Below are 72,089 nucleotides of genomic sequence, written 5' to 3'. Positions count from 1 at the left end.
TGGTCATGAATGAAGAGGGGACCACACGGGATGATGAGCGTCCATGTGATGCCCAGTGCTCGAGTGAGCATGCACCATGGTTCTCAGTTGAGAGTTGGAGAAAGAACGATGATTAAATGCAGGTTTCATCATTTATTGAAATATTGCTGGATTCAGCATTAGGTGACAAAACCTAGGTATGAGAGATGAGGACCGACCAAGAGAGCATGGGACCGGCTCTTGATAGTCACGGGACCAGTTGTTGGTCATTTGAAGGATTCTCCATTTGGTTGGAGAGAGTCCGGGCGCAGTATGAGCAATTGAGCAAATTAGGTCAGAATTATGAAAACATGTGGGACCGGCTTTGTGCAAGCCCTAGGAATGACTCTAGTCGGTCATTGAGGCATGCACGTGTTTCCTTGGTGTCCCTGTTTCCATACTGAGAGTTTCAGTATTTTTTGATGCGCGTTCGAGCAACATAGTGAATTTTCAGAAGAGTTTCATCTTGACTGAGAATTCTCGATTTTTGTTGGAATGAGCATGTATGCTCAATTCATCAATATTTTGAAAATATTAAAATAAAAGTGTTTTAGTATTTAAAATTTTTGTGCGAGGCTAGCCAGTCGTGTGACTATGTTGGCTTTTGGTTTTTTGTGATTTGAGCAATATTTAAGAAAATAGGGAGAAATCATGAATTTTGCTCAAACCCAGGAGTTTCATGAATTGAGGAAAATAATAATTATGCAAGATGAGGGATTTCAAGGTGTGGGACCGACCATGGCTAGGGCATGGCCGGCCGGCTAGGTTGTCCGGTCCCGTACACCTTTTCTTATTTTATTATTTTTCATGAATCCTTGAAGTTATGGAGAATCCTTGAAGTTATGGAGAATCCACGAGTTTTTGCTGAAACGGAGCAGTTTCGTGAGATTAGGGAATAATAATTAAAAAAAGCTAAAGATTGTGAGGTGTGGGACCGGCCACGGATTAGGCATGGCCGGCCGGTTAGGTTGCCTGGTCTCGCACACCTCTCCTTATTTTATAATATTATTTCGTGAATCCACGAAGTTATGGAGAATTCACGAGTTTTGCAAAAACAAGGAAAGTTACTAAAACCAAGGAGTTTTTGTGAGTTCACGAAATAACAAAAAATAAGGAAAATAATGGGAGAGGCACAGACCGACCATGGCTAGGGCACGGCCGGCCGGTCGGCTGGTGGGCCCGGCCTGGGCGTCTCTTATTATTTTATTAATATTATTATTTTCTCCTGTTTTGCGAAGGATTCCTCATTATTTCATATTTTTGGACACTCGTTCGTGCATCCGGGTGCTCAGTCGTGCATCATTGTCGAGTACACTCGCACCATTTTTGTGGGGCTTACTCAGTGATGGTCCAGATGCCCGGTTGTTGAGTATCTATTACTAATCTATGAATTCAGTGGAGAATAATCCATGAAACTGAGTAATAAAAATGAATAGTTGTTCATTATTAATTCGCAGGATCAGATGTGGATTCGACTATGAATTCAGAATAATAAAACAAGCATTACCATCCTATGGGATCATGGATTCAACCATAGAATCAGAGTAATTAAGATTATCTATTACCATTTCATGAGATCAGTGTATTCGATCATGAAATCGGAGTAATGAGATAGCACAGTTGTTTTATTGCCATTCTATGAGATCAAGCCGTGGATTCGACCATGGAATAGGAGCAGTTGTTATTGCCATTCCACTGGATCAGGCCGTGGATTCGACCATGGAATAGGAACAATTGTTATTTCCATTCCATGGGATCAGGCCGTGGATTCGACCATGGAATATGAGCAATAATAGATTATTCTGGGAATTCAGTAGTGAATGTCACGATAGGATTAATCTATTACAGAAAAGATATAAGCCATTTAAAGCGTCACATCTATTCTGAATGGTGCATAGTCAGGGAGTCACGATGTTGTTTACGACCTGAAGGCGTTAGTGTTCTCAATCTACGGAGAACCGCGTGAATCTATGCATAGTCTCTCCACATAATTAGGGAACGGTGAGTGTCACCGACGTCCTAAAGGCGTCCGCCGCCCAACTATTCTTCTATGTGGAGGTGGGTCTCTCTCCTGTAGTCAGGGAACAGTGAGCATCACCGACGTTCTGAAGGAGTTAAGCTCTCAATCTACGGAGAACCACACAAATACTTTATTCTGCATAGAGGTCACGATGAAATGCCAGGGATAGAACGCTCAGCTGGTGGAGGCTTTTCGAAAACATATTCATCATGGCTTCGTAAAATATGAATCGTTGCATGCCTGAAAGTCGTGTCAAAAGCATGCCTCATGATTTTACGGTTTTTTCCTTTTGTTGAAAATCCACCATGTACATTAAGTCCCCTGCTTAGTGAAAGACAGTCATGTTCCGCAGTAAGCATTAAATGGTGATTTTTAGTCGACGAGATCAGTGGTTGAACTCGGTCTACAAAGGTACCGTCAGAATCCTAGATTTGCTCCAATGGTGTCATGTACGAGAAAATGTTTGGGTGAGGACCCTGATGGTATGATAGAGTGTGATTCCATGAGCACGGAGATGAAGCATCATTGATTTTGTCTGTTGAAAGTCCAGTTTTGGTCAGTTTAGCATTTATGGGCTCGGCCAAAAAAAGGAAATCCTTGTTTTAGGAACAGACGTTCGTTCGTTAGTTTAAGAAACAAACAAAATAGACCTGAGTCTAATGACATAAAATTTTGTCTATGAGCTTTCATGAAAATTTTTATTTTTGAAAATATGCTCTTGTTTCAAAGACGGATGCTCGCACAAGGGAGCAAAATATATATTTTCAAATTTACGTGAGTTTCACGTTAAAAATATTTTCTATAAAGACAATGTTTTGATTTTGAACAATTGTTGAAAGTAGAGAATCATACATGGTAAAATAATGTCTGAGTTTTCACAATTATAGAATGGACGTTTGTCCAATTTTGGAAAATCAGTGGATGTTCACACAGTAAAATTTATGTGGGTTGTTCACGGTTTTATGAAAATCAATTTATGATTTTTGAGCAATTGCTGAAAGCAAACAATTGTATATGTGATGAAATAATGTATGTATGAGTTTGGTGATTTTATAGTGTATGCATACATGTAGAAAATCAGCGAATGTTCACATGAAAGGTTATGTGAACTATTCATAGTTTTCTGAAAAGTCAGTGTTGACTCTAGAATGATAAGTTTTGCTCGTCTTCGCAGGTTTGAAGTAGTGAGCAAGTTTTCGAAGTTTCGTGTCATCACTAAAGTCTAGTGAAATCGTAAAGTAGGTAAGAGTTAGGGATTACCATTTTTGCAGACGCTGACATGAGCATCTGTATTCCATAATTCATTGTTTTATTGAATCCTGCGCTTTGTATAAATGATGCGCTGAATGTTATGCATCTGTCACGGCCACTTTGCAAGAATGACCGACTCCCATGATGACACTTTCAAAGACGATGTTTCCAGGGATGACATCTCTACGGATGAAACTTTAAGAAATGGTACTCCTGGGACCTCTGAGTGATGGTGAGAGATCCTTCATACCGAGTTGTACTTCTGGTTATTTTATTACCTTTACCACAGGATGATCATATAGTGAAATCCCGGATCAATGCAGACTCCACAGAAATGGAAGAAAGTCTACGGGAGCGGAGAACCCAGAAGTAAGGACTACAAGAGGTTAGCAAATGACGTGCAGTCCCCAGCCGTTTCTTTGGTGAGTTGTTAGCGCTCCTTGTGTCATGAATTTGACCGTGCAATTAGGAACACGAGACCAAGGTTTGTTATTTATTTTTCAGAATTTTTCTCCATCGATTGACGGTCTTCAACTTGTTCCCGGGCAAAATTCAGGAATCCAGCACTGATAAAGAAGTCGATGTAAGTATCTTTTTTTGTACGCATCTCCTTGAATGAAATAATAATAATTGTTGTTGATGAATCCAGGAAGAAACCATTGTAGATAAGTAGCATGTTGATGAAGCGTGCTCTTCTTTGGGACATGGGAATATGGAGAATTCCCGAAATCCCGAACTGAATGGAGATAACGGCGTTGCCAGTGGAGATCCCGGTATTGCCGAGCCTTCAAATGATTTAGAGACTCCCTTAGTAAGTATATCTCCTGTAATTTCTTCATAGAAGTATGAAATTGTTGATTTGTGAATGAATGAATGAATGAGAATCCATGTAAATTTATGGATAACTTTGTCGAAATACGTCACCAGAAAATTTCAGACTACAAATTTTACTAAAACGCTGTAGAATCCTCGTCCGAAGTCGTATTTTCGTGGTCTGCATATGTATCTTCAAGCCCATGAAATTTCCAAGCTTTAGAAAAGAAGATTTTTGAATTTTGAGCATTTTAGGGCCTGAAAAAGGCGAAATAGTGAACTTCCAGGAGACCTTCAGAACTTTTCCAGGTTGCATGTTGTCCGATGTTTTGGACACATTTGTTAGCTCGTTCATCCGATGGCTATGAAATTTTGATACGTTGTAGGCAACATCCATACGAAGAGAATGGTGTATGACCCAACCTTAAATTCCTTACCAATTGCTTCCAGTTCTTCGTTTAATATAGGGCAGTGTAGAATCTCTTCAGATGAGCTTGTCTGAAAAACGTGTTTCATGGATTCTACACTATTTTCTCATGTTTTAGATGCATAGTAAAGAACTTATATGATGTTAGTTCACTTAAATTCTGGATTTTATGGTTGTGTTGGGTTTCCACGCTTGAATCATTCTAATCCCATGTAATCTTCACATTAGATGCCAAATGCTGAAGTTAGGAATAGTGGATCCAACAATGATGACTTAGCAACCATGGAGCCGTTGATAATGAGACCTCCATCCCTGTACCTCAAGGTCATGTAACACTTGTTGTTGATGCCGTGGAGGTGACTGAAACTCTAATCATGCGTGAGATGGTGGAACCCAAATCGAGAATGGAAGAAGCTGCTCCAACCGAAGTTGTTCCTATGATTGCTGACGTTGTTCCAGCGACTGAGAACCATATAATAGTGCATGAGTATCCCAACGCAGGGACTGCTTTTACTCCTCTATTTGGTGAGATACTCCCATATCACAGGTTTCTTGGTGGATTTAGCGTTCCCATTGGATATGCTAACCGTGGAAGATGTATGGGCACATCGTCGTTACAAGGATCCGGAGCATAGCTATTTCTTGACGAGGCAAGTAGAAGTCATCTTGCGTGTTATAAATGATATCCGTATCACATCTACAAATACTGTCACCCGGGATGTACTCTTTGATTGGGAGTACAACTTTAAGAAAGCTGAAGAACTTGGCTTCAATCTGAAGTGGCTTCGTCAAAAGATTGATGCTATCAGGAAAGTAGTGGAAGGTGACACTCCTTTCACCACCAGTGATGCCGTGTTGAAGAAGATGGATGAAGCTGCTGAGCTGACCAAGAAGCTAGAGGCGGAGAAATCTGCTTTGCAAGTCTAGGAGGATGCAGAAAAGCAAAAATCTTATTTTGCTGACTTTCTTTAGTTTTCTTTCCATGATATCTTGAACCTTGGACTTCTGAGAGATGCGAGGTTTTATTTTGGTTTTGGTTTTGATTTCTTGATTGGTTTTGGATTGTGAAATCAATCGTCTTGACCAGTGGACCGTCAGTCCCCAGTATTTTGTTAAGTCTCTCCCTTTCGTTTTACCTTATTCTGGTGAGACCTAGATAGAGGACCCAGGTAGAAAAATTGATGTAAAGACCTAGGTGGTCGAAGTTGGAGGTACCTTGATGAAGGATTTAGCGGAAGGACCTGGTGGACATCGATCGACTGTGGAGGTTATGAATCCCGTCTAAGAATTGCTGCTTGCATGTTGTATGCTCTGTAAGCTGTAGGAACCTCATACGACGTCGGAATTCGATGCTTGACCCCAACTTTTGAAGATAAGAGACTGAGTTATCACATGAGAAAAGAATCACTCAATCTGGAGTTGCAGAGGTCAGCCGACTAAGCGTGCACATTTGTAATTTTTAATCCCGTACAAATTTTTTCAGATGTCGTAGACCTGACAGTAAAGGCCATATCTTTCAACTCGTATGCCCGATTGATGCGCCCTTTTGGTATGTTGTAGAAAAAACATAGACAAACATATTTATTGAGGAAGTATTGTCCTATTCCTCACCCATTGGTACGTTTTTGTAAACCCATGGCCTGGAGCATGTCGTATCTCACTTGTAGAGGCGATGAGAACATCTTGTAGAAGATTTTGGTTTTGTGCCCGTCTGCCGGGCAATCTTTGGGAAGACGTTCATGTTAGCATGTTGTAATGTTTACACATCTTTACATGAATCATTAGGGCTTGAAGAAGTATGATCCATAGAGAATGGATAGTTGATGAAGCTGGATGTTGTGCCCGAGAGTGATGTTGAGATTTCAACTGGAAGTTTTTCATAAATTCTTGTTGATGCTGAGACCATGAATAGAGTTCCTCCACATGATGATGTCGATACCATGATTGGAGTTGATACAGAGACCGAAGATGATAGTCTTTGCTCTTCCGTCCAGTGAGCATGCACGAACTAATTGGTGAGTTGAGCATTCCTAAGATGAAGGTGTATTAGGATTTCAACCCAAATCCTCCTGTTATGACTTTACTGTGAAGTGGCTTCCTCATGGAATCGATTTTGTTGCGTGGTAGATAGCAGCAGCAGTCTTCATTCTGGATATGATTGGTGAAGAGAGAAAGTTCCCCAGTCGTGCATGGGATTTTGATGTAGAGAGGTTTCGTTTGACGACGTTTCATGGGATCACATTAGGTTGCAATGACTTGTTATGTGGATAACATTTTTTGAAATATATTAAATTGATATTTCCAATAAAATCAAGTCCCCTGTGCATCCTCCATTCACTTAGCAGAGTCGAAGGAGTTTGTAGCATCCATTGATGAACTGTGTTGCATCTACATCAGAACGCTTATCATGGGATAGTGAAGGCTTATCGATTGTAATTCAGCTATACTTTGATTGTGTCGGTGTTGAACCGGTGTGTCACGTCGAGATATTGTGCTGAAGCTAGAGGCGTTATTATTGAAGGTGTACTCTTTGATTGAGAGTAGAATTCAAAGGATTCTTATGTGCTTGAGCGCTGAAGCGTCGAATGTATTATGCTTGATCATATCGGCTCCGTGTATCTTCTGTCGATTCAGCATTCCGTTGCGAGGGATTCAACACTTGTGCAGACATCAGAGAATTCTGATTTTGTGGCACTCGTGGACATTCCTGCAAGTCTACGGAGAAATTCCCAAAGTGTTCTTTGCCATGCTTCCGTCATCTCTCGGTGGTGAATGTCACGGTGATATGCTCGATTCGAAGTTGTGTCAGGTTCAACCACTTGGTAAAATATTGCTGGAGTGAGATTACCCACTCATAGCGTCTTGTAATAGCAGAGATGCTAGATGAATTAAGTCCCCATGCTAGAATAACATGTGAGGAAATGAAATACATAGACATGGAAGGAATGAGACTTGCTTGAATGCGAAATCTCTTGATGAATTTCTATGTATCTTTTGCAGGTTATTGTTTCAACCTCATCAGAGTTCGAATTTCCTCCAAGTGCTCTGGTGATGGAACGTCCGCCAAATCTTCTGGATCGAAACTTTCTTTGTTGGAGATATGTGCAACAAAAGACGCTTTGTTTGTAGTCATGTTTTTAGCATGGGTCCATGCTATCGCGTCATATCTTGGATTTTCCTGATTATGTGAAACTTGTTATATATTCAGGTTGAACGTATTTTCACCTTGAGATTGATGTAGACATAAGCATCTCTGAGTTCCTTCATGGTCTCTGATTGAGATGGGTGCATGAGTAGACTCTTGTCGACTGATGCCTGTGACTCTGAGGGATTTCAGTGGACTGATGTTGATGGCGGTGTCAGCATCGATCAACATTCTTCTGAATTCATTTCCTCTAAGATGGATTGTGGTAAGAAGTCCCAAGTCATGCATCTCCTTGTCTATGGCGGGAGGTTCTGGAGGCACTTATAGAATATGGTTCAAAGCCGTGAACATGTCTCCCTTTTGAGCCTTTGACAGATAAAGCAATTCGCATACATGCCTGACTGAACTGCTTCTTTGACTGGTTGTTTGGAGATTGTGAAAGCTCTGACTGAAAGAGGGTATCTGTGTACTCTTTCAGTCCCCAAGTTAAGTTCCCCAGATCCGACTTTTTCCTTGAATATGCGCTTCAAGATCCTGTAGTCGCTGGTGGGATGATTGACGAACCTATGGAAACGGCAGTAGCGAGGGTTCTCCATTTCTTCTTCAGTTGGTTCTTTTCTGACATATGGCAGCTTGATTGCACCATCCTGGATCCATACATCCAGTAGTTTGATCACATGTTCGATGGAGAAAGGGAAATCAGGTTCTGCTAGATCTGCATTTTGAGTTGGATCTTATGCATCCTGGATTTGACTACCCCTTTTTTGGTGATTTCGGAGTAGCTAGAGAAGCGTGCTTGCGTTGTGATTCGACTTTCTGTTTGCTCCTTTATGCAACAAAATTTGTGGAAGGCTGGAGATTGTACTGATTGTTGACTAGGAGTTGGATGCTTCGAGATTCCTCGACCTTGCAGACTTTGCTCTTTCTAGTAAAGCATTGTTGATCGCTTGGCTGCTCCATGGAGTTCTGAGAAAGTCTGGAATCGCACATTCTCCAGCAAGGATCTGTAGATTGAAATCATTCCGTTGTGTTCATGCTCTCTTGGTGCCTCCATGAATCACGTATTCTCGAGCGTTCCCTGTTCCGTTGTATAGTGTGGACGTTGGGGAAGTGTATCTCTTTGGGAGAGGAATTATTTGAGTAGCAGCAAGATATGGAGGTTGATGACGGTGGACAGATGGTGTCTTGTCTTTTCCTCGATCCTCCATGAAGCGTTTCATGTCCTCACGAGTGATGAAGCCTGCAGGCTTCTTTGTTGGCGGGTTATCTGCAGCCTTGTGGACTTCATCATCATCTACTATGTAACACCCCGAATTTCGGGCCTGGATTTCAACCCAAATCCAAAACCCAAAATCCAAAATGTTACCTTAAATATCAGGCCCTGACTTCCATACTTGGCCCAAGTCCAAACGACTAATTCTTTGTTTAATCTTTACTTATGTTTAATTCAGAAATTCTGTTGCAGCGGATACATAAAAATTCTTTTAAGAAAATCTAACCGTTAGATTGACGTGATTTTTAATTTACATGAACCCTAAAGAAATATACTTTATCATAAAAATTAATTTCACCGTTAAAAGTTCCAGATTAAATCCAAAATAATTACGTTTTTAAGAAAGATTCATAAAACAGAAACTGACGCCAGGTCACTCAAATAATTTTACCGAGTCCAATACGAATCCATAAATTATTATAATTATATATTCTGAATCCTAACTTATCGCCTTTCCAGTAATAAAATTTCTAGGATTTTTAGTTTATCTTAAATACATTTTGACCATAGTCAAACGAGTAGTTGACCAGTACTGCAGAAACGCACAACAGTGACGATTCGTTTTAGAAAAATCATATCAATTCACTCACAACTTAAAATTTTCTTTGGTCGATCATTATGAAAAGATAAAAGAACCATATTTGAGTTTTCAGTAGACTATAAAGGCTAAAACATGACATAGAATATTTTAAAAAAATAGACAACTTCAGTAAAATTTAATCTGACAGAAAACATCTGATCCTTGTACAGTGAAAACAATTGATTTAAAAATACTTCTGAAACTCAAAAAATTATGAAATTTTTATATGTACATATTGAGAGATTTTTACACGTATCATAAAAAAATGAGACCAAAACGTATTATATAATAATTATGATAGACAGTCAAACTGACATGATCCAGAAATTTCCATTATTCAATCAAATAGAGTAGTCTAAACAAAGCATTGTTTTCTTTGGTTATACATTAATCCAATAATATTTAAAGCTTTAATAACCAATAAATAACTAATTAAATCATCTAAAAGAGTTGATGATATTTTATTACAATTCTCAATCATAAATCCTATGCAAACTACTAATAATAGCACCAAAACCAATCTCTACGCTTTTCTGCCATTAACTCCTTGTGGTGCCATAACATCTGGAATTTTTTGTCATTAAACGACGTGAGTTGTGACACCCAGTAGGAAAAGAAGCAACAAAACATTTTATCAAACATTTTCAATTCTTTTTAAAACAACTAGCATGGTTAATAGCATCACAAATACATGGAAACACCACATCCATAAGAACAATCAAATCAATCACATCAAATCCGCTCGCCCCAGGGAGCCCCACGTGGGTTTAGGGAACAAAACCATTCCCAAGGATATCTCGTATCCCATCAAAGTTGTTTTTAAGAATCACAATCTATGGACCGCAGCCCAACATACATAATCATACTCACAACATCGATTATCATTCATATATGAATCAAAACTTACAAAATAAAATTAATTAAAAGAAACTTAAATAAAAAGAAGGTTTTTGATTGTGTTGCGCCTACCTCAAACGCTAGCAATAATCCTTAGGAAGAACAGTAATGAGATCAATAATCAACTAATATCAGGCCGCTCCAATTCTACGAACTAATCACCGCCGTATTATTTTTTTTTTTTTGTTTCGTCTGGCTAGGAATAACAATGAGATGGAGAAACAAAGGTGCGGCTTGGTTTTATCTTTTTTTTTTTTTTTTTATTCATGCCTAAACCTAACAGGAAACTAATTTAACCTAATTAAACTCTTCTCCTGATCGACACCAAGTTGAGTATACATGGCCCAAATTCAAATTGGGCCCAATTAGCCAAACAACCTACTCACTATTGTTGGGCCTCTTAATGAACTAAACACCTACTAAATTGTTGGGCCCTCTTATATGAACTAAACACCTACTAATTAATGTCAATTTTCTTTCTTTTTTTTTTACAAAATACCCTTTTTATATTAAATGACAAAAATGCCCTTGAAATTTGGGACGGGCTTTACATACTACATGGATCAGAATGACTTCGGGACCAGCGGACGGAGATGTTTCTTTGGATTTTCCTTTCTCCTAAGTTTTACCTGACATCTTGTCAGTGGGAGTTTTGAGATAATTGCACAGCTCTTTCTGAGTGGTGGCCATGTCAATCTGATTTTTGGCGAGAGTCCCTTGCACCTTCATGAGATCGGCTACGGTAGGTGGATTCTCCCTGACTTCCTCAGGACGTCGGCCGAAGAGAGGTTGATTTTCGTTGTTGGTGTGAGGAGGAGTATTATCACCACTATTGATGTAAGCAGGAATGGTTTCTGGAATACCACTATGTTTGCTAGTGCTAGCGATGTTCGCGTTAGGATTTGTAATTGAACCTAACCTAAGATCAACCATTTTGCGAAAATATGAGATTGCAACCGAGAGATTAATCTCCCACTGTGGTCGCCAATCTATAGATGGGGAAAAACGAGTCGCCGGTTTTCTAGGAAAGTGGAGAGTCGAGCGTGCTGTCGAGACTCCTCAGCCGGGAATAATGTTAATCCTCACACAGATGCACCGCTGCAAAGGGAGTGCTTAGATTCGGGAAATCAATATGTAGGACTCCGGCATAAACCAAGACAATGGCCGTTCCAGAATCAATTCGGTCGCAAAGAGGGAGATGGGTTAATCTGTAGGAGGGAAGATGAGAGTTGTGTGGGATCAGTGATGATCAAGGATTTTGGGTGTGTTGAAGGTTTCTGCAATATTGCTGAACTGCTGAAGTTGAGTTCTGTGAATAAGTTTATATCGAGTTGTTGACGGATAATGATGATAATCGATGATTGATGATATCCTGATATCCTCGATTTAGACTTATTTTTATTGCAAGAATGATGTACCACTGATCCCTGTAAGTGTGACGGTTTCTTGACTGAAATAGTGGGAAAGTGGGAGATCGTGGTAAAATCAGTTCCATGTCGTGCGGAGACTTGACTGATCGTGCACCCACTGCTTTGCTAACTCCTTCAACCGTTTACACGACTTACGCACATTTCTCGTTGTGGATGAATCCACGTGCCATAGACCGCCAGACCAAAACCCTAAGTGATATCCCCCCATTTGTGACGTGATTGATATTTCACGAATCTTGGAGTCTGTAAGGCAGACGTGTATTAGTTAGTCAGTTGTTGACTGATTTAGACTGTGAGTCTAGTTTTGTTGAATCGACCATAAGTGGTGAATGCTCAGTGATTCACTAATTGAACATGTAGTTCTCTGAGATGTCAATGAATTACTGACTAGAGCGACTGAGCAAGTACTGCTCAACTCGACGAATTACTGAATATTGAGAGTTTGTCGAGCAATTGAGCAAGTATTTCTCAATTGGACGAATTTGATAATTTTGGCGTGCAACTGAGCAAGTGTTGCTCAATTTAACAAAATACTGATGAATTATTGAGCATTGATGGTTGAATCAATATTCGAGCAACTGAGCAAGTATTGCTCAATTCGACGAATTATTGACTGGTGCCGTGACCCAATAAAATATTAATCAAAAATATTTCTTAATTATTGAATATAATTAATTTGGATGTTGATTGTTGAATCAACATTATTTTTTGTTTGAACTTGCTCAGAATGGTGATTCGAGTGTTTGTTCGAAACCCTAATTTTTGATCAATCCTTCTACAATTGGTGAATTGCTGAAAATTGGTCATGAGTAAAGAGGGACCGACCACATGGGATTATGAGCATCCATGTGATGCCCAGTGCTCGAGTGAGCATGCAGCAGGGTTCTCAGTTTGAGAGTTGGTGAAAGAACAATGATTAAATGCAGGTTTCATCATTTATTGAAATATTGTTGGATTCAACATTAGGTGACAAAACCTAGGTATGAGAGATGAGGACCGACCAAGAGAGCATGGGACCGGCTCTTGGTGGTCACGAGACCAGTTTTTGGTCATTTGAAGGATTCTCCAGTTGGTCGGAGAGAGTTCGGGCCCAGTATGAGCAATTGAGCAAATTAGGTCAGAATTATGAAAACATGTGGAACCGGCTTTGTGCAATCCCTAGGAATGACTCTAGTCGGTCATGGAGGCATGCACATGTTTCCGTGGTGTCCGTGTTTCCATACTGAGAGTTTCAGTATTTTCTAATGCGCGTTTGAGCAACATAGTGAATTTTCAGAAGAGTTTCATCTTGACTGAGAATTCTCGATTTTTGTTGGAATGAGCATGTATGCTCAATTCATCAATATTTTGAAAATATTAAATTAAAAGTGTCTTAATATTTAAAATTGTCGTGAGAGGCTAGCCAGTCATGTGACTATGTTGGCTTTTGGTTTTTCGTGATTTGAGCAATATTTGAGAAAATATGAAGAAATCATGAATTTTGCTCAAACCCAGGAGTTTCATGAATTGAGGAAAATAATAATTATGCAAGATTAGGGATTGCAAGGTGTGGGACCGACCATGGATAGGGCATGTCCGGCCGACTAGGTTGCCCGGTCCCGCACACCTTTCCCTATTTTATTATTTTTCATGAATCCTTGAAGTTATGGAGAATCTTTGAAGTTATGGAGAATCCACGAGTTTTTGTTGAAACGGAGGAGTTTCGTGAGATTAGGGAGTAATAATTATAAAAAGTTAAGGACTGTGAGGTGTGGGATCGGCCACTGCTTAGGCATGGCCGGCCGGTTAGGTTGCCCGGTCCCGCACACCTCTTCTTATTTTATAATATTATTTCGTGAATCCACGAAGTTATGGAGAATTCACGAGTTTTGCAAAAACAAGGAAAGTTACTAAAACCAAGGAGTTTTCGTGAGTTCACGAAATAACAAAAAATAAGGAAAATAATGGGAGAGGCACGGACCGACCATGGCTAGGGCACGGCTGGTGGGCCCGGCCCTGGGCGTCTCTTATTATTTTATTAATATTTATTATTTTCTCCTGTTCTGCGAAGGATTCCTCATTATTTCATATTTTTGGACACTCGTTCGTGCATCCGGGTGCTCAGTCGTGCATCATTGTCGAGTACACTCGCACCATTTTTGTGGGGATTACTCAGTGATGGTCCAGATGCCCGGTTGTTGAGTATCTATTACTAATCTATGAATTCAGTGGAGAATAATCCATGAAACTGAGTAATAAAAATGAATAGTTGTTCATTATTAATTCGCAGGATCAGATGTGGATTCGACTACCGAATTCAGAATAATAAAACAAGCATTACCATCCTATGGGATCGTGGATTCGACCATAGAATCGGATCATTAAGATTACATATTACCATTTCATGAGATCAGTGGATTCGATCATGAAATCGGAGTAATGAGATAGCACAGTTGTTTTATTGCCATTCTATGAGATCATGCCATGGATTCGACCATGGAATAGGAGCAGTTGTTATTGGAATTCCTGAAGCCAGGTATGACTATATTTACCTTGATAGTTCGTATATCCTGATCTTGTTTTTTATATTATCGAGGTTTTAGTAATCTCTTTTAGGAACGAGATAGATAGAAATCGTAAAGTTTTCTTCGTCTTAAAACTTTGTGATTTCATCAAGATAAATATCTAAAAACTATTCTTAATTGATTAGTTCACGATTATTCTTGAGAGGTGGTTAAGAATCCAGGATTCTTGTCTAACTGAGTGTAAGTGTTCAGGATTTGTGAGGTTTGCTAGCTTTGTCTGTGGCGCGAACATATTTGCAAGCCTTGATCTATTCGATTTAAAGGTAAATCAGATATGATTATATGTTAGAGGCGGATTGGTATCAAAAGTCTTCACTTACGCTGAAGCAACTCTTAGGCTCTAAAGGACGTAAGCTAAGGGAATTAATTGCGCAAAGCCTTGCGAGGTTGAAGAGACGTAATTAAGGAGCACGATTGCATTTGAATTACTTGGAGGGTGAATACGATCTCAACTACATTCTAGTCCAAAGTCTGGTAGTAGGCTAGTGTCTATAGAGGATTTATGCAGTTCGATGTTCAAATTTGGGCGAGGTCCCAGGGTACTTCTGAAGTTGCGCTTACCTCGTTAACAAAACTTATGGTAGCTTGTGTGATTTCCTTTTTACGCAGTATAACAAGAATAACACAAATAGTACATATTGAATTGAGTAGATAAGTCCATATTAATTATGATCGATCACGAGACTCGTTCTTGTAGAATTATTATTTGAAAGATAGATAATAAGTTTCATACTAGGCAGAATTCTGATTTGATTACTTGGATACGACTAGGTTGATCTTGGACATTGAATTTTGAGATCGTCCAAGTACTCTTCTTAACAATCAGGCTCACAAACTCTTGTATCTAGACTTTTTTATTGAGAAGAGTTACAAATATAAACTCTATATACATCTTGTCAAGGATCATTAAGTTGGTCTACTTGCAATTGTATTAGGTTTTGTCCATACAGTTTTCCGAACAAAAAAGTTGGTAGTGTACTTTGTACTTTCTCCTTTTCAAATACATTTATAACGATTCAATAAAAAAAATTCTATCAGTAACCATAATCTTTGAGAAAAAACTAGTTTGAAGAATCAAATATTATCCAAATAACACTCTTTAGGACACTCGTAAATGCTACTTTTTTATCTTTACCTTTCTTATCGGATTAATGATTTTACTTTCCAAACTCTCTTTAACTTATTCCCTTTTATGAATAAGTTAATAGACGGCTCCATGATGATAGAATGGACCGATAGATACACACAGACGATAGTATGAGTTAGGGTGAGAAATGAGAAACCTTTCATGAAGTTTATGAATATATATTTTTTACTAAGATTTTAAAAATTTATTGTTGTCAAGATTAAAGAACATGTATGAAGCTATCAAAATCTCTGTGTTTTTTGTGCGTGGAGCTTCAACTCCAACCTTAGGTCCAACCATTTCGATTTTGTCACTATTTGTTTCCATTAAGTGTGTTTGAGATGGTATGAATCTGAGATAATAATTGAGATGTGATTGGGAAGATACATGAGGGGAGAGATACATGAGGTTTGTAATGTTGCTGCTCCTCTAAACTAAGTACAATAGAAACTCCATATAAGAATTCTCTATACAGGAATAACCTTCATATAACAATAAAATTTTCTGGCCCCAATATTGGCAAGTTATAAGAATATATTCGATAGACTTTATATTAGAGTGAGTAATATTTTGTTAGGTCTTGACTTTATACATCCTAGCAAAGACGCATGTGCGATGCACTTGACGACTTGTCGTTCCGTTACAAAACATAATGAGTAACAAACTAAAACAAACATCTTCAAATAGAAACAATACACATTATTGTTCCACGATTCTATCTCTTGTAATCAATTAGAATAAATGCGACTTACATTTCAGTGAGTGAAAAATTCGTATACAGTAGACACTAAAGTGTAAGATGAAACTAGAACTAAGCATTAAATTGAAAAACAAATATAACAATCAAGAACTTTGCGGACAACATCAGTTTGTAAGATATTATAATATTTATTTTTGTTTACCTAAGCTAAGAAGACATAAGAACTTCCTTGTACATAACGTTCTTGGTGAACGTTCTAACATTATCAGCAACGCCTCCTTTCTTGATTAACACCTTAGTGTTGTTGCCAGAAAAACCGCTTGAAAGCCCAACATACAATTTTCCGTGACTTTAGACATGCTAGGGTAGATAAATACCGGTGTTTTAAATTGTTTGTCCTTGTGCTTTGTTGATGGTGGATGCAAAGCGCATACATACTGGGAATTGCTTGCGAATCATCTTATAAGGAAACTCAAGATTCTCTGGCGGGCTCATTGGCATCATATATAAGAATATTATTTTACTCGTTGATATCCCACTGAGGATCACTTCATCGATACAATCTGGAAAGAACTTCTTTATGATAAGCCTAGTACCATTGCATAAGCCGTTATTGGCACTAACATTCCTGAGTAACATAATGGGTGCTCCTAAATTCAGTTTCAACTCATGAGGAGGTAAACCACCCGGGGATATTCCATTCAAGTGTTCTTGAAAATAGAGGTTTTGGATATCATGTTCCACATAATCAAATGAATAATACGTATGCTCTTCTCCGGGAAACATGCTAACCACTCGATCATTTAACTTATCGACATGCTCAATCAGTGGTGTAATCAGTGCCCGATTAAGCAAGTAATCCTCAGAATTATCTACCAAGTCAGGAAAGGTATCATCTATCAGTTGAGACACTGAATCTTTACCATGAAAAAGGCGAGGGTACCCAAATATACCTCAAGCTAAAACTTTTCCTGCCTATAAGTCCTTTCTCCGGAAGTGATTGTCTATGGACTGAGTCGAGACAATACAACTAATCGGTTCACACTTCGTGTGATCGTCTATGGATACGAGATCGAGATAATGCAACAACGAAGTATGTTTACTTGATACAAAGGTTCGGACTTAACCAAACACAATAGGATTGCTTATCAAATAAATAGGAATTAACATTTGTGTAATTTACTTTAATTATAATAAAACAATTATAATGAGGAAATATAAAGTAAATGACACAACAAGATTTTGTTAACGAGGAAACCGTAAATGCAGAAAAACCCCGGGACCTTGTCCAGAATTGAATACTCTCAGGATTAAGCCGCTACACAAAATTACACCTAACTTTGTATAGTTGAGACCAAGCAACTAAACCTATAGTTCACCTAGTTCCGTCTATATTCCCACGCCTCCAACTTATAAATAAGTCACGTACTTGGAACAATTCCTTTGGTTCGTATTCCAAACAATAAAGGAACAACAAATATTTTTGGTATCAACTCTATTCAACCAAGTGATATGAGTCGGACAAAGGCTCTTCCGTTTATCTTATGTTCACTTACCGAAGTAATCGTTTAAGATTAAACCAACAATACTCTTAATCCAAATAATTGTGTTGATGTCAATCTACTCAATTAATCAATCCAATCTACCACAAGGATAAACTGATTATTAATTGGATCCTCTTTTACCAAATCAAGTATTGTGCACAACAAAGATTATAAACCCAAATCAGATCTTCAATATCTTCTTTGTCTTCAAATCTTCTTAAATCTTCAATAAAAACCTGCACACAATCACTTGAATCTCTTGCGATCAATCACGCACAGAACGGAGTCTGTTAACAATGGATTATCACAAGATCGTCTTTAGAACTAACAACAGTCTAAAGATCCATGTCGAAACTCTGAACTAGTTTGAGTGAATCTTATATCAGAAGAGAAGATCCTCAAGCATAAACAAACTAAGTGCAATTAGATTTCAACCGCTAGTCAATCAAAACAATCGAAAACAAAAGATAAACCGTAATTATCTAGTTTCCCACCAACAGTACACGCTAGAGCTTCTCAATCCCAAAGAAGACTTTAAACTGCGCGGCCGTAAGAGATTTCTCTTAATTAGGTTACTCTCCTCTTCGAATAGGCGGCTTCACCAGTAACAAAAACAAAATAGGAAGTCTCTTGTTACGAAGGATTAGTTTGCTAGAAAGGCGAACTTCAAGTATTTATAGACAAGGAAGTTTGGACACCAAGGAATTTCCAAAACCGAAAATATTCTCAAGATACTCATTAACGCACATATTCGGTTTTCATAATTCCTGGAAATGCTCTGTCCAAAAATAATGATCGAAATCTCTCGGAAAATCTAATTAGTAAATGCACATAACTAATTCTTATATTTCACTACAAAATAAAATTAATAACCTTAATTAAAAGATTCTTAACTTACTTATGTTTCGATCCTGGGATTTTCTTCCTTTATCTATTAAGGAATAACTTTGAACAATTAAATAAATAAACATTCATAGCACATGTTCAAAGTATGTCGACATCCTTACTTTGTAGTTCTTTTTCACACTTACAACCTTGAAACCGATTTGCCACACTTCCAAACAAGTTTAGAATTGGTTTATCTGACTTTCAAGAACTATATGATTGAGAAAACAAACATTCAATCACAATCATGGGTTTAACGGTTCTACCAAAATAAATTCCGGTTCTACCTCCATGTGAGTATTGTGCATAGTCACACTAGATTTCCAAAAATTCGGTTGACTAGGTACTAGGATCGTTCCCCACATATATATGGTATTTAACTTATATATGTTGCACATGTTCATAGGATCGGTTCCCCTTTGCCTAAAAAAACGTGTTACACATGTCCATAGGATCGATTCCCCTTTCTGTTATAAACCTTGTTGTACCTCATACAAGGATCGGTTCCCCTTTGTGATGTACTGCACCTCTTACTAGGATCTGTTCCCCTTTCCCAAATTTGGTCAGACATAACACAAACCCGACCATACCATCTCAGGTGATTACTTAAGATCGGTTTCACTAGTAAAAGTCATACCAATACATAGGTCAGGTCTTTGTGAATAGTTCTACCAGGAACACAACAAGTTGTGAGCGGATATACTCAATCACACATATTGGTTGTTCATAAGATATGCACTGAATAACGAAGCCAATAACACCTGGCAATTTACTTTTCGGTTCACAAACAAGTTTATGAACTTACTTCCTTAGAACACATGTAAACATTGTTCTCTAGGATGAAATCCTCACTTAATACCCATACATAATCACAATAGCATTCAAATGATTATGGCGATGTCTTATCTACAAAGTTTAATGGTTAAGCAATAAACCTCGTATTGTATTCCTTAATATTATGTCTATCTAGAGTTCAAATATGCTTCGCAGTTATGGTTTCAATATGCACGACTTGAAAGATATGTTATGGAATGAAACAGTTCAAGTCAAATATCACTAACCTCAAGTGTAAGGATGATTGTTGTCGTTGTAGCTCCTTGCTTCTTCACATCTTCAAGTCTTCGCAATACTTGTAATGTCTCATATCCTAATACTTTCAATCTAACCTATACGAAGTTGACTCTAGTACATAATCAAGCGACTCTTAACATGAGTTTTGATTCACTAAAATATGACAACCAAACTTGACATACCAACGCTTGGTGGGTTCAACCGAGTAATGCTCTAACACACTAGTCCATAGTATCACCATATCATCTGACATCTTTATCATGTCATTTGCCGAAGAAGGTTCATTTCCATCACCAACTCGCATCAAGAAATCAGAATAAGACGTATCGCCCATTGCACACATATTCTTCTTCAGATGAAGAACCTCTACGTGTCTCCACAGAGGCGACCTGGTAAGACACGAACCAACCATTTGCCCCCCTTGAAGTTTTTGGTACAACTAGAAGAACCTGGTGGATATCACCAACCATTTCCACCAAACGACTTCTCGTCACCCGTTATATCTCTCATAGTCCTATTGAATGCCTCGACAGAACACCGATGTGCCATGGTAGCTTCATCCCACATAATCATAGTAGCTTGACGGAGAAGATCAACCAACTTGTCACTTTTACCGATGTCACATGTAGAAATTATTGTTGGGGTAAATGGAAGCTTGAATCTTGAGTGTATAGTTCTTACACCAGGTAACATAGTAGCTGCAACTCCAGACGTAGTTGTTGCTATGGAAATACCACCACTTCTTCCAACGGTCGACAAAATAGCACGTTAGACAAATGTCTTCTCGGTACCTCCTGGACTATCAACAAAGAAAACTCTGCTTTTTTTTCTTCGGATGGTACCCATAATTGCATCATAATCCTTGATCTGATCTTAATTCAACTTGTCCACATTCAACATATCTTCTTCAGAAAATGGAATGAATACCTCCTCTTCGATCAAATTAGATACCTGTAAATTATCATCCGATATTACAACAATTACTGTAAAATCATAATCTTTTAGACGCTTGACATGTTGATGAAGCATTTGACCGATATTTTTATGAAGACAATCTGATAAGTATCCAGATCTTGTATCACTTGAACTTGAATAATCTTCAACTATGTTGTTGAAGAACTCCTCCCACAGCTTTATAGTTTCCATCGAGTTTTAAAAAATCAATATGCTATCAAAAAGAGTTCTCAAAGCATATGGCATCTTGTTTGTTGTTGTTTCGGCCATACATGCCCTCACACTGTTATCATACTTCAACAATCCTCGTGCCTCGACTGCACTTTTAAATGTCTGACATCTTTTGCCGTCAACTGTCAAAAAATCTTCATATGAAGTGGCACCCCTAACATGCATAAGTATGAGCCTCAGAAAAAACCTTTCAGCCGTAATAGGTGGTACAAAATATACCCTACTAATAACCCTTTGTTTTATTCTTCTTCTCTGCCATTTCATAATTACTTTATCCCATTCGTAGTGTTCAGGAAACTCCCGATACAACCATTGCCTAGCCATAGGATCACATGCATTTGTAACAAAATATTCAGTCAACATCGTTTTGGAATTCCTTTCATTTGCCAAGACCTCATCGACTGTCTGATGCCCGTATAACATGACAGTATTTTGTTTGGGAATATGCAATTGCAATCGTTGAACTGGTTGACACATATTATTCATCGGAAACCTGTATATTCTCCACATTGCCTCTTGAGCACACACCCATCTTGCATTGATATAACGTGCTACCTTGTCATTCTTGGAATCTAGCTGCACTGGCTGCACTCGAATGGAAATACAATCTGGGACCTTGTAGACGTACTTATAAAGATACTTCGCACTTTGGATACTGGAATAAACATCTACATTTATATGGCAATCGTATTTCTGAAGAAGCCAAGGATTGTAAGGCACCACAAATCTGTTATCTTCTATGAAGTTCTTAATCATTGGTATAGTATTTCCATCATCTCTCCTCTAGTAAACTGGATATGCATCCTTTCCTTCCACGGTACATTCATCAAATTGTTTCGGAAACCCTCTCTTGCACTTTACTTCCCTCATGCACTTTCTACCACGCGGACCATGAATCATCCATTTTTCCACACACTTATACAACTCGGTCTCTTTCTTCTTATCAGGGATTTCTGCTCTAACTATGCGATCATAATCATCGAGACCTTGTAACTTGCCTTCTTTTTCCAAAATGATCAACATATGGACATGAGGTAGACCTCTTTTTTTAAACTCAATCACATGAACATGGGAAGCTACTCTTCCTAGTACATTCTTATTAAATATATCTTCCTTCAACTCTTCAAATTTAGCACGGAATACCATATTTGTTAAATCAGGTCTATCTGATGCAGATTGATCGGGACGTAACTCAGCTACAATCTCGGGCCAAAGTGGATTGCAAGTTATTGTAAAAAAATATATCAGGCTTCCCATATTTCTATACCAATGCAATCGCATCTTGGTATCGCTAGTACATATCACGCGGCCCACCAATGTATGAAGAAGGTAGTATTATATGTTAGAGCATTGCTCGGTCGAACTCACAAGTGTTTCTATCTGAAGATTGTTGTCAAAACCCTATCTTGATTTTTATTATATAATTAGTTAAGTCTTGATCTAGGATAGAGATAGTTGAGTCTCGAACCAGTCATCATTGCGTTATACCGTTTGAAGGCGAAGATCAACTAAAGCTTTTGGAGAACTTCATCAACAAAAGGTAAGTGGAGACTGAACCACCTATTTCTCAAGTTATATTCACTTTTCTATCCTTGAGATGTTGTCGCGTAATTAATTAGACTATCATGCATAGACAAGAATGTCGAATCGAGAATAATTATCAAGTTAAAGGACTTCTCGAAATATAATGACTATTAATGAACATTTTTTCATACTTGATGAATTTCGGTTAAGAAAAATTTATCATTTGCAATCAAAATTATGATTCAAGTTTTATCATTTAAAAATAGCCTGGAACAGTGATATATGTCATTGATGTTATTTGAGAATGTTTCAAATCGATTTAGAGAGAAATGTAGAACTATTATATTTGGTTACAAGACAGTGTCATCAGTCTTACAAACTGGGAAAACTGTTATAAGTCTGAAGTCGTATTACATGTACTCGTACACGTTGCGGAGTAGCTATATGTCGACTTGCAGATTTGTGATGTATATCTTTATCCACATCATGTAAAATCTGTTTGACTCGTGCATACCCGTATGCAAATCGAAAAGGAATTGTGCTCACGGAACCGGCTTGGTATCCATACCGGTACACGTACCAGAAAAGTTCTGTATTATGGAACTTGGTTTAGTATCCATACCGGTATGCAAACCTATATTGTTCTGTGGACTTTGGAACCGGTCATAGTCTTGAGGTACACAAACCGTTACGCAAACCTAAATAGTTATTTGAACTCCGGAACTGGGTTTTGGTATACAAACTGGTACATGTACTATGACTGACTTGACTCCCAAACGACAATGCATTTGTACTTTGTACATGTACTAACCATGTCGATTGTCGTTAAATGCAATAAAATTATTTATACTAGATAATTAGCATTTGATCGAATCTCTAAAAATACCATGGACTTATTTGATCACATGATTGTGACTCAAGGTTAATGTCTTAATTGTTTATGAAAATGAATGTTAAGCTTATAAGTTCATATCGGCTAGTTTCGGCTAACCACCTTGAACATAGTCTTTATACACGGTTCGGTTACGGTTTCACCTGACCAGAGTGTATATCTTGTTTATGTGAATAATATTCGAATATTCATCTAACAATGGATATTGTTTGCTTGGTTCTAAAGCTATCTTAGTTTAAACCTAAAGCAACCTATGCTTTGAATGTCTATAAAAGGGTAACTCCAAACAACTGGTATCATTGAACCCCGAAAGTACTTTTTGGTGTGTCCTAGTTGTATCTAGAGTCGTCCTCTCCAAAAACCCTTTTATGGTTTAGTGACCACAAATACTTCATAGAGATTCGTGAAGCCAGGACCAGTTATCTTTTACCTTGATAACTCTAGTATCCTGATCTTGTTCGATTGTTGATTTATCACTTGAACAAGATAGATAAAAATCACATAGTTTTCTTCGTCTCAAACTTTGTGATTCCACAAGTTTTATACTTGTGAGGTGAATAATAATCTAGTCTGCACTTCGGGTTGCATAAGTCCGGATTTTTAGGTTGGATAGACTTTGTCTATTGCTATCGATTTCCAAACCACCTTGATAGAAATCTTGTTTTTTGATCGTAAAAGAAATCACTTATATAGGTGTAATCTGTGGGGGGGGCAGATTGGTTTAAATTCTTCAATTGAGTTGAATCAACTCTTAGTTGGTGGGACATTATCTAAGGGAATCAATTTCGCAGAGTCTTGATGGGGTTCAAGATGCGTAAGAAGCGTGATTGTACCTGAATCGGTGTGAGACTGAGTTCGGGCTCAACTATATTCCAGACCGAAGATAATTGTTAGTAGGATAATGTTTGTAGTGGCTTAATACATTTTGGTATTCAATCTGGACTAGGTTCCGGGATTTTTCTGCATTTGCAGTTTCCTCGTTAACAAAACTTCTGGTGTATGTGTTATTTCTTTTTCCGCATTATATTGTTTATCTTTATAATTGAAATGTCACAGGTTGTGCGTTAATCAATCATAATAGATACATCCGACCTTGTTTGTTAGGTACCACTTGATTGATTCTTGGACATTGGTATTTGGTACCGTCCAAGTTATGTCTTTGTAATTAGGTTCACGGATTTGTGAAAAGGAGAGGGTACCCAAATATACTTCAAGCTAAAAAAATTCCTACCTATAAGTCCTTTCTCCGAAAATGATTGTTTATGGACTGAGTCGAGACAATACAACTAATCGGTTCACACCTCGTGTGATCGTCTATGGATACGAGATCGAGACAATACAACAACGAAGTATGTTTACTTGATATAAAGGTTCGGACTTAACCAAACACAATAGGATTGCTTATCAAGTAAATGGGAATTAACATTTGTGTAATTTACGTTAATTATAATAAAACAAATTATAATGCGGAAAATAAAAGTAAATGACACAGCAAGATTTTGTTAACGAGGAAACCACAAATGCATAAAAACCCCGGGACCTAGTCCATAACTGAATACTCTCAGGATTAAGCTGCTACACAAAATTACACTTAACTTCGTATAGTTGAGACCAAGTAACTAACCCTATAGTTCACCTAGTTCCTTCTGTATTCCTACGCCTCCGACTTATGAATAAGTCACGTACTTGGAACAATCCCTTTGGTTCGTATTCCAAACAGTAAAGGAACAAGAAATCTGTTTGGTATCAACTCTATTCAACCAAGTGATATGAGTCGGACAAAGGCTCTTCCGTTTATCTCAACATAAACTCCTTCGTCGGGTCTAGATCTATCTTATGTTTAATCACCCGAAGGTAATCAATTAAGATTAAACCAACAACACCTTTAATCCGAAGAACCGTTTTGATGCCGATCTACTCAATTAATCAATCCAATCTACCACAAGGATAAACTGATTATTAATTGGATCCTCTTTTACCCAAACAAGTATTGCGCACACCAAAGATTATAAAACCCAAATCAGATCTTCAATATCTTCTTTGTCTTCAAATCTTCTTAAATCTTCAATAAAAACTTGCACACAATCACTTGAATGTCTTGTGATCAATCACGCAAAGAACGGAGTCTGTTAACAATGGATTATCACAAGATCGTCTTTAGAACTAACAACAGTCTAAAGATCCCTGTCGAAACTCTGAACTAGTTTGAGTGAATCTCATATCAAAAGAGAAGATTCTCAAGAATAAACAAACTAGGTGCAATCATATTTCAACCACCGTTAGTCAATCAAATAAATCGAAAAAAAAGATGAACCGCAATTATCTATTTTCCCACCAATGGGTCGCGGTAGAGATTCTCAATTCCAAAGAAGACTTTAAAACGAGCGGCCGTAAGAGATTTACCTAATTAGATTACTCTCCTCTCCGATAGGCGGCTACACCAGTAACAAAGACAAAAGAGGAAGTCTGTTGTTACGAAGGATTATTTTGCTAGAAAGGAAAACTTCGTGTATTTATAGACAAGGAAGTTTGGACACCAAGGAATTTCCAAAACCGAAAATATTCTCAAGATATTCATAAAAGCACAGATTCGGTTTTCATAATTCCTGTAAATGCTCCGTCCAAAAATAATGATCGAAATCTCTCGAAAAATCTAATCAGTAAATGCACATTACTAATTCTGTAATTTCCCTACAAAGTGAAATTAATAACCTTAATTAAAAGATTCTTAACTTACTTATGTTTCAAAGTTTGTCGACATCTTTCTGCACGTGTTCAAAGTTTTCGACATCTTTACTTTGTAAGTTCTCTTTCACACTTGCAACCTTGAAACTGATTTGCCACACTTCCAAACAAGTTTAGAATTGGTTCATCTGACTTTCAAGAAGCATGTGATTGATCAAACCAACATTCAATCACAATCATGGGTTTAACGGTTCTACCAAAACAAGTTTCGTTTCTACCTCCATGTTAATTCTACGCATAGTCACACTAGTTTCCCAGATATTCGGTTGACTAGGTACTAGGATCGGTTACCCACATATATATGGTATCTAACTTATATGTGTTGCACATGTCCATAGGATCAATTCCCCTTTCTGCTATAAACCCTGATGCACCCCATACAAGGACCGGTTCCCCTTGATGTACTGCACCCCTTACAAGGATCGGTTCCCGTTCCCTTACTAGGATAGGTTCTCTTTCCCTTACAAGGATCGGTTCCCTTTCCCTTACTAGGATCAGTTCCCTTTCCTCAAGGCAAACATAATCCGATCATACCACAGGTGATTACTTAAGATTCGTTTTACTAATAAAAGTTATACCAATACAAAAGTCAGGACTTTGTGAATAGTTCTACCAAGAACACAACAAGTTGTGAGCGGTTATACTCTATCACACATATTGGTTGTTCATAAGATATGAACTCCTGGCAATTTCCTTTTCGGTCCACAAACAAGTTTATGAACTTACTTCCTTAGAGCAATGTAAACATTGTTCCCTAGGATGAAATCCTCACCTCATACCCATATATAATCACAATAGCATTCAAATGATTATGGCGATGTCTTATCTACAAAGTTTAATGGTGAAGCAATAAACCTCATATTGTATTCCTTAATACTATGTCTATCTAGAGTTCATATATGCTTCGCAGTTATGTTTTCAATATGCACGACTTGAAAGATACGTTAGGAAATGAAACAGTTCAAGTCAAATATCACTAACCTCAAGTGGAAGGATGATTATTGTCGTTGTAGCTCCTTGCTTCTTCACATCTTCAAGACTTCACAATACTTGTAATGTATCATATCCTAATGCTTTCAAGCTAACCTATATGAAGTTTTACTCTAGTACATAATCAAGCGACTCTTAACATGAGTTTTGATTCACTAAAATATGACAACCAAACTTGACATACCAACGCTTGGTGGGTTCAACCGAGCAATGCTCTAACAATTTGGTTATCTAATCGTTCTAATTACAAGAGAGAGAGAGAGATAACTATAAACATTATTCCTTGATTGAGTTCAGATCTCTGAATTGTGTTGAGTTTGTCCATACATATTGCCTACGAAAAAGTTTGGTGGTGTATTTTGCAACCCCAGTGTTTTCACTATCTTCTTTCCTAGTTCGTCTATTGAGACAAAAAAACGTATCAAGAATTCATGCATGTTTGATGTACTTAGGATATAAAATTAGAAACATACCAAGTGTTTTGCTTTCTTTTAAAACTAAAGTGCATTTTTGAAGCTTTGAGTTTGAATTTGATTAAATAAAAAAACAGAATGCACATATGTATTCTACTTTTAACTTACTTGCACATGTTTCTCCCGCTCTTTGTGCATCTTGTAGTCCTTCATATATTTCTTCCCTTATTTAGTTTTGATGACATGTAATCCATCTGAGTCTGATGGAGTCAATTTTAACCCAATTATCCACAATGTAATGTTGCAACAATCGCCCTCCTCGGAGAAAAAATTAATCATGATTGCTTAGGATCTGTACAACAATTAAAAGATATAAAAACACCCAAAAAATTGATTAAAAGATACTATAAAAATATGAGTTCAGGTCTTTAGATTTATAGACTATATTACTTAATACCTACAGAAGATATAGTCGGAAACACATTAGAGAAGATATGATGTAGGGATATAGTAAACAATGTGTCATAATTCAGGAAAAACATGAATTCAAAAGCTTTCATAATTAAAGACTGTATTAATACCCGCAGAATGTACGAATAGTATCCAAGGCATGACATCTTTCTTCCATTTTCATGTTTTCTATTTATGTCCCACCCGTAGCTTCCATAAGGGAGTAAAATCGGATATTGCATAGGATCATAATTACCACCTGTCTCAAAGATTTGTAAGAGATTCCCAGACGTTGTCTGCATTAATATTTCAGATTCAGTATGTTAGTAACTTTCATCACCTATTGGCATAATAGCTGCAACCTGAGAAGTACTTAGAAAAGTGTACTGCGACTGATCTTTAGGTTGCTCTTTAATAATCAACTGGAAATTCAAAAGATCTTCTCATTCTACACCTTGACGAAAAACATGGAAAAAACTATTGTGTCTATCGAAGACCTCCCTTAACAACTTCAACACATCTCTATCCAAAACATAGTTACCTTCCTTCATCCTCTAATTAATCTCCTGATCTATGTCATAGAAATATATTTGTAGATATCGTGGTCGAGGTACTTTATTTGGTGGTAAAAGACTATCTATCATATGGTAAAGATGGCCTTGAATATGGAAAGTATAAACCCCTTTTGTACCATCAGAAAGATCCTTATCAAAGTAAACCCCCATCGAAGTAAGTGAAAAACAACGATTATAATGTTTGATGTTGATTCTAAACTACTTTCTTCTTGCTCCCTTATCATCAAACAACTCCAGAAATTCTATAAGTGGCTTAACAAATGGTAAATATATTTTCATTACCACAACAAAAATTCTCTGATTCACGATGAAAAATCTTCGCTTGATATTTTGGACATGTTTTTAATGGTGACAAATGATACTTTATTAGTTAATTCAACTTGGTAAGTAAGTACTCTTGCACAATTATGGAACGAAAATCTTCTTACAACACTTCGACGTGGATGACCTATCTGTTTTCCCATCTGACTTCCTTGAGGATTTGTTGTACATAAATCGAGACATATATATTTAGCTTACAAAGCAAACACAACTTAGAACCATACACAAACATATATATAAATGTGCATATGACTAAGGGGGTTTGGTTATGAATGTTGATTGACCAATAATATTTTAACCATTCAGATTAGATATGGCCAGACCCATTTGAGAAAAATTATACTTACTCATTGCAGAAAAGTAAGTATGAGAGGACAAAGAACATGTGAATTAGCAATCAGGAAGAACAAATAAAAACAAAGGAAAAGGGAGCATAAATTTTTAAATCTAACTAACCTTCAAAGATTGGTGGAGATCAATAACTTCCTTGGAATCAACCTCCCCTGATGATTTAGACTCAAATATTGTTTTATGCCTAAGCATGTCATCTAGCATCCTTTGTTTAAAACTCTTGAACTCCGAGGATTTTTTATTTTTTTTACTCTCACTTGTCAGCCCAAGTATGTGAGAGTCTACTTTGATTTTATTTTTTCTGAAGAAGTCCTTCACACTTCTTTAGATGAGACTTTGCAGACCTGACTTTTTCCTGTAAGCTTCGTATTTCCGCATCCACCTTAGCTAAATATGTTTCCATGTTAATTTAGGTTTGTTTTTATTTGTTCTTCGCTTGATATTTCGGACATGTGCGTGGAGCTTCAACTCCAACCTTAAGTCCAACCATTTCGGTTTTGTCACTATTTGTTGCCATTAAGTGTGTTTGAGATAGTATGAATCTGAGAGAATAATTAAGATGTAATTGGGAAGATACATGAGGTTGTAAGAAAACTTTTGTAATGTTGATGCTCCTTTAAACTATGTACAATAGAAACTTCATATAATAATTCTCTTTACAGGAATAACCTTCATATAACAATAAAATTTTCTGTCCCCAAGATTGGCAAGTTATAAGAATAGAGTCAATAGATTTTATATTAAAGTGAGTAATATATTTTTAGGTCTTGACTTTATATGTATTAACATAAGAAGTATAATTTTTTGGAATATTATGAATATTTTTCAGATAAATATTTTTTTTTTTCATAATTACATGTGTACTATGTTTTTAACAAAGATATATTAGAATAAGAGTTTCATTTTTTTTCTCTTCTTTATACCTTCTGGGATATTGCTTTTGTTGTTCAAATAATTAGTTAGAGATAATGATCTCGTTCGACATGCTCATTGCCAATATACACAAATACCATCTAACACTAGCGCCGCACAAAACCGAACCAGAACCATGAACCGAAGGAAAATCGTTATATTCTTAATCGAACCGAAATGAAACCGTTAATCTAATGGTAATCAACGGTTAAGATTGTTATAATACCAAACCGAAACCAACGGTTTATAAAAACATTGATCTAAATGAATTTTAGCCATTGATGTTACTGTGATATATAACCCTAACTACATTTTTATTTCCTTACTTTTGTTTCTCTTCTTCGTTTTCATTCCTTCATCGCGATAACAGTGGAGGCAGAGCACCATAACACTACTACCTTGTCCTTACTACTAATTCTCCCACAAGGATATTCTTTCAATCCTTATTCAAGGTAACCGATGATTTATTATTTACCGTTTGTTTTCATTTGTTTAATTATATTAGAAATCTAAATAAATCTAGAGATTTAGGGTTTCTCTATTAAACTTTTTCAATCTAATTTTTGCATGACTATTCTGTAAATAGAGACATAGAGCATGTTAATTTAGCTTTGATTTCATTATGTGTTTTGATTCGATTTTTGCATGACTTCATGTCTCAAAATTTTAGTCAGATTTGTTCTTGTGTACACGTTCTTTGATGAATTTGGATGATTTGATTGTGGGTTTTGATAAATTGGATCATTTAGAGTGTAGGTTTTGATTTGTTTCATCATTTTAGGATATAGTCATGGTCAGGACTGTTGCTTTTTACTTCCTTAAGTTCATGAAAAAACTTGTCATGGTGATGGCAGAAGCTGCTACTGGTGTTCTTATTATCATTTGTAAGGTATATTCATAATATATGGATATCGGTGGCTAGAAACCCATTAGGTATTATTGGAGGAATTACTTTGAACAAACTAATGGTTTGGTATTATGGGTTGTTGATAGTTCAATTGTTATGAGATTAGACGATTGCAAAATGGACGCGTAATTATATTTTTTCTTTTGCACACATTGGTTTCAGGAACAAAATGAAACTTTTATCTACATTTTAGTAGGTATGCTCACATTTTATATGCAGTCAAGTTGCGACTATGTGTTAGAGCATAGCTCGGTTGAACCCACCAAGCGTTGGTATGTCAAGTTTGGTTGTCATATTTTAGTGAGCCAAAACTCATTTAAGAGTCGCTTGATTATGTACTAGAGTCAACTTCGTATAGGTTAGCTTGAAAGTATTAGGATATGAGACATTACAAGTATTGCGAAGACTTGAAGAAGTGAAGAAGTAAGGAGATACAACGATTACATCATCCTTCCACTTGAGGTTAGTTATATTTGAATTGAAATGTTTCATTCCCTAAACGTATCTTTCAAGTCGTGCATATTGAAAACAAAACTGCGAAGCATGAATGATTATACTTTATAGTTCTTGAAAGTCAGATGAACTAATTCTAAACTTATTTGGAAGTGTGGCAAATCGGTTTCAAGATTGTAAGTATGAAAGGGGACTTAAAAAGTAAGGATGTCGACATACTTTGAACATGTGCAATAACGGTTATCTTTAATTGTTCAAAGTTATTCCTTAATAACTAAAGGAAGAAAATCTCGGATCGAATAAAATAAATTGAGAATCTTTTTTTTAAGGTTTTTAATTTTATTTTAGGAAAATTAGTAATGTGCATTTACTAGTTGGAGATATTCTAAGAGATTTTCAGTCAATATTTGGACAAAGCATTTCAAAGAATTATGGAAACCGAATTTGGAATATATTGCATATCTTGAGAATATTTTCGGTTTTGGAAATTCCTTGGTATCCAAACTTCCTTGGTCTATAAATATGAATGTTTGCATTTCGAGCAAACTAATCCTCGTATAGCAAGAACTATCTCAGTTGTGATGGTACTGGCGAAGCCGCCTATTCGGAGAGAAGAGTAACCTAATTAGGCGAAATCTCTTACGGTCGCTCAGTTTAAAGTCTTCTTTGGGATTGAGAAGCTCTATTAGTACCGTTTGTGGGAAACTAGATAATTGCGGTTTATCTTTTGTTTTCGATTGATTTAATTGACTAATGGTGGTTGAACTTTGATTGCACCTAGTTTGTTTATGCTTGAGAATCTTCTCTTCTGATATAAGATTCACTCACACTAGATCAAAGTTTCGACGGGGATCTTTAGACTGTTTCTAGATCTAAAGACGTCTTGTGATAATCCTTTGTTAACAGACTCCGTTCTGTGCGTGATTGATCACAAGAGATTCAAGTTGATTGTGTGCGGGTGTTTATTGAAGATCTAAGAAGATTTGAAGACAAAGAAGACTTTGAAGATTTCTGATTTGGGATTCATAATCCTTGGTGTGCACAATACTTGTTTCGGTAAAAGATGATCCAACTATAATCGGTTTATCGTTGTGGTAGATTAGATTGATTAGTTGTATAGATCGGCATCAATACAATTCTTTATGATTAAAAGTATTGATTGCAAAATATTAACAATTACTTCGGTAGTTGATAATAAGATAGATCTAAGAACCTGACGAAGGAGTTTATTGAGATAAACAGAAGAGCCTTTATCGAACTCATCTCACTTGGTTGAAAAGAGTTGATACCAAAAATATTTGTTGTTCCTTTACTGTTTGGAGTACGAACCAAAGGAATTGTTCCAAGTACGTGACTTATTACAGGTCAGAGGCGTGGGAATACAGACGGAACTAGGTGAACTATAGGTTTAGTTGCTTGGTCTCAACTATACGAAGTTGGTTTGATTTTATATAGCCGCTTAATCCCGAGAGTATTCAATTCTGTACAAAGTCTCGGGGTTTTTCTGCATTTGCGGTTTCCTCGTTAACAAAATCTTGATGTGTCATTTACTTTTATTTTCCGCAGTTATAATTCTTGTTATTATAATTTAAAGTAAACTACACAAACGTTAATTACTATTTACTTGATAAGTAATCCTATTGTGTTTGGTTAAGTCCGAACCTTTTATCAAGTAAACATACTTCGTTGTTGTATTGTATCGATCTCGTATCCATAGACGATCACACGAAGTGTGAACCGATTTGTTGTATTGTCTCGACTCAGTCCATAGACAATCACTTTCGGAGAAAGGACTTATAGGTGGAAAAGTTTTAGATTGAGGTATATTTGGGTACCCTCGTCTTTTCACTATAGTTCCTTGTTGGTGTAAGCTTACTGTTCTTGAAATTGGACTCATTGTTTATTAGTGGTAACTATGTGATATTGCATTCCATGAACAACCACATATTTGATCTGAATTTGTTTTATATAATGTTAAGCCACATGTTTGATTTGAATTTGTAAGCGTACCACTTTAATGTTGGATCATATTTTGGGAAACTAGTTCCATAATATTAAGTTGTAGTGCTTTCAAGTTTCCTCTCTATAACTGATTAAGCTAGTTAGACACTTGCAATGTAGAGATGGTGGTGCATTTTGTAATTATAATGAACTATCAAAAAAAAATCTTATTTGTGGTATTCCTACACATTCTCTAAGCAATTATTTGCGCAGTGGACATGCTTTTCTTAAACAATTTTTTGTATAATGGACATACTCTTCAGCACTGTTTTTTGATATGTTGTTTCTAGATAGAATTTAAAAGAACCTATATAAGTTAGTTACTTAAGATTTATTCGTATCAGTTACTGATGTAATGATCTTGTTTTTCAGGTTCCTAATAATACTAAAGGTATACGGAGAAGAATTTGGGAATCATAGTGCTATCTTGAAAGAATAAATTTTGCGTCCTTACTCTTGTTTTAGTTTGTATTGATGTACGTTGAAACTTTAAATGTGGTAGAAACTTTAAGGATAAACAATATTTGTCAGGTTTATCACTGTCACCTTTTCGTCAAAAAAAATTCTTGTCAGGTTTACAGAACTTACAGAAATAAAAACTATCTGTCAATTTGGTGGTTAACCATAACCGACCATTTCAAAATCGAACCGAGTCGGTAAGAAACTGGACCGAACTGAATAAGCTTAATGGTTGCATCCGTTTCCAAAACCGGAAAACCGAGTACTTTGGTTTCGTGTTTCTCTTTTTGCCAATAACCATACTGAACCGATCCATGTGCATCCCCAGCTAACACAACTATCTCCTTCTTTTTGTAGTTTATTGGCCATAAAATAACATATCATTTGAATGGGTAAAGACATGCTTTCATACTGAGCTTCTGCTCACTCTACCATCTCTGCATATTCTTCTGACCATCATTAAACCCTCTTGTTCTTCTCCAAAATCCTCTTCTTCAAAACCCTCTTCTTCTTTAAAACCCATTTCTTCTTCAAAACCCTCTACTTCTTCTTCAAAACCATCTTCTTCTACAAAATTATCTTTATAATATTTCTTTAACATGAAATCTTTACGAAGCTATTTCATGTATAAAAAGATTACTTGTGTAATAAAAATCCCAACTGTTGAGTTTTCTTACTATTTTAAAAACGATCAGCCAGCTTATGGAGATCGGAGACCGCCTTCCATAAACAAACTAAAACACAAGGAAGGAAAAAAAAAAATGATAGGATATCTTTTGATTAGATTTTTTAAGCTTTATCCAAATCTTCACCTCTTGCAGAAAGTTTGGGAATAAAATTGTTCACACGAGCATTTTATATCTAAAAACATTATAAATAACCAGTTTACATATGGTTTTTCATGATGATAAGAAGAAAAAAATTTCCAAATTGATTTACACCATTCATTTTACCAATGGTTGTTTGTGATGTTGCTTGATCAAAAATGTTTAAGCTGCACCAGCATAAAAAAATCAGAAGTTTGTGTGAGGTATGGGCTTTAAGAATCTTAGTAAGTTCAATCTAGCAATGCTTTTAAAAAGTGGCATGGAGACTATTCAACCATCCTGATGCCTTATGGGCCCAAGTCCAAACATTTTCCAAAACATACACCACTATATTCAGAGGGATAACTAAAGGTTTAGCTGTTGTTAGACAATTTCACACATGAGAAGTGGCTACATGTGAGGATATAATCATTTGGCAGGACAACTGGGTAGCGAAAGACTCGCAGCCTCTTGTAAGACCAACTGAGTATCATTTGCAGGACTATACTCAGGTTTCTCAGCTCAGTAATCCCTATTGATGAGTCAACTCTTACTGAACTGTTTAACCGGAATCAAGTTGATCAAATATTTTACATTAGACTTCCCTCCTCTGGGAATGATTGTATCTGGTGGTCTCTTACAAATTATGGAGACTTCTCCACCATATTTTTGTATATAAAGCTCTGTTAGCTAATCAATGTAATTATTCTGTTCATTCATAAAAACAATGGCTCGGGTTATGGCATATGGAAACTTTACCAAAGTCCATATAGTTTATTTGGAAGTGCATTCATAATATTTTATCTTTGAAAAACTATTCGTTTAAGTTTGGTATTGTTAACAATGATATTTATCCTTTGTGCATCTTGGATACATTGATCATGAAATGACGAGGGTACCAAGTATACCAAAATCTTTTCAATATCAGCCTATAAGTCTGATACCTTGTGTGGTTGTATATGGACAAAGAAGTCGAGACAATACAATAACAACTTGATACTAGTTATGGTACAAGACCGATTAAACTATAAGATCAATATCAAGTGTCTGGTTAACGTACAAGTGTAATTTACTTTATTATAACTAAAAAATAATTAAAATGTGAAAGTAAAGTAAATGACACGACAAGATTTTGTTAAAGAGGAAACCGCAAATGCATAAAAACCCTAGTATCTAGTCCAGTTTTGAATACTCTAAGAATTTAGTCGTTATACAAAGACACTACCAACTTCGTATAGTTGAGACCAAGTAAACTACCTCTAGTTACCTAGTTTCCTCAGTATCCCTGCGCCTACAACCAATATGGCCGACGCACGTGAGTCCTAAGATAGAGTCCACTATGTTAATTTGCTTCAGCCTCTCTGAAGACTTTAAGCTCAACCCTTTCGATCGTCTTCCAAACAGTAAAGGACTTATATGTTTGGTAACCACTCTCCTATATCGAAAAATCGATCAGAGATATGTATGTTGAGAGTGGCAAAGGCTTTTCTATATAAACTCAATTAAGCTCCTTTGTCGGGTTTTAGATCTTCCAAGATCTGGATTAAACAAGTTAACCAGATCGAGTCAAACAGAACTACTAGATTCTGATAGTGAACAGTTCCACCAAATGATATCTTGTCGATCTAAATACGACTAGCAATAACAAGTTTATCAAAAGATAAACTAGATCTAGCCAGATCCCATCCGATCAAGTTAGTGCACGAAGCAAATCACGAAGATGGAAAACCAATAAGAAAAATCTTTTTGTCTTTAATCTTCAATAGTCTTATGTACCTGCGCAATAACAAACTTGATTTCTGACTTATTGTTAGAGCACTGCTCGGTCAAACTCGCAAGCATTTCTATCTCAATCTTGTTTTCAAGTTTATTTGCCAAAACTAGAAGTCTTGATTTCTAGTCTACTTATAGCTAAGTATCGGATTAGGATAGAAACTATAGTTGAGCATTAGACTTCACGGCGTTCATCGATTCTTCACGGCGTTCATCGATAGAAGACGAAAAAATACTAAGGGGAGCTTGTGGAAATTCATCAACAAAAGGTATGTGGAGATTTCAAATCATCTATCACTCAAAAGTCTATCGAATCTATCTCCTATTTGAGACACAAGTCGTATAGCTATATAGACTTCGATTATACACATTTGATATTTCGAGATGAGTTTAACTCGCTTACATATTTCTCGAAATATGTGTTGGTAAGCTTTCTCTTTAACCAAGTTCATCTTATATTCTTGACGAAAGTCAAAAGACGATCATGTGAAAATTTCCTGGTAACATCTTACATGATTTGTGTGGGACAGTCATTTGATGTAGGCTCGGAATATTTCGTATTGATCATTCAATCACTTGAAAATTTCTTTGAAGCTAATAGTTTGTGTGAGATATCTATTTCCGTCATCCAAGAATGTTTAAATGGTTGAAATGAGAGTTTAAAACAATTGGATTTAAGCATAGTATGCGTACTTGCATATATGTAATCCATGTCCGGGAACCATGGTATGCATATCCGTATACAAACCGGTACGCGTACTGGCGTAAGGTTCAGGTCCGGGAATTTCTGCTGAGTTTGGATGGTATATGTACCAGTTTGCGGACTGGCGAAACTCAAACTTAGTGCGGCCATTTGGTACGTATACCTAAGTGGATGATGTTCTAAAATCGGTTTGTTCATGATCTAATACATTTATATAATAAGGAATGCAATCTTTTGCAAACCGTGGCTATAATGTTCATGACTTGATTCGAGTGAATCAAAATCTATTTTGCTTCAATTGTGTCTTGTATAGTTCTATGAGAATACAAACAATTGAACAACTCTAGAACTAGTTTCATTTGTGTCATTTGAACTAGTTATGGTTAATATGAATAAGGTTGGTATGAAAGTGTTCATATGGCTAACTTCGGTTAGCTATTGTTGAGCCAACAAGATGTACACGTTTAGGTACGGTTACCCATATCTAAATAAAGTCACTTTTCATTTATGTGTAACAAGCTAAGTTCGATCTAACGGTTGAAAGATATTAGCTTGAGTCTAATCAGGTTTTCATCTAACAGTGAATATTGAATGCTTTGTTACGAAGGTAACATTGATTGCAAATCCTGATTTGAAGACTATATAAAGGAGAACTCTAGCAACTGGGAAACCTAATCCCCACACATCATGTGTGATATTAGTTGCGACTAGAGTCGATTCTCCTTTAACCTTAGGTTTTTCACGAAACCCTATAGGTTAACGACATAAAGACTTCATTGGGATTTTGAAGCCAGACCCAACTATTTTCTCTGTAGTTGCGTGATCTGATCTTGCATTTTCTATCTTATTGAGTACTATCTTATCTAAGATTGGATCGAGATTCAATCTCCGATAGGCAAGATAAAAAGTAATCACAAACATCTTCGTCTCATCGTTTGTGATTCCATAATATCTTGTTTCACTACCATACGATTAAGATTATTGTGAGGTAATTGATATTTATAGGTTGTTCTTTGAGAATATAAGTCCGGTATATAAATTGGTTCATGTTCACCTTGATTTACCAAAATACGAAACAAAACTCATAGGTTTATCCGTGGGATACAGATTTATCTATACAATAGACTTTTCTGTGTGAGAAAGATTTTTTTATCAAGTCTTTGACTTTGGGTCGTAGCAACTCTTAGTTGTGGGTGAGATCAGCTAAGGGAATCAAGTGCGTGGAGTCTTGTTGGGATTCAGAGACGTAAGGAGCGCAACTATACCTTGATCAGTGTGATATTGGTTAGGGCACAACTACATTCCAGTCTGAAGTTAACTTGTAGTAGGCTAGTGTCTTTAGGAGCTTAATACAGTGTGGTGTTCAAATATGGACTAGGTCCCGAGGTTTTTCTGCATTTTCGGTTTCCTCGTTAACAAAATTTCTGGTGTCTGTGTTGTTTCTTTTCTGCATTATATTTTGTTATATAATAGAAATATCACAGGTTTTGCGTAGTTCAATCAATTAGAGAATCCAACCTTTGGTTGTTGATTATATTGATTGACACTTGAACATTGGTCTTTGGTAACGTTCAAGTTGTTTCACATAATAATCAGGCTCACGAATTTCTATCTGTTTGATTTGCTGATTACATTGTGAAACAGAGATACAACTCTTGGATATATTTCCATTGATTGAGTCTGACTGTCTAGTTGATTCTCTTGGAATTATATTGGAGTTTGTCCATACAGATTGCTAAGCGAAATATTGGGTGTGGTTGTTAGACCCCCACTTTTTCGTTTATGATTGATCAAACACATAATAGAGTCTGTTAACAATGGATGATCACAATTCAATGTTAATCCCTTAATATAGTTTGAGTGACCTTATGTCAGAAGAGAAGGCTCTCGAGAATAATCAAATAGGTGCAATCAAGAATTAACAACCGGTAGTTAATCAAATTAATAACCGAAAACTAAAATAACAGTGCAATTCTAGTTTTCCACCAACGGTATTAGTAGATGCTTCTTGATCCCAAAGAAGTCTTTAAACTAATGGACATTAGAAATTTCGCCTAATTATGAGAATACTATTAGTCGGCTACACCAGAAATAACAAAGAAGAAGTTTGCGTGGCTCAGGATAAGTTTGTAAGAAGAACAAACTTCATTATTTATAGACCAAGGTAGTTTGGACACCAAGGAATTTCCATAACCGAAGATATTCTTAAGATATACAATAAATCACCTAAATTCAGTTTTGTAAAACCAATATCCAACTATATAACCGAAATCTTCATGGACAATTCAATATTAGCTAGCACCTAACTAATATGTATTTTCAGAGATATGTTTTGATTGTTGGTAAACAAAACATATTAATTTCGAAAATCTCAAAACTATTCTCTACTATTTCGGTTTGGAATCTCACCTTGAGTATCAAATAGTATCTTCGAACAATAAAGAAATAAGATTTCAGCACATGTTCAAATTACTCATTATATCGACACTTGAACTTTCCTATTTTTCAAACCTAATTTCCAAATCACACAAACCCTAAAGTGTATGTGACTTACACAAATCGGTTTTGCTTATTGGGACCGGTTGTACCATGACTCCTAAAGAAAGTTAGGATCGATTATACCTTGACTCCCAATATAGATAGGGATCAGTTCTATCCTAACTCCCAACATAAACTAGGATCGGTTCCACCTTCATTCCCTATATAGGTTATGAACTGTCCAATCTTAAGATCTTTGATGAAAACTAGACTATCAATCATTTTTATTTCTTTTCGACTACGAAACAAGTTCGTACGTCTACTTCCTTAAACTCAATTAATTAAACATAGTTCTAGGTATGAAATCAAATCTATGTTCCCTACACAATCTAGTAACGAGTTACAAAGATTATGTCAGTGTCGCAGTTACGAAGTCCAAATGATAAGCATTATGCCTCGTAATTCAATATACCAATATAAAACACTATCACTTTTGATATATCGTTCCTTGACACTTTGATCACAATATGATGATCAAGTCTATTATACTAGAGTTTCACATATATAATTTCGCATGTTATGTTTACTATTAGAAACGACTTGAAAGCTTACAATATATAAATGGAAACAAGTCAAGTCATGTATTTCTAACCTCAAGTGGAAAGAAGATGTTATCGTTGATGTCGATACGTCTTCAGAATCTCCAGGTTTTCATAGTAATACTTGTATGTCTCATCATTTATAGACTTCCTAGTCTAACCAAACGAAGTTTACTCTAGTAATTTAATCAAGCAACTTATGAGTTTTGATACTAAAGTATGAAAACCAACCTTGACATACCAACGCTAGGTGGGTTCAATCGAGAAATGCACTAACAGATCATTTGTTTTATCATTGTACATTTTCTAGAGCCATCTGGTTTAGTTTATGTCCTCAAGTATTTGCTATTGTTCCTAACTTTTCTTCTCTCAGAGATTGGATTCTAGTTCTGACAACATCTATGAGCATAATCTTTATATTCGTATCACGTGACAATTATGGAAAGCTAAATGCAATGCTAGTACAGATAAAGACTCGGTGCATTGTTGTTACATAGGATAAAAATACATATAGAGACTTCGGCACAAACTCATAAGTTATTTTCTGATCTTAAATATAATTCTTTAATAACTTCTCCAATTATTAATAAACACTTATTTACTCATTCTTTTATGAGAATCCTGTATTAATTTTAAGTTTTTGGATGCTTCCTTGGGAGAACATTCCATGTCTGCAGGCCGTGGAGTCGTATTCTACAGGCTCAGTGGAAGATTTGCAGCAGCCAGATGTTAGACAACCTTCGGAAGATCAATAATTGAAGCAGAAGCATAAGCTCTCTTAAAAATTATTGGATGAGCTAAAAAACTGCAACTTCAAAACATAATCTTTATCTCCGGCGATCTATCGCTGGTTAATACTGCTAACAAAGATTGTTCTTCACCAATTGGACACTTTTTTCTTATGCCCAAGACTATAAAAACGGCTTCACTCCGTTTGATCGCTTCTACCTATAAGTATGTAAATCACATTCCAGTGGAGCAACAGATAGTTTGGCTAAGGTAGCTAGGACGTCTCATATAACTAGTGTCTGAGACATCCAATCCCAATGTTTATACTTTCGGCAAGTTGTTCCCTTTATGTAACTTTAATGAGGTTGAAATAAATAATAATCAAAGACAAATGCTATTCCGCTCAAACGATTTTTAAGACGTTGGATGATCAAATAAATTGTTGGATTTGCATTCAGTCTAGAACCAACCATTTTCAGTTTAGGATCCACTTTCCTTAAAGAGTTCAAGGCTTCCGGATTTGGATTTTTGACGTGGGACATAATCAAACCCGTATAGCATATGAAGTTATGAACGAGTTGATTAGTAGTTGACAGTAGTTTTCACCTGTAGACAAAGGTTCAAACCTGGGATCGGTTCTTGTTTAAACGGTCCATAGTGACACCTCGGCTCTTAGTTGTTTAGCCAACAACACTTTCAAAAGTCCCAGACGAGACGTATTATTGTCTGAACACTTCAATAGCTCCCCTCTCTCTTCTTCTTCTTCAAATTTTTTTCCCTTTTTTTTTTCTTCTGTCACAGCACAGATCAAACAATTCACATTCAATTACACCATTCTCTATCTCTCTGTTTATGTCTCTGTCTCTCTTTTGAAGAGTTTGTTTCTTTGCTGGTGATTTTATTTCTGATTTTTTTCCTTCCTTCCTTCCTGGGCTGCTTCAGATTTCTGGAATAATTATAGTGAATAATCATGAGCGGTAATTCTTCATCTTCTTCTAGGGTTTCAATTCCAAACAATGTTAAGAAGATGATCCAGAACATTAAAGAGATCGCTGGTAATCACAGCGATGATGAGATATATGCAATGCTCAAAGAGTGTTCTATGGATCCGAATGAGACTACTCAGAAGCTTTTGTATCAAGGTACTCTCTTTCTTCTTCTTCATCTTACTTATTCAAGTCATATTCTGCAGGGTCAGTTTGTTTCAATTTGGGTTATTTTTGTCTATTTGGGTATGAATCTACCGTGCGATCTGTTGTTATATTGGGTGTTTTTGTTTCCTATTTTGTGAATCTTATGATAATTGAGCTAGGTTAGTGATGGGATTTGGTGGGTTTTCACTGGAGATGGAGTAATTTTACAATGATGGGTTAGTTCTTGTTGCCTGACAGATTGCAGACAGAAAAATAGGAACTTCTGCTTACTAAATTATGTGGCTTTAATTGAGGTGTCACTCTGACACTTACAAAATTTAAGGGAACCTGTTTCTGCCTTTAATTTTATACCTTTGATATTATTCCATTGCCTCGTTTCAATTTTCCGAATATCATTTTTCATTGTATAGAGATATGATTAGCCATGTCAGTCATTAACAAAAGTGAATAGTAAATATAATTTCATGGCTGTTTTTGTAGATACATTTCATGAGGTTAAGAGGAAGCGTGACAAGAAACTAGAGGTAAGCTTTCTTACTATGCTTTTCTTTGTACTATCAATGAAAGTAAGATAAAAATTTATCAGTAAGATCTGGTCTCCATTCTGAGTTATAGCCTTAAATTTAATCAGTTGCGTTTGGTTAAGTATTTCTTATTTAACTTCTCTTCATCCGGTGAAGAAATGATTTTAGCTGGTTGTTTTATAGGTTTATTCTATTCGGTTGAAAGAGTTTAGGTCAGACTTTTAAAGTATCCTTGGACCGCTGTTAGTTTACTTCTAACTACTACTAGTGTCTCGTTGTTTACAGGACTCTCTAGTGAATTCCATTAACTATTGATGTTGTTGATCAGAATGTACTTAAGACTTTAGGTAATCCCTGTATAAACTTCTTATTGCTAGTTGCATAAAAAGAACAACTCCTTCGATTAAAGTGATCAGAGACACAGTTTTATGTGTTGTCAAGAAGATAACCTCTTTTCATTTAATATAACACAGTTGTAGTCTTGGTGAGTGTTCTTAAATAGAGCACATTTGCATGCATTTTCAGGAGATTGATTGAATGTAAGAAACTCTGAAGCATCACCATTAAGTACAGAATATATTCAAAATCTTGATCTTGCCCCAAGTTGTATTTCTAGCCAAGATTATATATTAGAATTTGAAATGCGTGATCAAGCTAGCATTTCCTCCCTCTGGTTCTAAAAATGTTCCTTGATGCATCTTCATGTCCCCCCTAAAATATTAATGTTGTAGTTCCCCATTTTTTTCTTTGTTGCAGAATGTGAGCAACAGAGAACCTTCGGATTCCAGGTGGAGACCAGGCCCACAGGGACGAGCGGGTAGGGGGGGTCGGGGTAACCATTCTACTCGTCACATCGTTCATGGTATAACTGGCTTTCAATCTCAGTGTCTCATTTGCAATTTCAACTGCTTCTCAATAGGGATTATTCATTTATTTCTATATACATTGTAATTACTGTTTTCACATGTTTTTCTTCTTCTTCTTTTTTAACATAAAGAAGCAAATAAAATCTGCTTCCTATTTGTAGTGTTTTTGTTGAAAGTATGTGTACGGCATCTCTAGCGCAGCATAGATATGGTCGCTAGAGTTTCACTTATTTGCGAATCATATTAAACTAGGTTGGATGCCTCTTCATGCTTTGCAAACATCTCTAGTAGGGTATTGGTTGTATCTGCTTTGAAGTCTCTACGGTCATTTCGAACATCTCTAGCATAGCATACTATGTTTGCTAGAGTTTCGCTTTTATCTGCAAATTGTCATGCTAGGTTTGAAGTCTCTTCATGCATTACAGTAATCTGTAGCATAATGTACTATGTTTGCTAGAGTTTCAATCATATCTACAGCTTGTCAAACTAGGTTCGAAGTTCTTCATGCATGTCAAGCTTGTTACTTGTTAGTTTCAAGATGTCCTGTGCATGTCATTCAGTTTTCTTTCTTGTGGCCGGCTATCATTAGTATCCTTCTATACGAATCTTAAGTCTGTTACTCATCTGCTGTTTATTAGATGCTGGTGGAAGGACTGCTGGGAAGGAATACGGAGTCAGTCAAGGAACAGACAAAGGTGTCGCACCAGCTTCTACGCCACCTTCTCAGCAGATAGAAAATAAGGCAACAATTTCTCATTCAAGGTTATTTTCCCTTTTCTTTTTATTGTTGGGAGATCCAATCGAATTAATTTGCCTGATCTATACTCTCGTTTGTTTACAACGACCAGCAAGCCTTTAATCCCAAACAATATGGGGTGAGTTAGAAATGAAACCCATGTTGGAAGTCACAAAGAGAAATAAAATTAATACTAAAAAAATAATGATGATAATAATAATAATGCTACCAATAATGGTAGTAAAAAAATCCAAATACTAACTATACTAATAGATCCTAGGGGCCAAAGTCCTGAGCTCTACGTCCTTGATCCCGGATCACTAGTTTGATGACCTTTTAGCATATAAAATAATAATTTACACATCTGCTCTGTGAGAGTTACTGCGATGAGTAATGTTGTTATACATGTTGCTGACAGTATATTTCATGCCACAGCTCTGTAGTACCTACAAATGACGGTCCAAATAATGCTGCTCATGGACTTCGAAATGCCTCTGCAGGCCATGGCACCAATCATCTTGTAGAGACTTCAGTTTCTGGTGCCAGTAAGCTGGGGAGTGTACTACCACCACCTGTCAATGCGGTCAAAGGTACATCTCTGCAATGATCACCAAGTTCTAATCACTCAACATTTTTGTCTGATTCAAAACTTAGGCTTCAGGTGTTGTGCAGACCATTTAGCAACTCACGACTTTCTGTTGCTGTTGGCACAGTTATCCATGAAATGGGTGATCAACGAACAGTTGTTTCTTCGAGTCATGTAGTTCCTGCTGAGAGCAAATTGATCGCCTCCGCAAATGTAGGAGATCATCATCAAGTGGGCAAACTCGTGTCTCATGATGCAAACGTTTCTCAGTTTTCACCATTGATGAACGAAAAATCAACTTCAGACTTTGAAAACTCTTTCATGCTTGAAAAGATTCCTAACGAATTCCAGGGAGATGAAAAGTCTCAGGTCTTGGAATCATCACAACCTTCGTTGTCGTCTATTCCTGGTGGAGTTTATGCTGGTAGACCTTCGTCTAGTTATGGTAGCAGGTCGCAACAACTTATCGCCTCTCAGAAAGGTAGTATAGCTGACACTTATTACTTTTCAGCCGAAGTATAGCTCTTTTCCCATTCATGTATGCACCAGTAGGAAAAACAGGTAGCTAATAAAGCTTTTGGTTATCATATTGAACTGCGCTGCAGAAAATAAGTTCTCCAAAGAATTTGTTAAGCCAAAGTTATATTAATAGTATAAATTATCCCAGTTCTTCTCTTTTCCTTATCTTCCTCCCTTTTCCCTTTCTCTATTGAATTTGCGATTCCCACTTGTTGTAGGAGATTTTTCGCTAAGGTACAATAACATATTGATTTTTATGTTAATGCTTCCCTATCTTCATTGGCGATGTTTTGTCCTGTTGCAGATATTGCGCACAACTTGGTCGATTTGAGCTCTTTTTATTTTACTTTAAGTAATCTATAACTGCTTATAAAATTGTATTCATAGAAACTAATGGTTTAAACTAGTGAATAATCCTTCTTGAAGTTAAACAATGGCTATTTTACTTTTTGTTTTCAGCTGTAGGGCCGATTAAGGAGTGGAAACCAAAACCAATAACCCCTAATCCAGCCGTAGTGTTTCGAGCCATTGGCACATATGAAGCCGAAGCTGGTGCCGAATCATTGCCTACAGTCGGTGCCTCTTCTTCTGAGACTGAAACCTCAAACCTGCAGAAGAAGTTACAAGAGTTGCATTTTTCGCATGGGCAGCATGTTATCATTCCAAACCATCTCCAAGTTGCTGAAGCTGAAAGATCTGGCTTGAGTTTTGGAAGCTTTGATGCCAACTTTGTTGTGAACTATGGTGATTTCTACGGCAGTAACAAGAGCCGTACACCTGTATCTGAAACCTCCGAAGGGATTGAAGAAGCTGACGAGGAACATTCATCAAGGTCCTCACAGTTTACTTATTTCTCATTTGCAGTTCAGTTTAATATTTATCTACTAAGTTGGTGTTTGATTGCGGTATGGGTGTGTGGTTTCAGTTTGAACGCCACCATGACATATACAGCGGAATGTGTTCCTCAATGGGGGATCCACAACCAAATTAGCGTCTTTTGTCTCACACTATTCACATATTTTCTTCTCATTTTAGCTTCACTGTTTTATGCAGCATTCAAAATACGTCCCCAAACTCTGATGAAGGAGATTATCATAATGATGCACAGTCTCCGAGGAACATACCAGAAAATTCAACTCCCGGAGATGCAGAAACTGCAGTGCCTGAATACGACCACTCCAAGCCAGAGATGGCTCAGCCACCCGTGGGTCCTCATTATTCTGTCGTTCATACTGCACCAACTTACTCCACTTTCGGGTTGATGCCACCTATGCTAGGAACTCAGTTTGCTCCATTTGATAGCTCCGAGCCTCAGGCACGTGATGTCTCCCGTCTTCCAGGCTTCGTCGTAAGCGCTAAATTCTTTATTGATGAGCTTGTTGCTCTATGTTTGTTTGTTGTTCTTCTTTTTATCAAACGGTGCTTCATGTTTATAACATATATCATGCTTCTAGCGAGTTATTTGTTCATATATAGTGTTATTACTTATTACTCTTAGCACTTTCTAGTATCTGGACTCTTAGCACTTTCCGGGTTGCATTTTAGTTCCTACCATATTCCCTCTCTTAAAAATATTTGATTTGACTGACACGTATATTAGCACTTTGCCGACACCTTTGCAAATTTTGAACAGCTTATATTGTCGTAGTCTGTTTCATAACCTTCAGATACTTGAATGCCATTCAGGTCTAGCAACCATTTGATCCATACCCATTTATACCGTCTTGGTGCTGATGGTAATGGGCGCCTTCTTTAGAGATGAAGTACTAGTGCAAGTAAAAATAATCTATTCATTAATTAGAAAAACAGATACTGCGAATGTGGCATTCCAAGTGTTTTCAGAAAGACTTGGTAGTTGGTAGTCTCATTTGAAATAAATCAACCATCTCGTTTGACAAGTGAACTTGTATTAGCTGTACATTCCTGAATAATGTTCTTGATTTTTTGATATGGCAAGGACAAAGTTTGCGGGGTTCATTTGAATTGTTAAACCATAATTTCATCTCATTTTGATGATGTGCTATTGAGATGGGAGTAAGGAACATAACTTTTATGCTGTTTATGACTTATCCAGTTTTCTTTATCCAGTTTTCTTCATAGTTTATATTAATTAATGCATATCATTTGCTAGGAAGTACTGTACAATTTTCTTTTCAGAGGCTGAAAGTAAAGTTTTTACTGAACTTTTTAAGCTATGTATTCTCTCTTGAATGCTAATATCTACATGTCATTGGATTTGCTAATTTACTTTCCCGTTCGCTGTCTTCATATTTCGTTCCCATTTTTTAATGCTTGTGTGCATGATCAAATGCAGAGTGGGAATTCTATGGTTCTATCTACAGCTGGTCCAACCCCACTTGTGACCCAGGCTGCCGGAGTGATGCAGAGCTCTGTACCTATGACCCAGCAATCAGTTCCTGTTTTTCGGCAACCTGCCGGTGTATTGTCCCATTATCCTCCTAATTACATTCCATATAGCCAATTTTTCTCCCCATTCTATGTACCACCTCCAACAATTCACCATTTCTTGAGCAACCCTGCTTTCCCTCAGCAACCTCCCACTGGCAGTGTATATCCATCTCCTGCAGCTGCCAGTGGCATCAAATACTCCTTTCCACACTATAAACCTGGAACTAATACAGGAAATTCAGCCCATATCGGAATTCCAACCGGTTATGGACCATATAGTTCCTCCTCAGCTGGTTATGGTCCTAGTCCAGCTACGACTGCTGCTAACTCAAATGGCAGTGAGGATCGTGCTGCACCTCAGAGCAAGGAAAATAATGTCTATATCACCGGACAACAGGTCTGTTTTTGTTTCTTTTTTCTTGATTGCAGTTCGCTTTCTAGTATATATTAGTGGAAATTGCATGTGTTAGTTAATAATTCGAGAAAATTATGGATATTACTTTCCCCCATTGCTTGTGGTGTGGGACTTTGCAACTCGTAACTTTTTTTCTTATATTTACATGGAAGTTGTTAAATCAATTTTGGAAGTTGCTGTCTATTTTTCTAAACAAGTATGTTGGCTTTCATCAGCTTAAAGTAATTGATTGTGTTAGCGATTTTTAAATTGGCAGTTCAAGTAAATCAGGACCCTGCTGTTCATATTTTGTTAGGCCAATCTATTCTAGTAAAATGTTCTTAACCTAGTTGAAATACATTTTTAAAATACGAGATATGGTGCGAGTTAATTTTACTTATCATCTGGAAGATGAAGGTATTTGCTGATAACTGTGAGCTTTTTGTCTACAGAGTGAAGGCTCAGCTGTCTGGGTTCCCGCACCGAGCCGTGACATTTCTGGAATGCAGGCTAGCTCATTCTACAATCTTTCTCCGCAAGGGCAGCATGTTACCTTCCCACCACAAGGCGGCCATAGTGCATTTGGTGGAGTATATCACCCCGCACAGACGGTCTCTGCTGCATCTGTGCATCCACTGCTGCAACAGTCCCAAATGGCTGGGGGTGTAGAAATTTTGGGACCCACAACTGGTATTTATCAACAGCCTCAACGTGCTCCAATCAACTGGACCAATAATTACTGAAATATGGTATAAAAATTCTTGCGACTCATAGAACAAAGAGTACCCAGTTAATCTAGGGATTTTTGAAGAAGAAATGTTATGGAAGGAGGGAAAGCATCAAGATGAAGATGCAGCATTGGCCTTATTGGAGCATGTAAATATGTAAAAGGTGAATCATTTTTTGGGCACTACCCATATTTTTTTGGGGACTGCTGGAAAGAGACAGAATAAGGTTATCCTTAAGTAAATCTCATAGTCCCTTGTCCATATATTTCTGTTAATTGCTAAAATGTTTTTGTGTTATTATTTGTTTATCATCGGTAATACAGTAAACTAATTATAGAAGTATGATTAGATTATATGGATTTAAACTGGATCAATTTAAAATTTTAGAGAAAGAGTTAGATTGGAATTTTGTAAAAGAAAAAAAAAAAGGAACAATTCTTTAAGAAAACCTAGAAATACAGTAAAACAACATGCTTATGCTTGAAAAGTAACATAACACAGTAAACATATCATTCAAAAGCCCACTGGTTCTCCCTTCTGACCTCCTCCTCTTCCTCAGGGGTGAAGTCATTCTTAATATTGAACGTCTTGCGAATTTCCTCCGGTGTCTTTCCCTTGATCATATCCGCAATTTCCTGGCAAGTCAAGTCCAATAAGTTCTTAATATTCAAGTAGTTTGCTGCCAAAACCATATCGAAAAAATGTAGCAACTCAGCATCCCAGGTCTTAAGTTTTTCTTCTTCCTCAGCTTTACCATCGTCATCTAGAGGACTTTGGACATCAGTACTCAATAACTTTAGCCAAAATCTTGCTTGTTACATTGGGCAAAGGTATGCCGTTGTCGGCACAATCTTCTTCGACCATATGCTTAATTGTTTGAGATTGAAGAGCAACATCTTCAGTAACTTCAAAAGCTTCTCCATCAGAACTCCTCAAGGTTACCATCTTTGAAGTCGACATGACCTATTTCGAACAAAGTTTAAAAGGACAATAAGAACTTTTATGAACAGAGAAGAAAAGCAGACAAGAATGAATCGAATGTGAGAACCCAATTCCTTTGCTCAAAGATATATATATATATATAAAAGCCTTTCGGATTCTAGAAGTAGGAAGGATTGCTAAATTTTGGATTAGGAGGATTGCTAAATTTTGCATGATTTATGCAGGGATACCAGTTCTAAGTGCTGATACCGTTTCATATAACACAAAAAATTTCATCGATCCTGACCGTTAGATCGATGAAATGGTATCATCACTTAGTAGGACTGGTATCCCATTTATAAATCGTGAAGTTTTGGGACAGAAAAAGTTGTCTTCGTCTGGGAAACTGAAAATCAAGTTTTGGATAAAGTGAGAGGACGTATTATCGGTCTTGGCGCCAGATCCCAACTGTTTTTTGCTTCCGCAATACTACTACAGCTCCTACTCCAGTTTCTCTGACCAGATTTTACTGTACTGGCTCGATGGTAAAAATCTACAAATTTACAACTTGCAATCCAAAAGCCTAAGGTTGTTATGCTTTGGCATGCTGTAGTTTATGTAATGATGATTGACACGTACATAAGTATTGTCCAATATAAGAAATAAATTCACATGGATGTTCAGTTTATGCATCTCTGAGCGGTTGCTGTTGTTGTTCAAGGAACTCATTTTCCCTCCTGATGGCGTCAAGATCTGCTTGCAGCTTGTACATGTTTAAACTGTTAGAGGCCATCTTTGCAAGCTTTGCTTCTTGTTCAGTTACTGCTCTTCTTGCTCTATCAGTTGCTAGGATTTTCTGGGATAACAAATCAAAACTCTCGTGGATGCTAGTCAGTAGCAAATAAGCTTGCCGCCTAACTGGGTCTTTTTTTGCATCCCTACACAAGAAACAACACAAATCTCAATCTCAGTAAAGTATCGAAGTAAAACTTTCCACTATTTTCGTTTTTTTTTTTCCTTTCTATTTCCATATTATAAGCAAACTTGTAGGTAACGATTAACCATTAGACCAAACTGAGAAGCTTCAACATGCATTTGGAAGTAGATTATATTTCTCCATGTAATAAATTTAACCATCTCCAACAAGGTTTCTGTGGTAGTCTCACTTAAAATGATAAGGGCGTAATCGGCTAGGCGGCAATAACGTTTTAACTTTATTTAAATTGCGTCCCAACAAAAACAGCACATATATAGAACTTGACTTTACTGTCATACATTAAAAGCTACAGTAAACGATAACTTACACTATCCAACAAATCATACCTGAACACAGTCTCATCAACTACTGTGAAAGTTCGATGAAGACGGTCTTGAATGGAATTGCTCTCTAACTGAAGCTCATGTGTTTCTTTCAAGATGCGCTCAATGTCTGCATCTTGTTTCCTGCTGTTTTTAGTAATCTCTGTTATCCTCTGAATATAGGATTTTCTTGATGCACCTTTGGGTTGGCTCTTAAGCTCCACCGTAAGTCTGGACAGTTCTTCCTCTCTGAATCATTAGTCAGTCAACAAGTTAAAATAGTACCACTGAGTGTTTGAATCACATGGGCACAAAAAATCACTGAATCTGCTAAAAAAAATTGTATAATTATTTTATTCTCTTATTATCAACACAGTGTAAGGAGATCAGAACTGTGAAGGTAATCTTCCTCGATGTCTCATTAAAAAGACATCTTTGGTAACGGAAAAGAATTTTGCTTCTTAGTTTATCAACTGCAAATAGTTCAAACAATATCTCATGCTCCAATAAACCTTTGCCCTCGGATTTATTTTGAAACCGGTAGTTCCTTAAATTTTTAATTAGTTGGACACAGATGAAAGAGATTTACTTTATTACTGTATTTAATAAGATTATGTCTTGAAGTTAAAATACCTCTTTCTGATTTCAGATCTGATTGCCTCTGTTTCAGGCTCGATTTCATGCACCTTATGAAGTTTTTCCAGCACTTCTGGATTTTGCATGTTGCGTGATTCCTCGAGGCTTCTTTTTTTCTCCAAGAGAGATTTTTCAACTGCATCCCTGTAGGACATGGGCAGCTTAGTTTTTTCCTTCCACAAATAAACAGTATTTCATTCAAAATGAAAGAGGTTTGAACAGTTCAGCATTTCATAAACCATTTCTTTCTTTGACACCAATCATATATTTCTCGAAATTGTCCCCAAATAATTAAAATTGGTGTAAGGTAGAAAAATGTTGATTTCCAAGAGAAGAAATGAGTATTACCATTGCGCCTCCAGTTGCAGAAGAGTCTGCCTTCTTGATTCTAATTGTTTAGTTAGGTCTTCAATATGGAAGTCCACAGGATGCTGCTCATCTGATGTCACTCTTATTGCCCTTTTCAACAACTCGTTGTCCACCTCTAGAAGATGAGATTCTGAAATTTTTTCTGCCACTGCTTTCAGCAGCATCGTTTCTTGGCTTCGTAACTCTTTGATGCTACTTTCTAACTGAAGACAATCAGTGAAACAAGCCAATCAAGAGTCTGTAACCAGTTTGGATTTGAAAAAGGAAAGAAAAGAATCATGACCCATTATTGCTGTCTCTTTCTCATAATATACTCCTAGTCATATTTGCAACAAATATGCTACAAAGGACCAAAACCAAAAGTTTCAGAATGCATCCCCAAATCAGTAAAGGATACACATTTTTGGTGTGCATACAAAAACCTGAGGTATGCACACTGAAGTTTACTTTGTGGTCCTTTTTACTGAAAAGAAAACATTTGTGTCTCAAAAACTATGACTTAAGTTTTTGGTCCTTCTGACTCCTTCCGCCTAATTAGCTTTATTTTTATTTGCAAAATCTTTGAGAAACGGGTCAGAATCACTGTCAGAAACAGAAAATCCTCTGGTTCAATTCATATATCTATGGTTTCAACTTACCCTGGATGATCTTGCTTGAAGAGAGGCCAGTTTCTGCTTAAGTTTCGTAGCATTATCATTTACTTGAGGTGGTGAATCAGCAGCCACCTTGAATATCTCTGAAGACTTTTCCATAATTTTCCCCTCTTTTCCGTATCCTGCATCCTCTGCAGATGATTCAAGTGATTCTGATTTTGATAAACTTGCAATAGCAGGCTCATCATTCCACTGCAGAGGTAAAGAAGCATCAAGTGGATCGTTGATAATAAGCTCATCATTAGCAGTACTTGAGGAGTCTCGGACCTCTTCTTTCACTCTTGGTTCCACAACCAATCTCGCAACACGCTCATTCAAGTCAGCTTCTTTTCCACCTTTTGATATTCCAGACAGCTTATCTACCAAAAATCTGACCAACTTATAGGAGTCCTCCTCAGAAGGATACAGGAACTGCCGTAAGCAACACATATATTCTGCTTTTAAGAATAATTTCAGAATGATATACATTGCAATCAAATCAGAAGAAGCAGTAGTAGGACAGCTAGACAAACATAAGCATAAAAACATGAACTAGCAAGAGACCGAGTTCACTTGTAAGAACCCAAATGCTACTAAAACAAATTAGACTGGATATGAATAAATGAAATTACTCACATGATCACGTAGATTGACATAAAAATGATCTCGAATTAACAAGATGGTCTCATGATTTCGGCTTCTTGATTGCATCTAAAAGACTAATGTGGTTACTAGTATTAGCTAAGTACACAATTACATGGCTTAAGCATAGTAATCTAACTTGATCAGTGAATCGAGAAGTTCAAATAGTTCCTTTCAGTAAATCAGAATCCTATTGATAGACGTTTGTTTAAAAATCAAACAAAGCATTCTAATATTTATCATTTATTAAGAAAACTGAAGTAACAGTAGTAGTACCTGATTGAAGCTCATATCTCCTCTATACCCTAATTTTTTTCACAGCAGAAGAGATTTCTGAACATATCTTGAACCTTTCCGCCATAGAATCCGGTAATGAAGTTGGAAACAATAGAGAGTTGCCGATCTGACGAAGAGATTGAGAACAGATCGAAACCAATGCAGTTTCTGTAAGGTCTTTGATCTTGAAAACTCCAGCTGGGAGAGTAATACCAGAGTTCACAAGTGAATTGATGAGAATTTCTTGAGCTTCGTCCATGGGTGATGAAATAGTATCAAAAATGAGGGGTTTTCAGCTTTTGAAAATTTTAATTTCGTTCTTCTTGTTTTAGTGAGAGATTTTAGACTTTTAAGTTTCCAACTTGCCAGAGAAATGAAGACGACCTTGTGTTTGTTCTCAAAATACCTAGTGCCCACACCAGGCCCGCAGCTGGAAAGCCCTCCAAAGTCCAAACAAGCACGTAACTTGAGGACAACTTGCGAGTTGCGAGGTGTTTTGATTTTTATTTTTTTCAAAGAAAAGTCATTTTTTTTTTTTTGAAACGAGAAATAATGTATTGGAGGGAATTTTAGTTCAGTACATGAGTTCTATCTTTATAAAGCTGTGTTCTAATTTCTACACGAGAAGAATTAGACCAAGCCACAGATAATGCATTTTCTCTTAGCAAGCTTAGAGAGAATGTTTGCTACTTTATTATCCTCTTTAGGAATATATGAACATTTCCAAGAGTGAAATCTACTAAAAAAATTTTGAACATTCTTTATCATATTAAGGAGTTGCCAATCGATTGAAGCTTTATTGTTGACTGCTTCCACCACTGTCTTTGCGTCAAGTTCAAAGTGCACTTTCTCCAGCTTTAGCCTTTGTGCCAAATTCACAGCTTCCCACAACCCCATGCACTCCGCTTGCTCTGCATTTCTAATTTCCTTCAAGTAGATGCACTCTGGTGCTTGCTGCTCACCTGCAAAATTTCGAACCATTAGACCAATCCCACCAGTTTTGTTAGAATGCAACTAAGAGCCATCAACATTAACGGTAACAACATCCGAAGGTGGAGGAGAACAGTGCACATTTCTTCGACAAACCCTATTAGCAGAAATATGGGGCATGTTATTTTTTGCTAAGTGTTCACTGATGAAGCTACGTGATCTTAAAATAGTTCTTTCAGGGCTAGGATTAATATCCTGAAAGGCTTTATCGCATATGTCAGTCCATAAGCACCACACGATGATAGCTCTTTTGCAGATCTTATCATTCGTAATCTTCTTAGTATGAAGATCATCAAACCAACTTCTTGTCCAATCTGAGAAGGAGATAAAACCATTTGGAGTTTCCTGCATTTGTTCACAGAAGGGGCAGACATATTCAATTCCATGTATTTTTGTGCTTAGAATGTCTCTTGTTGGAAGAAGAGTTGAAACAACTTTTCATAAGAATTTCCTTATTCTAGGAAGTAAAGGTAGTTTCCACAATGTTTTGTAAATCTTCATTCTTGGCCCCACAGATTCTGAAGTATCTTGTTCGTCATGCATCTTCCTGTATGATGATTTTACTGAGAAATCACAATTTCTTTCAAGTAACCAGACTAACCTGTCATCTTGAGTGTTGTAAATCTGTATATCAGAGATAAGTCTGACAGTGCTAGACTCAAATAACTCTTGAAGAATATTAATAGGGTTATTTGGTTTTTGGTACTTACTTTTTGACCTAAACCTGGGTTTGGTCTAAGATTTGTCCAGCTTTTGCGTTTGGTCTAAACACCAACGTTAACTAGCATTGACTCCGCTATATGATGACGAGTTTAGATATTGACTTTTTAATTAGTTTTATATAGAAATAAAAATAAGTAGTTTACGATTATATCCCTGAAATGGGTCTAAAATCCAACGACTATCATATAGTAACATCTAAACCTGAGTCAATTCATTGCTGGTATCGAGTTGAATCGCCCAGATGAAAACCCGGCCGAGTTCCATCTGTTTTTATGCATTTCCGGCCAAATTTTTAGGCCTTTACTTTGCTCTTCCCTGCAACAATTTCCTAACATTTATCTAGTTTATTCTTTCATTACCAACAGACTTCTTCATTCTTCTCTTACATCTGTTGCAGGACTTCGGTTCGGCTTCCACCAATTACACCATCTGAATTCCATCACCAGATTCAACAATAGCCATTCAACCCCATTGAATCTAGTACCACCACCACCAACACAAACCCACTACAACTGCTTCAACTCATTAATTTTTGTCACATACAAAATCAACATCCATTTTCTCAGATCGAACCTTTTTACGGCTTGTACTTCTTTCTCTCAAACTCAACAGTAGCAATAATTCAATCAATCATCATTATCACTCACAACCTGCTCAAAACCCATGAATATCAGTGTCGTTCTTCTCTGCAGCACAAGAACACCTATAATTTCTCCAACTTTCTGTTTCTCAGCTGATGCTAAACTCAAATCCATCTCAAACCGAATTTGAATCTTCTCTATCTCCGACTGAATCAATAAATAACAACCAATTTTTTCATGAATTTTCCTTTCCCGTCTTCTCTGCAGCTCAAGAACACCTACAATTTCTCCAACTTTCTGTTTCTCAACTAATGCTAAACTCAAATCCATCTCAAACCACATCTGAATCTTCTCTATCTCCGACTAAACCAATAAACAACAACCAATCTCTTTATGAATCTTCCTTTCTGGTCTTCTCTGCTACTCAGCTGATGCTAAAATCAAATCCACCACAAACCCCATCTGAATCTTCTCTATCTCTGACTGAATCAATTAACAGTAACCAATTTTTTCGTGAATCTTCCTTTCCTGCCTGCAGATTATATCAAAACCCTAATTTATAATTTGTCTGATCTTGTAGCTTGATGTTACTTCGAATCCAGCTCCACCCATAAATCTCAAACAATCGAACCCATTCAGACCTCATTTGGTTTCTCTGCTCTCGGCTTTTCCTCTCTCAATCTCTCGGCCTTTCCTCTCTCCTATCGGTTTTAAAATGAAGAAGAGAAAGAGTAGTGGTTGGTCTTTAGTTAAGGATAAGATGGTAAACTCCCCTAAAATTTTAATTTTTTTTATTTTTTATTTTTTCTTTAATTAATTTATAAACAGAAGTTAAAGTCTAACGTGGTCAATGCGGGTCAACATTGGTCTTTATACCAAACGCAAAGCCTGGACAAATGTTAGACCAAACCCAGGTTTAGGTCAAAAAGTAAGTACCAAAAACCAAATAACCCACATTAATAACCCAGGAACTGTTATCATGATTAAAAAGTTGGTGCACATATTTATATCGTTGATATGAGTACAGCCTTTCTTTGGAACTGGAGCAGTCAGTAAAGCTTTGACCCATCTATACTTCCAAATTAAAATTTTCTTACCGTTACCCAAACACCAGCAACTGTGTTTTTGAACAAATGCTAACTCCGAGCTTAGACTTCTCCAACTCCAGGTGGAGTTAGTCTTCTTCTTCAATTTAAAGAGATCTTCATCTTGAAAATATTTAGCTTGAAGCGATTTTTCCATCATAGATTCAATACCAGAGCAAAGCTTCCAAGCTGATTTCGCTATCAAAGCTCTATTAAAAATGTGCATATCACGAAAACCTAATCCTCCTTCTTCCTTAGGTTTCTGAGTTCTTCTCCAAGAAATAATGTGGTTTCCCTTACATGTTTTTTATTTCTCCAAAACTATTGTTGTTTAGAGGTCATCTTTTTGATAGTAACATCAGGAATCTTGAAACTTGTCATGTGATGAATTGGAATCGCATTTGAAACATTCTTTATCATCACTGATCTAGCTGCTTCAGACATGTTGTTGCCATTTCAGTTAGAGAATCTGTTATCCATTTTGTCGCAGAGAATAGAAAAAGGAATACGTTTTTTACTGCCCACAGAAAAGGGTAAACCAAGGTACTTCTCATATGACATATTAAGATATGTGACTTGTAAAGTGTCACTGATAGATTGAAAAACCTCAGGATCAAGATTAGAACTAAAGTAAACTGTTGATTTATTGAAATTAATCAGCTGTCCTGAGCATAGTGAAAATTGGTGAATCACTTGAAGTAGTTTTTGAACTTGAGAATCATTAGATTTACAGAATAAAAGACAATCATCTGCAAAAAGCAGATGATTAATATTTGGTGCTGAGCGAGAAATTTTCATACCTGTCAATTGAACTGTTTCCTCACAGTAAGCTAAATACCTTGAGAATGATTTCATTACAAGGATGAAGAGGTAGGGTGATAAAGGATAACCTTGCCGAATACCACGTGAAGGCTTGACATAACTTCAATATGCGTTGTAGAGATACATTGAGAGATCAGCTGACGAAACTTTTCTGAGAATCCAAACCTTTTAAGAATATACAGTAAGAAGCTCCACTCTAATCTATCGAACACCATGGACATGTCCATTTTAAGTGCAAGATGACCACTTAAACCTTTTTTTTTCTTCATAGCTTGAACAATTTCTTGAACTAAACATATATTCTTCGAGACTAATCTTCCTGGGACATATGTTGATTGCATTGGAGAGGTGATTTTTGCAATATGCTTCTTCATCATCAAGGCAATAATTTTTGAGATAATTTTATATACTGTGTTACACAATGCTATCGGACGAAAATCTTTTGGTTTATTGGTTATCTGAACTTTATGAATCAAAAAGACTCTTGTGTTATTTAGCTGCTGAAGAAGAAACCAACGATGAAAGAAGGATTTAATCATTTTGCATACATCTTCCTTAACAAATTTCCATTTAGTTTGGTAGAAGCCAGGCGAAAAGCCATATGGTCCTGGAGAAGTCCATGGTTCCATTGTCATCAGAGCTTGAAAGATTTCCTGCTCTGTAGGGATAGCTTCAAGTTCTTCATTGTCTTCTGTCGAGATACACTGAGGTATATGTTTGATAAAGTGCTTGTTGTCTGGAGGATTTGATGTAGACATAATACCTTGAAAAGGGTTTCTTAGAAGATCAGAAAGAGTGTCTCTGTCATTGCACCATGTGCCATCAAGGGCCAAGAGAGAATCAATCCTATTTCGAGATTTCATGCGACTCATTATAATATAAAAATACCTTGAATTCATATCCATTTCATTATAGAAGTGGTCTCTGGCTTTCTATCGGTTGGATCGTGCTTGAATATCATTGATCCTTCTAACTTCAGCTTCCAACTTGATAATAGCTTCTGTGTTTAAACTATTCAAATCTGCAGCTTGTAAAATATTTATCTCTGACTGAAGCTGGGAAATATGCTTATTAATGTTACCAAAAGAATTTGTGCTCCACAGGGACAAAGTGTGCCTTGTATTATATAACTTATTGGAAAGAACAAAAGCATTAGAACCGGTGAAATTAGCAGACCAAGCAGACTTAATATGTTCAGAAAAATATCATGTTTGAGCCAATGCTCAAAAAACATCCAGTTTCTACCTGACACACTATTTTTTCTTGAGAGTTCTGACAATATAGGTGTGTGGTCTGACCCATTTTGGTGTAAATGTCTAAGAGTAGAGTCTGTGTAAGCTAAGTACCAATCACTGTTACCTAAGGCTCTATCTAACCTAGAATTGATATCACCAGTACCTGATGCGTGTCGTGAGTGCAATCAAATTAATAATCTTATTTCCACACAATTAACTGGTAATATAATGGCAGTAAGGATCGTTCCCACAAAGAGCAGTGAGTTTTAGTTGTCAAAGTGTCACAAAGGAGGGTTTTGTTTTAGATTTCGAACAAAGTAAATAAAAGCAATTGAAAATATTAAGTTGTAAGCAATAGAGAGATATATGATCGAGCAATCCTTCTTCATTAATAAATTTTCAATGAGTTATTATAATTGCCTACTCATTGTTAGTCATAGATTATCACCAACCGTGGAATAACAGCTAGATCAGTGTTATCCCCTAAATTCCTTATATCACTGGATACGGAAGTTCTCGCCTACCAGATTCTATTCAACGAACCACCAAGTAGTATATCACCCAAGGTGTAATCCAATCGAATGCTTTATCTTTTGTGAATTTATAGGTTGATCCTACTAGTTAGACTCTTATATCAAGGTCCACTTTTTAGTGTTGTTTATACACACAATGGCTCCACAGAATCCCTCTGCAAGGTTTTGTGTTCTCTACTTGTGTACAAGTTATTCGACGATTACTTATCTCCTAACTTAATACTAGCAATAGATTGAATCAACAGATCAATTTAGTTGGCCACCTAAACAATCTATCAATCAATCATAAATATTCAAATAGTATAAACAAACGATAATCATATGAAGAACTTCAAAGTAGATTAATATAATAACTCAAATCTTGTTTACAACTTAGAATTCATCCTCAATCAATAGGTGTTTATCTACCCATGGATGTAGAAACATCCATGATATATATATGAGAAAAGTAAAGAGATAACGTTACGATTGATAATCGCTCCGTATGATGTTTCTTCTCTGCAAACCCTAACAATTAGTGACCTAATGATATGATATGATTTCACATAACCTAATACCTTTTTATAGGTTTACATTGCTTGGTATTCACGTATTGGGTTCGGTTCAAGAATCCGACCCAAAATAACGAAATAACGTTCCCAAACGTGCCCTTAGGCCTTCCAAGGAGTTTATACACGTTTCCTACTACCTAAGTTTGCGAACCCAGTCCACAAACTTCAAATTCCAGCAGAAATTTTCGGAATTAAAGTATGAAAGTCGTCCGTGAACTTTACTGTCTTCGGTATTCAATAAAATCTTGTTTTGACCACACCTTCTTCATCCGAACTCGGAATGACCTCATTCTTTTTGCATTATTTTTATATTTAAATTTTCCTCAAGATGGTGATGATAAATCATTAATTTGAATGAGTTAAGATCGGTCTTTGGCCCTTCTCTTGATTTTGAGCGTTTTGCTCCTTTTCCTCGCATTTCTTCCACTTCTCTTGGACTTTGGCACTTGGATACTTGGAATACTTCTATTCCTAGCTCTTTTCAGAACTTTGTAGCTCCTTTGTGGATGATTCACCTAATAGAGTCAAACAAGAGAAAACAAGAGTACTAATATGAAAATATGCGTTAATAATAGCTAAAACAAGTATGAAATGGACACTAAAATCATATGAATTATGCACTTATCAAATTCCCCCACACTTAGCTTTTTCTAGTCCTCGAGCAAACTAAATAAAACTAATCCTAAATACAACAACTCCATCTTGTTGAGAATACGGTTACACTTAGCATGTATAACAAGCCTTTAAACCCCTAAGTGTCCCTAGTGGACGAGTTATAGTCTCGTGAGGGCTTACAAGAGGTATACCCACAAAACCTACTCCAATTTATCTCCTTGGAAGAACAACTAAGGATAGACACAAAGCAAAATCCAAATAATTAGCTTGCATATGTTCTTTAGCTGCAAACATCCCACATACATTTCAATCATCACATGTAAGCAATTACTTACGTGTGACATTTAACCTGATTGCAAAACTCTACTAAGATAGTCATCTTAATTGTTGCAATGTTTATCACAACACTCGCATACTGAAATCACATGGATAGATAAGAAAATGGAAATAGAAAAGTGAAGTGTGCAAATGTTGACTTAAGTGAACGATGTTACCCACAATACTTGTATGAATGTCGTCAAAGGATTATATTTATAGCGCAATAGTTGAGAGAAGCACCCATTTAACTTGACCACATGATTAGTTACACTAAGCGCATGTTTCCTTTCAGCAAGTATGTGATAGTTGCCTTGGATCCTGCGTTCCACGCTTGCTTAGGCGACGGAGACAGGGACAACGTTTCACACATACTGCTATCTAAGCGTCAAGAACCTCATCAATAGTCTTTTTGACTTGCTATATAATGATGATATGTTTTTATTTTATTTTATCGACTACATGATTAGATACTCTAGAGCATGTTCCTTTTCAGCAAATACGTGATAGTTGCCTTGGATCCTGCGTTCCATGCTTGCTTAGGCGACGGAGACAGGGACAACTTTTCACACGTATTGCTATCCAAGTGTCGATAAATGAAGAGGAGCCTTATATATATGTTTTTTTCTTTTTCTTTTTTTGTTCTTTTTTTTCCGGCTCACTCTTTATGAGTCTAAGACAATTGTCTTATGGGGATTTTATATAAATTAAACCAATGATTACTTTGCTACAACATCCACGGCAGTATTAGGATCCCACCAAATCACTTTAGAGAAACATATAACTGCAAAAATAAAAAGAAAGTGATTCGGTAATAATTAAATGCGAGGACGACTCTTTCAAATGACTACCGTAGCTGAGTTTCGCATTCAATTATGAACATATATATTTGAAAAAATTAGAACAATAAAGTGGAACTCAATCTACAGCTATAAGAACTATTTCAACCTGAAAAGTTTTAGAGTGTCATCCTAAATAGCTCATAAGTAACTCCAAAATATGAAGTCTCAAGAATGCAAGAAATCAAAGAGTATTATTTATTATGTGCATATGCATATAGTATGATACTAAATGCTCCCCCACACTTAAACTCAACATTGTCCTCAATGTTCAAAACCGAAAATTCTGATTTCTGACATAACAGCCTTGAAAGCTCGAGAACTGTACCAATGGGTAGGGAAATAGGAAAAACATCCTGAACGAAAGTTGTTCGCCTGATTCTATTATATAAGGTGTCAAAAGGGCACAGTGTTTCGATAAATGGTCTGACTTTTATGGCCTCCGGACTGACTGACATGCAATCTGAAAAAGTTCTAGAAAAATATCGAAACTCAAATGTCCAGGCCTACATCTCCAACCTAACAAACTCCAAATTAAAATTTTCTTTTTGGAAAAGAAAGGTATGGATGTCCTCTTTAAAAGTTGGGGTCAATCACTCAAATCGGACTCCGTATGAAGTCTCGAGAGCTATTTTCGTGACAAGTGCGCAGTTTCTGACGAGAATTCGTCAAAACTTTCATTATAGATATAGGACTTGTAAAATCTAAGATGGAAATGCAAGATATGACATGAAAAACTAATAAAACTAAAAACAAAAGGGATAGAGATACAAAATCGATGGGTTTCCTCCCATTTAGCGCTTAGTTTAATGTCCTCAGCCCGACTTGGCATCCGTTTAATTAGGGAAATTGGGAAAATGCCCCATATTTCGATGCCCCATAGGGAAAATGCCCCATAGAAAAAAGTTATGGGAATATGCCCCACCGTCTCCTGTTCCATCCATTTGTTGTTAAATGGTTGACTGGTCAATATATCGTCTCACGAGATTATGACAAGTGATGAAATTCCTGATCTAACCTTAAGGTTTCTTCGGACGACACGTGTATAGATCCACATTTTCCCAATCGGAATATCTTAACGGACCATAATTGCACTGTGGAAGATTTCTCAAAATAAAAAAAAAAAATCTTCGAAATATCTTAACGGACCATAATCTCACTGTGTAAGATTTCACAAAATAACAAAAAATCTTCTCCTCGTAATAAGAAAATAAAAAAGATATTCTCCTCCTAATTATAAAATAAAAAAAAATATGTAGAGACGGCGATTGAACCAGAGACTAAACTTGAGAGTTGTAGTGAGAAGATATATGGTGAGTAAAACAGAGTAAGGAGAAACCAGAGACGGTGGTATAAGTAATTGAAGAAAGATAATGGAAGATCGAAAAGGAGAAGAAGGAGATAGTGATAAACCGTAAGTTTATGAAACCCAGTTCTTGTTTTAATTGTTTTCCTGAAATTTCAGTTTCAATCGTGTGTTATATGCTTCTTTTGAACTTATGGTTTTTCGGATTTGGGGAACATTGAAATTTAGGGTTTATGTAGGTTGAATAAGGGTAATTATATCATGATTTATTGAAGTTGAATAATTTAAACATGATATGAACAGTAAACAATGTTTGATTTGTGAAATTACAATTGTACTGAAATTAGAGGTTTACTGATTTGTGAGATCAATGGATTGCTCGACTATTTCGTTCCCAAACCCTTGCTGACTTTGGAATGGCATTAAACTTCATTGGTAAGCTTTAATGCTAGTAAAATCATATGCAGTGGGTGTTGCATTTATGTATTTAGATTTGAAAAATATCATACAATGTAATGGTTGTTTGTAGATTACAGTTTAATGTAATCCCATAGCATGTCATGCACGAAATGTTAAAAATGTTATTACTTTTATTCTAGAAATGTTGGTCTGAATGTCTTAACTTGATGTGCATCAGGGTAATGAAGTTGAATTTTTTCCTAAGGATAATCAATGGAGTGCATGAGGGTCAGAAACTGTACTGTGATAATGTTGATTGTGACACTATCAATTGGGGTAAGTTTAAGCAGTTGGTGAAGATTAGGTTGAGGGGAATTGGTGTGTTGCTGGCATCAAATGTTTTTATGGGGAACTGTCCATATAAAAAATGATTTCGTATTTTTTGAAATGTGGAGAAATGTCGTGGCAGATGATGAAGGGTATGTTTGTCTAGATATTTTTGTGCTTGGTGGAGATCTGACAGGAACTAGTGGTGTCGACCAGTCAGCAGTTAGTGGTGTTTCTAAACAAAAGACACCAGTTTCTAAAGCAAAGGCGATAACTAGGAAGAGTCCAAGATTACAAGAAGCAGCTAAGAAGAAGAGCTACACTACTGTGTCGGGACCTAAAAGACTAGTGTTTGAAGATGAATGTGAGATTATTGATACCCAAGCAAGTGTTTGTGATAATCAAGAAGCAAGAATAAAGAAGGGAAAGAAACAGGTGGATGTTGAACATATTTGGGATGATGATGAAGACTTCTTGCAACAAGCATGTTCTCAGGCAATCTTAGTTGAAGATGCTTATATTGATGAAGACCAGGTTAATCTACCAAATAAAAATATAGAAGAGTGTCATCCAGATGATGCTCCAAATTTCAAGTATGTTGATAGTGAAGATGAAGATGACAGAAATACTTATACGAAATGGTTAAATGGGTTTGTTGAAATCGAACCAGTCCAAGATGAAGATGATGAGTCTGATCATGAGTATGTTGTTGAAATGAATGGCTTGCAACTGAAATGAATGGGCCTGTAAATGTTGATGATGTTACGCCTGGAGAAGGTGATAGTGTTGTAGATTTTTATGCCAATAGAGGTCCAGTTGAATTGACTGAAGATGAACAAGTTTCTTGGAAATTGCAGTTCGGCCAATATGCAAATGATCCAGAAGATTTGACATTGCCGAATGAAGAAACTGCTGAACCTACTCCTGGTGAATTTTGTGTAGGTATGGCTTTCCTTAATAAGCAGGCTTTCAAAAATAATTTAAGGGAGTATTGTGTGTTGGAGCATTCTGTGTTCAAGTTGAGGAAGTCAGAGCCACATAGAGTATATGCGGATTGTTATTATAACGAAAGTCATGGGTGTATGTGGAAAGTGACTGCAAGAAAATTGCTTGATGAAAATACTTTCACAATCAGGGAAACCAACCTAGTGCACACATGCAATGGTTGTGAAGAACCAAATAAAAACAAGAAGTGCAACTCTGAGTTTGTAGCAGAACATTTGAAGAAGACGATGAAACCTTGTGAAGAAATTCCAAAGCCTAGGCAGATATGTGATTACTTAATATGGGGTGACCTAAATGTGGAGATCCCATATTGGCTTCCATGTCAGCATGCAGTGTGTGCACTGGTTAGATTTAGACCAAACTGGGCTAAGTAAGTACCTTTATTTGTTGAGTTTTTAGTTGAGATTGTTTTTTGAAAGTACTGCCAATTGTTGAGTTATTATGAAATGAATGCATTTTTGATCATTTTTGTTTAATGTATGCAAAAACTGTAGTAAATACTACACTGTGGAGTACTACAAGACCACCTATTCAATGTCAATAACTCCATTAGGTGACAGTCTTGAAGACTTTCCTGGGGTATGTGTTGTTCATTGGATAAAGCTTTTGTTTTAAGAATCTTTTTTTTTATTATATTTTTTTTTTCCTTTTACTATTTTATCTTAGAGCATCCACAGTCACGACCAAATTTGGGGACTATACCCAAATTTGGTCTCAAAACCAGCCGTAATGGAACGGACTAAAACTATATTTAGTCGAGATAATTAGGGTTTGGGACCAAATCTGGTCGCCGACCCAGACTAAAATCAGTTATAGTGGGACGGGGTTATTATGAGCGTATGAATCCAGACGGGAGTATAGTGAGCGCTTCACACCGGGCGTATGTATAAAGAACGCATGATATTGGGACGGATGTATAAAGAACGTATGAATGAGGCGTATTTATAAACACCGCCGGACCAAACGGATGTAATACATACGCCCCAGACCGAGCGTAATTGTATTATGTGCGCCTGGTTGGGGCGCTGTTTTAATGTGCGCCTGGTTGGGGCGCTGTTTTAATGTGCGCCTGGTTGGGACGCTGTTTTAATGTGCGTCTGTTCTAAACACTTTAGCAATTTGTTCTAAACACTTTAACATATTGTTCTAAACACTTTAGTCAATGAACTGTGGGGCATTACATGATTATACCTAATAACATTTTAGCAATTACTAATCAAACCCACTAATTAAACACATCTCACCAGGTGCATTTTGTATCTCCGTCCCACCCAGACGCACTTTATATCTCCGTCCCATCCAGACGCAATTTCTATCTCCGTCCCACCAAACGCACTTTCCATCTCCGTTCCTTGTCCGGCGTAAATTATACCTACGTCTCAATCAAGCGCGCATTATACCTCCGTTTCATTCAGACGCATATTATAAACACGCTTCATCAAGAAACGTGGATATAAGTTCCGTCCCGCATCAAGCGTGGGTATAAGTTACGCTTCACCAAATTTTGGTCTACTCCCATTGTGCTTGAACACACAGAATACCAAATTTTTTTGGCTTTTAGTCTTTTTTTTGGTATTTGGCCCGTTTCATGACTGTGGTTGCTCTTAGTGACTTTATCTTATCCTTTCTTTTTAGGTATATGTACAGAAAACCAATCTTAATTGTATCCTCTTCCTTTTCTGCATCTTCTATCTTTCTCTATCTTCCACAGGCAAAAATTAAAATCATACATCCAGAGCTATTGAGAGATACAGGTAGACCTTGTGTGAATAGGAAGAGGTCTTGGACAGAGATGGACAAACAGAAAAAGCCTAGATGTTGTATTAGATGTGGTGGAGAAAATCACAACAGAACTACTTGTCAAGGTGGAGAAGTTGGATCTAATCCTAAGAAGAAAGGGCTAAGAATAGAGTGTCAAGTTGATGGTGCTTCATTTGTTGAGAAAGCTGCAGTTCCAAAGAGTATTAGGAAGAAAAATGCAGCATTTACTTCAACTTCAACTGCTGCTACAAAGAAGACATCAGCATCTACTTCCACTGCTACTACAAAGAAGACTGCAACATCTACTTCTACAGTTGTTGGGACAGGAAAGAAGAAAGCAACAAAGACTTCCACTGGCAATGTAAAAGTGAAACAAAATTTCACTGCAGGTTTAGGTAGTGGTTCAAGTGTGACTGTTAACATTAAAAAGTCATTCAACAGTGCTGAGCTCCCTCCCAAAAGGCAAAGAAAGGCCAAGGTTCCTTATAATATTTGATTTATTTTCTTGACTTTCTTTATGGATTTTGGTGTTTGTTAAGATGCAGCATGGGTGGTTAACTGTTGTGCTTTTTTAGACATTGGTAGTGATGTTAATGTTTCTCTTTTTAGTGGGAAAGTAAAATGCTTTGCTCTTAGTGTTACTGACTTTTGACTAAGAAAGTTCATACTTGAATTTTTCATTTCTGGTACTTATTTTTGACTAAGAAAGTTCATACTTTCAAGTTTTCGTATAAGGAGATCTAATCTGTAGCCGTTCATCTGATTATCGTCGCTTGCGAAATCCAGTTGAAGGACTTAGATGTAAAACGTGTGGTTTTTTTTGGTAATAATACCTTCCCCATCCATACCGTCCGTGAACAAACTTAATGCCACTTTCCATCCATCTCTGAAAAAGGGAAATTTCGTATTTTAATCCGCACGTGTGAAGCCGCTCGTGTGCACTATTTGACCATTTTAACAACAGATGGATGGAAAATGAGACGGTGGGGCATATTCCGATAACTTTTTTTCAATGGGGCATTTTTCCTATGGGGCTTCGAAATATGGGGCATTTTTCCAATTATCCATACTCCTCCAAAGGGAGATAATCATGAAATTCTTGCACATCCATATCCACATAAGCAATGCTTTCATAATATGACTTCAATCTATGGCCCTTCACCTTTAAATTTTTTCCATCTCTAAGATTAGAAATTCCAACTGCGCCATGAGAATAAACATTAATAACAACATACGGTCTAATATATCTGGACCTTAGCTTACCAGGAAATAGTTTAAGACGAGAATAAAATAAAAAAACTTTTTGACCCACAACAAAATTCTTTCGAGAAATCATCTTGTCATGGAAAAGTTTCGTCTTTTCATTGTAAATACGAGAACTCTCGTAAGCATCATTACGTATCTCCTCTAGCTCATTAAGTTGTAACTTCCTTTGTGTCCCCGCATTGTCATAATCCATGTTGCACATCTTTATCGCCCAATATGCCTTGTGTTCAAGTTCAACCGGAAGATGACAAGCTTTTCCATAAACCAACCGATATGGAAACATACCAATCGGTGTTTTGTATGCCGTTCGATATGCCCAAAGTGCATCATTAAGCCTGTAACTTCAATCTTTCCTTGTAGTGTTTGCGCTTTTCTCAAGAATGGATTTAATCTCACGGTTTGAGATTTCGGCTTGCCCATTAGTTTGTGGGTGATACGGCATACCAACCTTGTGTGTTATGTTGTACTTCTTGTTTCTGAAAATGTGATCCTCCGTCACTGATAACCACTCTTGGAGTACCATGTCTAGAAAAAATATATTCCTTCACAAACTCACAAACAACTTGAGAATCATTAGTAGGGGTGGCTTTAGCTTCCACCCATTTTGAAACATAATCCACAACAAGAAGTATATAAAATTTTCTATTATAATTGACAAAAGGACCCATAAAATCAATTCCCCACGCATCAAATACTTCGACAACAAGAATTGGTATGAGTGGCATTTGATTTCGAGCACCTAGATTGCCAGTTCGTTGACATCTATCACAAGATTTGCAAAAAATATATGCATCCTCAAATAAGGTAGACCAATAAAATCCACTTTCAAGTACTTTGAAAGCGGTACGTTTAGAACCAAAGTGACCAACACATGCATAAGTATGACAAAAAGTAAGAATAGATTGAAATTCAGAATTAGGTACGCATCTGCGGATGATTTGATCAGAACAGTATTTCCACAAGTAGGGCTCATCCCACACATACTGCTTGGCTATTTTCTTAAGCTTAAGCTTTTAAAAATTAGACATTGTACTAGGTACTTGTCTTGTAACCAAGTAGTTCACTATACCTGTGTACCAAGGTGTTGAATCTTCAATTGAGAAAAGTTAATCGTCTGAAAAACGATCTTGTAAAGGAAGTCCTTCTTCGGAAACAACAAGTCTACTAAGATGATCTAAAACGGTATTTTCAAAACCTCTTTTCATAATCAAATTCTTGCAATAGTAGTATGCACCGTATAAGTCTTGGCTTAGCTTATTTCTTCTTTAGTAGGTACCTAAGGGCTGCGTGATCGGAATACACAACCACTTTTGAACCCACCAAATATGATCTAAATTTTTCTAGTGCAAACACTATAGCCAAAAATTCTTTCTCGGCGGTAGAATATTTGATTTGTGCATCGTTTAGGGTCCTATATGCATAATAAATAACATGAGACAGCTTGTCTACTCTTTGACCCAAAACGGCTCCAACTGCATAGTCACTTGCATCACACATTAACTCAAAATGGTAAACTCCGGTCCGGTGACTTGATAATTGGTACAGTTGTCAATAATTCTTTTAATTTATCAAAGGCATCCTTGCACTCCTTGTTGAAGTCAAAAACAACCTCCTTTTGCAATAATTTGCACATTGACATTGAGATTTTGGAGAAATCCTTAATAAACCGCCTGTAAAAACCTGCATGACCAAGAAAAGAACGAATCTCCCTCACCAAGTGGGATATTGCAAGTTTCTTATTAAGTCTATCTTTGCTTTGTCAACTTCAATCCCTCGAGAAGATACAATGTAACCGAGCACTATGCCATGGTTTACCATAAAATGACATTTCTCCCAATTTAAAATAAGATTAGTGTTTATGCATCTTTTAAGCACTAATTCAAGATTTTGTAAACAAAAATCAAATGAATCACCATAAACACTAAAATCATCCATAAATACCTCAATGATGCATTCCACATAGTCAGAAAATATACTGACCATACACCTCTGAAAAGTGGCAGGTGCATTGCAAAGACCAAACGACATCCGTTTATAGGCAAACGTACCAAAAGGACAGGTGAAAGTAGTCTTCGCTTGATCTTCTGGTACGATAAAAATCTGATTGTATCCCGAATAACCATCCAAAAGGCAATAATGTGAGTGTCCCGCTAACCTCTCTAACATCTGATCAATGAAAGGCAAAGGAAAGTGATCCTTTCGGGTTGCGGCATTAAGCTTTCTGTAGTCTATGCACACTCTCCATCCAGTTGGAACTCTTGTAGGAACAAGTTCATCATCTTGATTTCTAATAACAGTGACATCTGCTTTCTTAGGTACCACCTGTACCGGACTAACCCACTTGTTTTCAGAAATTGGGTAAATCACCCCCACACTTAGTCATTTGAGGATCTCTTTCTTCACGATCTCCATCATTGGGGGGTTAAGCCTACGCTGAGCATCACGTAGTGGCTTAAAATCATCTTCCATTAGGATTCTATGCATGCACATGGATGGACTAATGCCTTTAATATCAGCAATTGTCCAACCAATAGCCGTTTTGTGCTCTTTCAGAACCCTAAGGAGACGTTCTTCTTGTATTAGGGTGAGGTTATTTGCAATAATAAACGGAAGTTCTTCTTTATCACCCAAGTACGCGTACTTCAAGTGGTTTAGAAGCTGCTTCAAATCAAGTTTTTGTGCCTGCACAATAGAAGGTAAAGAAACCTCATTAGTGAGTAAAGAAATATAAGAAATATTACCCGGTTTAGCTTCTTGTAGTGCTGTTAAGTCACCACACATCTCGACTAGCTCTTTGGCTAAGTCAACGTCCAGGTTTGGCTGTCCATGAACGTCCAAATCAATGCTATTCCGTAGCACAACTCCAAGTTCATCTTCACTATTCAGCTCAAACATTTGTTGTGCTAACAAACCAATAACATCAATGGAGAAAGCACAATGAACATCACTAAGATAGCGCATGGTTTCAAATATATTGAATCGTGTGACCTCCTTATCAAATTCCATAGTAAGTGCACCACTATCAACATCCATCTTCGTCTTTGCAGTTTTCATAAACGGTCTCCCAAGAAGTAACTAAGTAGATGAACAATTATCTCCATTGTGCATATCCATAATGTAGAAATCAGCCAAAAAGATTAACTGATTCACTTGAACTAACACGTCCTCCACGACTCCCTTAGGATATATATTGGACTTGTTAGCCAATTGAATAGTGATCTTTGCCTCTTTTAAAGGTCCGAGATTCAAAGAATCATAAACATCGGCTGACATAACACTTATGGAAGCTCCAAAATCAAGCAAAGCATGCTTGAATCATTGGTTACCAATGGTAACGAGAACTGTGAAGCCGCCAGGATCTTCACACTTTGTAGGCATATTCTTAAGTAACATAGTTGTAGCACTTTCGCCCACTTGAGTGATCTCATTAGCAATCAACCTATCCTTCCTTGTGCACAAATCCTTCAAAACCTTGGCATACCTGGGTACGGTTCTGATGGCCTCAATAAATGGAATGTTGATGTATATCTTGCTGAAAATGTCCATAATCTCCTTGTCTTGAGCTTGCCTCTTCGACTTGGAAAAATGACCAGGGAAAGGAGGTGGCATGGTAAAAGTGGGAACTGTGTCCTTAGGTTGGCCGTTTGAGGTTGAATTTTCCTTTGGGACAGTTTCCTCCTCTACTTCCTTTTCGATGTCGTTACTAACCTCTTTTTGTTGATGTGGCTCTTCAGTTTGTCTCCCACTTCTTAGAGTTACTGCGTTAACGTGTTCTCTTGGATTCACAAACGGTTGAGATGGTAACTTTGTTGATGCTTGTGCTTCCAACTTACTCACTGTTGTAGCCAGTTGCCCCATTTGGGTTTGCAATTCTTTAATAGCTGCATCATTCTTTAACTAATTTTGATCGGATTTCTGTTGGCTTTGTTGGAAAAAGGAGGTAATACCTTGCATCATAGCACTCAGTTTATCATCAATAGAAGAATCCTGCTCCTTATGTTGTTGTGGTTGCTGGAATTTTTGTTGAAAACCACC

General features: G+C 36.7%; 3 protein-coding genes and 2 pseudogenes across 4 annotated transcripts; 2 read left to right on the top strand and 3 right to left on the bottom strand.

Moving 5' to 3' along the window:
* Nucleotides 1–21,712: 21,712 nt before the first annotated feature.
* Nucleotides 21,713–22,186, bottom strand: LOC113351632. Its single transcript, XM_026595581.1, has one exon. The coding sequence runs from the start codon at nt 22,184–22,186 to the stop codon at nt 21,713–21,715; it is 474 nt and encodes a 157-aa protein (XP_026451366.1).
* Nucleotides 22,187–41,720: 19,534 nt separating this feature from the next.
* Nucleotides 41,721–49,234, top strand: LOC113348451 (GBF-interacting protein 1-like). Of its 2 annotated transcripts, none has more exons than XM_026592223.1 (10): nt 41,721–42,152; nt 42,645–42,688; nt 43,445–43,550; nt 44,193–44,316; nt 44,726–44,880; nt 45,004–45,357; nt 45,855–46,227; nt 46,449–46,743; nt 47,710–48,201; nt 48,651–49,234. In XM_026592223.1, the coding sequence occupies exons 1-10, from the start codon at nt 41,981–41,983 to the stop codon at nt 48,939–48,941; spliced, it is 2,406 nt and encodes an 801-aa protein (XP_026448008.1). In that variant the 5' UTR covers nt 41,721–41,980; the 3' UTR covers nt 48,942–49,234. The 2 variants fall into 2 exon arrangements, with proteins under 2 accessions (XP_026448008.1, XP_026448009.1); XM_026592224.1 differs by having other exon boundaries at nt 41,981–42,152; nt 46,449–46,710.
* Nucleotides 49,235–49,324: 90 nt separating this feature from the next.
* Nucleotides 49,325–49,943, bottom strand: LOC113348452 (annotated as a pseudogene).
* Nucleotides 49,944–50,282: 339 nt separating this feature from the next.
* Nucleotides 50,283–54,054, bottom strand: LOC113353726 (annotated as a pseudogene).
* A 9,095-nt stretch (nt 54,055–63,149) lies between these two features.
* Nucleotides 63,150–65,586, top strand: LOC113348450. The gene is made up of 3 exons (XM_026592222.1): nt 63,150–63,404; nt 63,934–64,031; nt 64,165–65,586. Exons 1-3 carry the CDS (start codon nt 63,364–63,366, stop codon nt 64,758–64,760), a joined length of 735 nt encoding a protein of 244 aa, XP_026448007.1. The 5' UTR covers nt 63,150–63,363; the 3' UTR covers nt 64,761–65,586.
* Nucleotides 65,587–72,089: the final 6,503 nt, after the last annotated feature.

Source organism: Papaver somniferum, chromosome 2 (genome assembly GCF_003573695.1).
Source record: "Papaver somniferum cultivar HN1 chromosome 2, ASM357369v1, whole genome shotgun sequence".
Taxonomy (NCBI): Eukaryota; Viridiplantae; Streptophyta; class Magnoliopsida; order Ranunculales; family Papaveraceae; genus Papaver; species Papaver somniferum.
The sequence above is the reverse complement of the archived record's forward strand: the minus strand, read 5'-3'. Positions and strand labels throughout refer to the sequence as shown.

Coding starts and splice junctions, on each gene's coding strand:
- LOC113351632 (XM_026595581.1), bottom strand. CDS start 22,186: ATGGGAAGCCTGATATATTTTTTTACAATAACTTGCAATCCACTTTGG.
- LOC113348450 (XM_026592222.1), top strand. CDS start 63,364: ATGGAAGATCGAAAAGGAGAAGAAGGAGATAGTGATAAACC. Junction 63,405..63,933: donor GAAGGAGATAGTGATAAACC/GTAAGTTTATGA, acceptor GATGTGCATCAG/GGTAATGAAGTTGAATTTTT. Junction 64,032..64,164: donor TTGTGACACTATCAATTGGG/GTAAGTTTAAGC, acceptor ATGTCGTGGCAG/ATGATGAAGGGTATGTTTGT.
- LOC113348451 (XM_026592223.1), top strand. CDS start 41,981: ATGAGCGGTAATTCTTCATCTTCTTCTAGGGTTTCAATTCCAAACAAT. Junction 44,317..44,725: donor GCAACAATTTCTCATTCAAG/GTTATTTTCCCT, acceptor TTCATGCCACAG/CTCTGTAGTACCTACAAATG. Junction 45,358..45,854: donor ACTTATCGCCTCTCAGAAAG/GTAGTATAGCTG, acceptor TTTTGTTTTCAG/CTGTAGGGCCGATTAAGGAG.